Source organism: Canis lupus, chromosome 2 (genome assembly GCF_011100685.1).
Source record: "Canis lupus familiaris isolate Mischka breed German Shepherd chromosome 2, alternate assembly UU_Cfam_GSD_1.0, whole genome shotgun sequence".
Taxonomy (NCBI): domain Eukaryota; kingdom Metazoa; phylum Chordata; class Mammalia; order Carnivora; family Canidae; genus Canis; species Canis lupus.
Window position 1 is genome coordinate 64497176 of NC_049223.1, and position 72089 is coordinate 64569264.

A 72089-nucleotide genomic window follows, 5' to 3' on the forward strand; every position below is an offset into this window, starting at 1 on the left:
CTGGGTGGCTCAGTTGGTGAAGCATCGCCTTCAGCTCAGGTCATGATCTCAGGGTCCTGGGGTAAAGCCCCACATCGGGCTCCCTACTCAGCGGTGAATCTGCTCCTCCCTCTCCCTTTGTCCCATTGCCCCACTGCCCGCTTGCGTGAGTGTGCTAAATAAATAAAATCTTTTTTTTTTTTCTTAAAAAAAGGCCACTTTAAGTACAAGGAAAATTTGGAGCTCCAAGTGTATATTGGTAGGTTTTACTCCCTGCATCTCTCCATTTGGTCATTTTTGTCCTGCCATCTCCCCAGTCCAAGCTATTGTCTTCTCTTGTCTTGACTACAGGGGCGTCTGTTCTCTCTTTTTCTACCCTGCTTATCCATAGAATACCTAGAGTGATTCTTTCCATCTTTCTCATAATCACTCCCTTGATTAAAACCTTTCAGTGGTTTCCCTTTCTTTTAAAATAAAGATCAAAATCTTACCAGGTAGCAGGTTGAAATAGCGAGGCCAGATTCCAGCTTCATCTCACATAACCTCCTGTGCTCTGCCCCTTAGCCACCCTCCATAGGGCCGATATGTCTTCAGCCAAAGGACCCTGAAAAGGCCCAGTCCCCATCCCAGTCCTGGTGAATTGCAAGTGTCACTTCTTCATAGGTATCTCCTCTGATTTCGAAGTCTGAGACAGGTCTCCCCTGATACTGCGCTTATTTTGTTCCTCCTTCAAAGCACAGCTCAAAATTACAGTTACAATTTAAATTTATTTATTTTTTAAAAAGATTTTGTTTATTTGAGAGAGAGAAAGCACTAAAAAGAAGGGGGTGTGGGAGGCAGAGGGAGAGGGACCCCAGGATTAAGATCCAGGCCAAAAGTAGACACTCAACCAACTGAGCCACCCAGATTTATTTATCTGAGCACAGAGCCTGACATGGTGCTCAATCTCATGACCCTGAGATCATGAACTGAGCCAAAACTAAGCATCAGATGCTCAACTGACTGTACCACCCAGGCACCTCTTAAATTTGTGTATAATACTCAGACACACACACACACACACACACACACACACACACCAAACCCTGTGAGGACAAGAGTTGTCCTTTACACAAATCACTGTATTCCCAACACTGGCCCAATAAGGCTTGCCTGGCATAGAATAGGCATGCAATTTCTTGAATAAATAGTGACCACATAATCAGGAAAGAGTAGGGCATGCCATCAAGACAACAGGAGATTAAAATATATATATATTCCTGCTGTTTCTCTCACTGTGGGGACGAACAAGAAAAAAAATGGTCCAAAATCTTAGCTAGGGAGGACTTTGTGATCTGTTTTCATTAGTTACTCTTTCCTGGGAGAAATGAGCATTTCTGTTAAAATGAATGATAAACTTTATTTAATGAGTTCAAGATCCCTTCTGGGAACCACAGAGATAGCAGTTTTAGGAGGAGCCCGGTGACCTTTAACTAGTCTAATAATCCATAACCAGCTGCTTTTTAAAAATCCAGTCAAGCAATGATTTTCCAACCATCCCTTTTTCCTACAAATTATCTTTTATCAAGAGGGAATTTTTGAATTAGACTGAGTAAAGCCTCTTCCCTTGGGACAATAAAAATGCTTATAATGAATTATTGGTCACACACGTCTTAAATAGGAGCTAGCTGTTCTCCCAGATTCCTGTTTCGCCCCCCTTCATATTATTGTGATCTTCCTGAAGAAAACATTCTGATCTCTATTTCTCAAAAATCTTTCACAGTCTCGGATAGGGACATGACTGAGCCATGTAGAATCAGATTCAGACTTTTACAGAGCATACCCCATGCTGCCACAGTACCCTGGCACATGCTTCCAACAAATCATTTCTGTCCAGGAGCTCCTTAGGTATCCCAGAAACTCCCTTGCACTTTCCCTTAGCTGGGGCTGGGAAACTGTATGGCTAGCACACCCTGTCATTAATCATCTCAGTTTTCCTGGTACATAGTCTCAGATATGTTTATAGTTCTTCTGAGTTTTAGGAATTCATGGTGGGATAGGAGATGTACACTACAAAGATGGCTGTACCACAGGGCCTCGCCTACTATCGTCATCCTCCCTCCTGTCCCAGTACTCTACGTGTTCTTTGAGCACCCTGTATCTGTTAGGATTGTCTATGAAATATCATCCGAAATATGCATGTGTGTTCCCCTCACTAGGTTTTAAGCTCCATGGAGGTTAGGGGCCACTACCAGTCTCTGTAACTACCTGTGCCTGGCACTCAGCTGATAGAAGTCCCTGAGATATCCACTCTCTCCACGTGGTTACTGCCCTCTGCCTCAGCTGGCCCTGCATAAAGCAACTCAGTAGTCATCTACAGGAATGTCGCTGAGGCAAAGCCATCTGTAGATAATCAGACTTGGGCCTCTAGCTCTAGATCCACCTCTAGCGGACCATATAATTAAGGGAAGGTTGCTTCTTTTCCCTAGACCTCAGTTTCTCCATTTACAAAGATGCTTTAAGGGTCCTCGAAATATCAGAGGGCTGTAAACTATACAGATTATTTCAAGAAAGGCCTTCTGGAAGGAAAACTGAATGTTGAGTGCTTCCAGAGCAGGTGTCAGAGCCTGGGAGAGGCACATTTGCTGCTGACCTCCCATTTGGTCCTCAAGATTTTCCCAAGCTCTGTATAGGGTAACTGCTGACAGCCAACCTGAAAGTCATGCAAAGGGGCCTGCTGCCCATCAGAAATTCCACTCACCTCATTTGTTCATTCATTCATTCAGCAGATATCCACTGTTGAATGCTTACTGTGTGTCAGGCACTGCACTAGTACTAGAAATAACGTGATAGCTAAGACCGGTCCCTGATGCCGTGGGGTTTATATTCCATCTAGCGCTAGACCTCTATGCTGTGTTTTAAAACATTACTGTAGGGAATCCCTGGGTTGCTCAGTGGTTCAGTGCTGCCTTCAGCCCAGGGTGTGATCCTGGAGACCCGGGATCGAGTCCCACGTCGGGCTCCCTGCATGGAGCCTGCTTCTTCCTCTGCCTCTCTCTCTCTCTCTCTCTCTCTCTCTCTCTCTCTCTCTCTCTCCCCCTCTCTCTGTCTATAATGAATGAATAAATAAAATCTTAAAAAAATAAATAAACGTTACTGTAGGGGCACCTGGATGGCTCAGTTGCTTAAGCCACCAACTCTGGATTTGGGCTCAGGTGGTGATCACAGGGTCTTGGGACAGAGCTCTGCATTGGCTCCACGCTCAGTGAGGAGTTGGCTTGAGGATTCACTCTCTCCCTCTCCCCCCCACCCCCTACTCACATTCCCTTTAAATAAATATTTTTTTTAAGTTACTGTAGGGGCGCCCAGGTGGCTCAGTCAGCTGGGTCTCTGCCTTCTTCTCAGATCATGATCCCAGAGTCCTGGGTTGGAGCCCCAAGTCAGGATCCCTGTTCAGCAGGGAATCTGTTTCTCCCTCTCCCTCTGCCACCCCCCTCCCACTTGTGCCTCTATCTCAAATAAAATCTTTTAAAAAAAAGTTATCCAAAATTTGGGTATAAGGAAAGTGAATAACTAAATATTTTATTAAACGTCATAGTGGGTCAATATCTAGCAGTTCTATCAAAGGATTATTTCTCTGAGGCAGTGCTGTCCAACAGACTTTTCTACCATAATCAAAGTGCTCTCTGTCCTGCCTGGTATGGTAGCCCCTAGCCACACATGTTATAAAACACCTGAAGTGTAGCTAGTGTAGCTAAAGAACTCAATTTTCTTTTTTTAAAAAGATTTTATTTATTTATTTATTCATGAGAGACACACAGAGAGAGACAGGGGGACAGAGACACAGGCAGAGGGAGAAGCAGGCTCCATGCAAGGAGCCTGACATGGACTCGATCCCAGGTCTCCAGGATCACGCCCTGGGCTGAAGACAGTGCTAAACCGCTGAGCCACCCGGGCTACCCAATAACTCAATTTTCAATTTTAATTCATTTCAACTTAATTAGCGACACGCTGCTGGCAGCTACCATTTTGTACAGCACAGTCCTATAGTCCTATAGTCTGAAGCACAGTCCTTCAGTCTCTGAACTGGGGATAATTTTGCCCCTCAAAAGATATTTGGACATGTCTTGGAGGCATTCTGGTTGTCACAACTGTGGCAGTGCTACTGGCCTCTAATGGGTAGAGGTAGTTACTATTGCCATTTGGACTACCATGGGGACTGTCCTGTACATTGTAGGATGTTTAGCAGCAACCCTGACTTCTCCCCACTAGATGCCAGTAGCATCCCCCTGGTTCTGACAACCAAGCGTGACTTTGCCCATTGCCAAATGTGCCCTGGGAGGCAACATGGCCCTCAGTTGAGAATCATCACACTAGAAAAATGTACTTTTGTCGAGTGACTGCTTACTTACGGGCCTAGACTCTTCGAAGTTTGAGACTGAATTATAGATTAATAAATAGGAAATAATTTTGTCCTCTTGAGATACAAATTATTTCTGTCCAGTAGAAAATATAACCTCAAAGGATACAATTCCATTATTGCCTTGGAGAACGTCACCAATTTGAGATCTAACCTAGGAAAATCTTAGTTAAGTGAATGTTTTCTCACTGACTATATACATTTCTGTTTCTCCTTTAAACCAGCTTCACCATCCTCCTGGGTTCTTCATTAAGGAACTATGTTTACTATATTTACTACATACTTACTATGTTTATCTGAGTCAATTTTCTAACTTGTTGCACATCATCCTTTGACTATTTATTCATAGGGTGAAAAAGGTGAAAAAAGGTGTTCACCAGGTGCTGTGATGTGAAGAGGCAGGTTAAAAAGCAGGATATATAGTATAATCTTATTTTTGGAAAAACACAGTATGTTTTTTTTAAAAAAAGATTTTATTTATTTCTTCATGAGAGACAGAGACAGAGACACAGGCAGAGGGAGAAGCAGGCTCCATGCAGGGAGCCAATCTCGGGTCTCTCTCTGTGTGTCTCTCTCTCTGTCTACCTCTCTCTCTGTGTGTCTCTCATGAATAAATAAATTTAAAAATCTTTTTTAAAAGATTTATTTATTTACTCATAGAGACAGAGAGACAGAGAGAGAGAGAGAGAGGCAGAGACAGGCAGAGGGAGAAGCAGGCACCATGCATAGAGCCTGACGTGGGACTCGATCCAGGGTCTCCAGGATCACGCCCTAGGCTGCAGGTGGCACTAAACCGCTGCACCACCAGGGCTGCCCTAAATTTTAAAATCTTAAAAAAAAAAAACAACTTTCCACTTAAAAATTTTTTTCCCTCTGAATCAGCCCATTTAATATCGCAGAGTATTTTCTCTGCTCCCAGACAGGCAGCATTTCCTCCCTGTTGGTAGTTTCTTACTGTCCTTGCTTGGGTCTCACTGAACTCCCTCTCAGCCAAGGTAGTTCTGGCTCTTCAGAGACCTGGTACCTTCCCATCTGGTTTTAATTGGGCATGTCGAGGCTAGCTTTGGGTCATCCAAAGATTACTAATGTGTTTCAGTGCTCATTTTATTTTTTTACTTTTTTTAGGAACCAAAAGAAATTTATGTGTAAATTTTTTTACTTGACTAGTGGGGAGAACCAAGAAACATTATACCAAGAAACGATCGACTAAGACCCCACTAATAGTCTTTAAGCCGGTTCATGCAAAAGAATAAGCAGAGTAGCTCTTGATTATTAGGTTAGAAAGATGTCCTTCTGCAGATCTTACAATTGCACAAGGACATACACTTAACCACAGGGGTCCGTGCAAGTAGCATCTGTAGACCTAGTTGAGTCACAGCTTCTAGAGTGCTAGTCCTTGCCTACTTACATAGCTGTTTCACTACTCTTGTTCAATTCCTTGTTGGCTTCTTTCTTTTTCTTTTCCTTTGTTGGTTTTCAACTTTTTTTTTCCTGTGGCTTTTTCTTCTGCTCTTCTCGTCAGCTCCTTTCTCTCTTCCATGGTTGCCTTCTCTTTTTTTATCATGAACACTGGTGTAAACTTTCTTATAGCTTTACCAGTTCAAGCAATTTCTTTCTTTCTTTATTTTATTTTATTTATTTTATTTTTTATTTATTTTATTATTTTATTTTATTTATTTTATTTTATTATTTTATTTTATTTTATTTTATTTTATTTTATTTTATTTTATTTTATTTTATTTTATTTTATTTTAATTATTTTATTTATTTTTAGTTCAAGCAATTTCAATGGCAAAAAAAATTGTATCCTGGGAGCAAAGATAGTGTTTTACTCAATGTAGCCCAGAGAACAATCCAGTCGCAGCAAAGGACCATAGTTAGTCTTCTACAATTCTGTCAAACGTCACACAGAATGGCCTCCACTTCTCTTTAACTGATTCTGATTTGAGCTCTTCTGAGTCCAACCCATTGATCCTGAGTTTCTCAAAATTTTCTCAAAACTTGGAATAGATTTGGTCATCTACTCTGGTGAGTTTCAGGAACTGTGAGTCAACTGATGAAATCAGCTTATAGCTGATGTCAGCATGCTGCATTGCTTTGAGATGCCCAAGCCATCTCAATATCAGGATCGTTGAAGTAAAACCTGGCAAGGAGAGAAAGAGCATGTGCCACAGACACCAGTTCCCTGGAAACCGGCTCAGCAGTCCCACTAGTCAACTCCATGCTGCCACTCACAAAGTAAGCACCCATTTCCCAGAAATGACTATTTGTGTGCTCTTTCTGCAGCTGGATAGAAAGGGAGGGCTTGTTTTATTTATTTTAACCTAGTATCACTTTGGTTTAAAAAAAAAAACTGTAAGCAATCACACATTTTTGCTTTTGCATTACCTTTCATTCCAAATCAAAATCAGGATTTACCCAATTTTCAAGTAAAAATGGAGGCAAGAAAAATTTTTTTAAATGACTGACAGCTGTTTTATGCATTTCAAGTAGTATACGAAGTTTACAAATTGACCAGGGAATCTGGGTAAAATGTGATTAAAATATGCAAAGCTAGGTCTACTCTAAATAATCATGGTTGCAAGTATGCAAAATAAATATATAGTCTCTATAAAAAGTTCAGACTTGGGGTGCCTGGGTGGCTCAGTATGTTGAGGTCTGACTCTTGATTTCAGCTTGGGTCATGATCTCAGGATCATGAGATTAAGCCCGTTCTCTGGCAACATGCTCAGGGGATTCTGCTTGAGATTCTTTCTTGCCCTTTCTCTCTGCCCTTTCCCACACTCATGCGTACTCCCCCCTCTAAAATAAATAAATATATTTTTTAAAGATTTTATTATTTATTCATGATAGTCACGCACAGAGAGAGAGAGAGAGAGAGAGAGAGAGAGGCAGAGACATAGGCAGAGGGAGAAGCAGGCTCCATGCAGGGAGCCTGACGTGGGATTCGATCCCGGGTCTCCAGGATCGCGCCCTGGGCCAAAGGCAGGTGCTAAACTGCTGCGCCACCCAGGGAACCCCTAAAATAAATAAATCTTTAAAAAATAAAAATAAGGGATGCCTCTGTGTGGTTAAGTGGTTGAGCGGTTGCCTTTGGCTCAGGTTGTGATCCCGGGGTAAGAGAGGAGTTCCACATCAGGCTCCCCCAGAGGGAGCCTGCTTCTCCCTATGCCTATGTCTCTGTGTCTCTCTGTGTGTCTCTCATGAATAAATAAATAAAATCTTTTTAAAAAATAAAAACAAATAAAAAGAAGTTCAGAGTTAAATTATCATTTCACCTATTTAACCAACAGCAAAAAATTAGTGACAAAAATACACCAATTGAAAAAAAAAAAAAAAAACAAAACAAAAATACACCAATTGCTAATGTAGAGAAACTTTCAATTATTTATTTTGCACTACCAGGTTAATCTCTTCAAGTAGAGAATAAATATTTTAGATTAAAAAAAATTTTTTTAATATTTTTTACATTTATTTGTTTGAGAAAGAGAAAGCAGGGGGCCCCACTGAGTATGGGGCCAAGGCTCAATCTCATAACCCTGACATCATGACCTGAGCCGAAATCCAAAGTCAGAAGCTAAACTGACAGAGCCACCCAGGCACCTCTTTTGATTTTTTATTTTTTAAAGATTTTATTTATTTATTCATGAGAGACACAGAGAGAGACACAGGCAGAGGGAGAAGCAGGCTCCATGCAGGTGCCCGATGTGGGACTCGATCCCAAATCCTGGGATCACACCCTGAGTCAAAGGCAGATGCTCAACCACTGAGCCATCCAGGCGTCCCTGATTTTGTTTTAAATAAGCAAGCCCTATGCCCAACATAGGTAAGACTCTTTTTTTTTTTTAAGATTTTATTTATTTATTCATAGACGCAGAGAGAGAGAGAGAGAGAGAGGCAGAGAGAGAAGCAGGCTCCACGCAGAGAGCCTGATGTGGGACTCAATCCAGGGTCTCCAGGATCACGCCGTGGGCTGCAGGCGGCGCTAAACCGCTGTGCCATCAGGGCTGCCCCACAGGTAAGACTCTTAACCCTGAGATCAAGAGTTGCATGCTCTACAGTCTGAGTCAAACAGGTGCTCCTTTTATTAATTTTTTTTTAAGTATGGGATTTTTTTTGGGGGGGGGGTTCTTTTTTAAATGCTGAAATCTAGTGGTCATTGCCTAAGATGAGTCAGATCAATTTTGTGTTGTAGGATACACAAAGATATACATCTTTGTCCCCGAAATCTATTGTCTGCCTTGTTGGCTGTTTGGCCCCAAACAAAACAAATAAACAAAAACACTGTGAAAAATACCTAAGTTAGGACACCCCCCGTGACTCAGCAGTTGAGCCTCTGCCTTCAGCCCAGGGTGTGATCCTGGAGTCCCAGGATCGAGTCCGACGTCGGGCTCCCTGCATGGAGCCTGCTTCTCCCTCTGCCTGTGTCTCTGCCTCTTTCTCTGTGTCTTTCATGAATAAATAAATAAAATCTTTAAAAAAAAATTGTCAAACTGTGGTTAAAAACTGTATTTTAAAAAGTATTATCTGTAAATCCACCTTAATGAAGTAGATTTTTTAAAAAGCCAATAGAATTTGTTTTGATCACTTCCCCAGATTCATCAGTGATTATAAGGCGTTCCATTTCCTATTTGTGGAATGAGTGTCCTACAGACAATACTTACTGAGCCATTGCTTTGTGCCCGACACTGCTCCAGGAGCTTTGCATGTATAAGCTATTTAACGCACCAACAATCTCATGAGATGTGGATAAACCCAAGTTAGATGAGAGAACGGAGTACAGAGAGGTTACTTGCCTAAGATTCGTAAATGACATAGAGGCGATTGACCTACATAGGCTTCAGGTGGTTTTTAGTAACTACAGTATATTATCTCCTCCCGATTTTTTTTTTTTATTTTTTTTTTTTTTGAGTAGGCTTGAGGCGCCTCGGTGGCTCAGTCTGGTAAGCCTGAGCTTGATTTTGGCTCAGGTCATGATTTCCGAGTCCTGGGACTGAGCCTCACATCAGGCTCTGCACTCAGCAGGGAGTCTGCTTGAGGACTGTCTCTCCCTATGCCCCCACCCTTGGTTAGCTTTCTCTCTCTAATAAATCTTTATTTTTTTTAAAAGACTTTATTTATTCGAGAGAGAGAGAGGCAGAGACACAACACAGGCAGAGGGAGAAGCAGGCTCCATGATGTGGGACTCGATCCTGGGCCTCCAGGATCATGCCCTGAGCTGAAGGTGGCGCTAAACCGCTGAGCCACCTGGGCTGCCCTCTAATAAATCTTTAAAAACAAAAACAAATAAGCTCCTCAAGCCCAAATAATACAATTAAAAAATGGGCAGACGACATGAACAGACATTTTCCAAAGAAGACATCCATGTGGGGGTCCTGGGTGGCTCAGTCGGTTAAGTGTCTGCCTTGGGCTCAGGTCATGGTCCCAGAGTCCTGGGATCAAGCCCCAAGTCAGGCTCCCTGCTCAGTGGAGAATCTGCTTCTCCCACTCCCTCTGCTGTTTCCCCTGCTTGTGCTCTCTGGATTTCTCTGTCACATAAAATAAATAAATTAAATCTTAAAAAAAAAAAAAAGGCATCCAGGTGGCCAATAGATACGTGAAAAGATGCTCAACATCACTCATCAGGAAAATACAAATCAAAACTACAATGAGCTACACTTCACACTTCTCAGAATGGCTAAAATTAAAAACAGAAGAAACAAGTGTTGGTGAAGATATGGAGAAAAAGGAACACTTGTGCACTGTTGGTGGGAATGCAAACTGTTGCAGCCACTCTGAAAAATAGAGGTTCCTCAAAGAGTTAAAAATAGAACTACCCTATCATCTAGCAATCACACTACTGGGTATTTACCCAAAGAATACAAAAACACTAATTCAAATGGATACATGCACCCTTATGTTTACTGTAGCATAAAGCATAATAAACATAATAGCCAAATTACAGAAGCAGCCAGCTCAAGTATCCATCGATTGATGAATGGATAAAGGTGCGGTATATATACATAATGGAATATTTGAGCCATCAAAAGAATGAAACCTTGCCAGTGGTAACATGGATGCAGCTAAAGAATGTAATGCTAAGCAAAGTCAGTCAGAGAAAGACAAATACCATATGATTTTACTCATATGTAGAATTTAAGAAACGAAACAACAACAACAAAAAGACAAACCAAGAAACAGACTTAACTACAGAGAACAAATCGGTGGTTGCCAAGAGAAATGAGTGGAGAAATAAGGATTAAGAGTACATTTATCGTGATGAGCACTGAGTACTGGAGCAGATTGTCGAATCACTATACACCTGAAACAAATGTAACACTACATCTTAAACACACTGGAATAAAAAAATAACTTATGGAGCGCGTGGGTGGCTCAGTGGTTGAATGTCTGCCTTCGGTTCAGGTTATGATCCCAGGGTCCTGGGATTGAGTCCTGCATCAGGCTCTTTCTCCAGGGGGTCTGTTTCTCCCTCTGCCTGTTGTCTCTGCCTCTCTCTCATGAATAAATAAAATCCTTAAAAATTTTTTAATTAAAAAAACAGTAATTTCAGAAACCCAGCCCCAGCTTCTTTACTTTAAAAAAAAATAAAGGTAAGGCAATGGGGTGGCTCAGCTGGTTAAGCATCCAACTAATGTGGCTCAGGTCCTGATCTCAGGATTGTGAGATGCTGCTTTTTTCTCTCTCCCTCTCAGGGGGGAAAAAAAATCTTAGCATTTAAGGACCTCTTCCAAAACCAGGGGTACTTGGCTGGCTCAGCTGGTGGAGTGTGCGACTCTTGATCTTGGGATTGTGAGTTCAAGCCCAATGCTGGGTGTAGAGAATACTTAAAAATAAGATATCAAAAAGAGAAAGAAAGAGAAAAGAAAGAAAAAAAGAAAGAAAGAAAGAAAGAAAGAAAGAAAGAAAGAAAGAAAGAAAGAAAGAAAGAAAGAAAGAAAGAAAAGAAAGAAAACCTCTCCTAAAACTAGATAGGCAAATTATGTAAGAAAAGTTAAGATTTAGTGTAATTATGTACAAACCCAATTTTTTTTTAAAGATTTTATTTATTTATTCATGAGAGACACAGAGGGGCAGAGACAAAGGCAGAGGGAGAAACAGGCTCCTTATACAGGGAGCCTGATGCTGGACTCCATCCCAGATCTCCGGGATCATGACCCAAGCCAAAGGCGGATGTGCAACCACTGAGCTCTCCAGGTGCTCCACAAACCCAATTTCAACCAAAGTCAAGATTCATTCATTCAATGGATAGTCACTGAGCATCTTGCCAGGTGCTCTTGGGTACTGAAGATCTGCATATGACAAGAACTCAGAATAAGGACTTAAAATTCATTTGTAATAAAAACACCCAACATGTTATATATCTGACACACATAATTTCATTTAGTCCTTATAACAATTCTGCAAGACAGCTATGAATAGGCCCAAATGAGGACCATAAGGTTCAGAGAGAAGGAGTCATCAGCCCAAGTGGCAAATGGATGAACCAGGACTATGGACCAGTCAACCTGTCAGCTGGTGCTCTTCCACTACACATGGCCTGAAGCTCCCTAACTCGACAGATGACATCATGCTTGGTTTGAAGCAGTGCCCTAGTCCCTTACATAGATTAACTTTCCTCAAAGTCTGCCCCTGGGAATACTGCTTCTGTTAGGTCAGGGTCCTAGTTGCAAGTAAGAGAAGCCAACTTTGGTTAAACAAAAAACATATCACTGAAAGGACATTGGGTATCTCAGAGAATTTTGAGGAGGTCTAGAGAGACCAGTCTAAGACTAAACTTAGAAAAAGAAATGCCCAAATTCATGTCATCAAACTGGCATGATGAAACTGTGCCATCACCAGCAAGCACCACAGAACACCCTGCAACAGGAACAGTTTTACAGCTTTCCCACATGACCACGTCCCAAATGCAAAGGAGTCAAGGAAGTTTTCTAAATTGTCTGGGAGAAGCAGGACTGTTTTGGCTACTAATCCCCAAACCCGGCAAGAGTACTCAACAGGAGCTTGGTAGACGAGACAGAAACCATGCTTAATATCCAAATATCCACGGTGAATGCTAGTAGCTATTTCACAAAATGGCAAAGAGGCAGAAACAGGTTTCTCTACTGCAGGACTTCTTCAGTTTTGTTTTTTTTTTTTAAAGATTTTATTTATTTATTCATGAGAGAGAGAGAGAGAGAGAGAGAAAGAGGCAGAGACACAAGCAGAGGGAGAAGCAGGCTCCATGCAAGGAGCCCGGCGTGGGACTTGATCCCGGGTCTCCAGGATCAGGCCCTGGGCTGAAGACGGTGCTAAACCACTGAGCCACCCGGGCTGCCCTCTTCAGAGTTTTTAATAAACTTTGGAGAATGGAGAATCTCCAAGAGGAGGATATAATAGTTCCCAAACATTGGTGATCACAGAATCTTTATTTCTGTAACAGGTTACATGGGATGGGAAGGGGTGGTAGGGTTCATCCTCAAGTGCTACCCATCGCTGCCTCCCACTAGGTATCACTCATGTGACTTCCAAGAGCTCCTACTCCCTCCTCTGGTTCCCCTAACTGAACTCTATTTCAAGAGCCCATATCTGTCGCCTGGACTGTAGCAGAGCTCCCAACTGCCTACCCCTTCAGTCCACAGTAGTCACTGTCATCGAGTGCAAATCCAGTTGTCACTTCCCTATCAAAACATTTGGTGGCTTCCCACTGTCCTCACAGTACTCCTGACCCCCGGTTCCTACTTACTTCCAATTTCATCTCTCACCATGACCCTTCTCCAAAACTCCATGCTGTGGCCACACTCAAAAACTGTCTTGTGTGTCACCCCCCCACCGCCCCCCATGACCCTTCAGACCCATTTAGAAAGAACTTCTTTAGAGAGCCCAGTGTGGGCTGAACCCCCTTCCTCTGGGCATCTACACTTTTAACTTTCATAGCACTTATACCACATGCTAATTTCCTCAATCAATGGTCTGTATTCCCCCACCAGTTCCAAGGGGGCAAAGTTTTCCTCATACATTTTCTATACCTTCATACCCAACCAAGCACTTGCCACATAAATGGCAGTCTGCAAAAGTGAGGAAAGAGCACCCCTAAAACTTTCCAGCAAGACACTTTTTTCTTTCACTTTTGTCTCTCACACAATCAGGACTTGCGTAACCATCATACACTAAAAATGTGCTTTTAAAATGTTTCATGATGCAGACAAGATGCTCTTCCAATTTTTAGAGGATAAAAGAAAAATGAAACTGAAGAATGTAACTCGAGTTTCTATGGTTTTAGCAGGAAGAAATGACGGGAACTGTCAATGCTGAGGGCAGAGCATCCATCAGTTACAATGATTCTTAGCTCAGTCTGTATAAAATGTCAATCAAGGGGTGCCTGGCTGGCATGGTGTGAAAAATGTGACTCGAGCTTGTCATGAGTTCGAGTCCCACATGGGTGTAGAGATTAAAAAAAAAACACCTGAAAGAAAATGTCAATCAAGAGTTTCATTCTAGGGGGATCCCTGGGTGGTGCAGCGGTTTGGCGCCTGCCTTTGGCCCAGGGCGCGATCCTGGAGACCCTGGGATCAAATCCCACATCGGGCTCCCGGGGCGTGGAGCCTGCACCCTCTGCCTGTGTCTCTGCCTCTCTCTCTCTCTGTGTGACTATCATAAATAAATAAAAAAATTAAAAAAAGAAAAAAAAGAGTTTCGTTCTAGGGAAGCCAGAGTGGCTCAGTGGTTGAGGGTCTGCTTCTGCTCAGGGCATGATCCTGAAGTCCTGGGATCCAGTCCCACATCTTCTCCCTCTGCCTATGTCTCTGCCCGTCTCTCATGAATAAATAAAATCTTAAAAAAAAAAAAGAGTCCATTCTTTTTTTTTTTTTTAAGATTTTATTTACTTATTCATGAGAGACATAGAGAGAGAGAGAGTCAGAGACACAGGGAGAGGGAGAAGCAGGCTCCATGCAGGGAGCCTGATGTGGGACTCGATCCCAGGTCTCCAGGATCAGGCTCTGGGCTGAAGGCGGCTCTAAACCGCTGAGCCACCCGGGCTACCCCAAGAGTCCATTCCTAAAGGAGGAAAGAGCTCTTCAATCAACAGCAGTAATAGGGAATCACAAGCCTTGATGTTTTCAGTGAGGCTGCTTAAAAGTTAAATACCTAGAACCATTTTAGGTTTCTTATCATTAGGGGCCAAATATCTTTTCTCTTTCCATTTAGTCCACTATTTAGGAGTTTGCTTGGTTCATAAGATAAGCAGAATTTCCTCAATTAAAATGTTGATGGGGAACCCTGGGTGGCACAGCGGTTTGGCGCCTGCCTTTGGCCCAGGGCGCAATCCTGGAGACCCGGGATTGAATCCCATGTCGGGCTCCCGGTGCATGGAGCCTGCCTCTCCCTCTGCCTATGTCTCTGCCTCTCTCTCTCTCTCTAACTATCATAAATAAAAAAAAATAAAAAAAAAAAATGTTGATGTTGGGTAAAGTTCCAACAGGGAATTGTTTGTTTTCTAACTTTTAGGATTTGGTTTAACAACTAGATTTACAGAGCACTGACTCTAGCATATGATATAAATCTGGATAGTTGGCACTACACTTATTTCATAAATGAGGAAACTAATACATAATTTGCCTAAAGTTACAAAACAAGCAAGCAGTACAACTGAGATTCAAATCCAGTCTGGAGTCAGAATCCACACTCGTAACTATCACATTCTAATGGCTCCTGAATTAAGTTTAACACACAAGCATCTTTTCAATCGGAGACTTAGATCCTGGTGCTAGTACTGTCTTTAATAAGTTGTGGAAAGCCAGAATGAAGACACTCTAAACATCCGAAGACTGTCTTCCCCACTTGTAATCTCTGGCTGGACTCAACCAGTAATTTCCAGATAGTGTGGAAGGGGACATGAGAGGGTAAGGGTGGTGGTAAAGAGAAGCTAGCCAAATGAGGATTCTTTGTCCATTTCAACCAGAGCAGACTTTTTTGGCAAATGAATTGTTCTGCTAGAAGCATAAGGATGAAAAATCTTTGGAACAAAAGTTTCTTTCTTGGAGCCATCAGATTCCAAGCAGTCTAACATCAAGAAATCTTTGAATGCATGCAAAGTATATGTACACACACAGGTGTATTTTTCTAGGGGAGAAGAGTCAAGGCTTTCATTAAATATTAAAAGTAGTTGATTACTCCAAAAAGGATTAAGGACCTATAAAATCCCTCTTCTACTTTATATTCTTAGAGGAAATGGTCAATCCAAATTAATAAAGCACAATGGAGGAAACCTGCATTTCCTGATTAGGAGGCAAATGTCATCACACAATGATGAGTAGGACTATTAAAGGACTATCATAGCTTAATAAACTGATATCTACAATTGCTACTTGCTCTACTAGACAGAGTTAAAAGATTTCTCATTTGGAACGAGGCTGTTTCTGACACACGCGGTATGTTTTTAACATTTTTAAGCGTTACAGACTTTCCATGAATAAAGGAAAAAAGCCCGATCACTAATTATATATAAAGTATTTATTTTTATACACATATTTACCTACAAAATTTACAGAAAATCAAACAGTGCCGAGTATATAGAATACCCTCTGATGACTCTGTAGGAGCAGAGGGTCTTATTGCTGCAGTTTCAAGAATAAAATCTTATAGATGGGAAAGCCAAGATGAACACAGTTAAGTTAAATGGTAGCCTTGTTAAAAAGTTTTTGTCCTGTGAGTGAATTTTCAGCTTTATGTTAAGTGGAATTTAAAAGACTGCTCATGAAATAATTTAAACCTTTTCAAAATCTTCTAATAAACAGGTAAAAGGCACCTCCAGTTCTTTAAAATATTTACAGCAATCCCAATAGTTTAAGATTAAGGGCAATTATAGTACAGGTGGCTAAGATGCATACACAGTATGTCATTAACACTCTCGGAACAGTGAGAATTGTAGACTCTGGTTTGGGGCGCCGCTCCCAAGTCACCCCCGTGATGGAGCAGCTGATCAATTACACCCGTGCAACACTAGTGTAACAGCACGTCCACCACGGCATAAGATCCAATTATCTAAAACAAGGACTATCAAATTCCCAGACAGCACATAATTTATAACTAAACTTATATATTCAGAAGCCTTTGCAGTGTTCTTAAAATTATTTTAAAAATATAAAGTATATTTAACATTGAAGGAAAACAACCAACTGGAAACATTTACCACAAGAGTGGCTGAAGTTCACTATCTGGTTTAACAAAAATGGTTTCTCAGAACATCTATAATTTCTTACAATATGATGGAGACGAGTCTTCCTCAGTTTACGCCCAATCCGATGTTTTTCTTGCATTATGATTAAAACAGAGGGGTGTGAGAATGAAAGGCACAGCTACGTGTGATAGCTGGTTTTGAAGAGCTGTGGGGATGGCAAACAGATGCTCGTAAGATACTGGTGCAGAACAATGTCCACATAATGCTTCCCTCTTTGACACTGGCATTGATTTGCTATTTACAGTAGTTTGCAAAAATACATTATAAAAACTGGATGAGGTTCTGTTTCTAAGTTTAACTTAGTAACATACAGACATACTTCATCTGCAAAAGTCTCTGCAGGGTCTGAAGTACTAAAGTGACACTAATACTGTAACACAGATAATCAAAGGTACCAAGCACGGAGGACGTGAGTCATCATCATCAAGATCATCTGAGTAAATATTGCACACTTCTTGTCAGTTGTTGCTATGACCTTCATATATCCAACTGTAAAAGGAATCCTTTATGGCTTTTTGCTGTATCACTTATTTGAAGAAAGGCTGTTTTAGGTCCCATAATAATGAGTGAAGATTGTCACTGAACATGAGGCCTGGGTTTCAAAATGAGTTTTCCTGTCTGTAAAAATGGGGGAAAAAAATTTTTTTTTTCAGTAATCAATTCCATTAAAAAAATCACCACTTATCCATAAACTTTGAAGTGCACTTAAAAGGTACGAGAACACCTCTCTATATTCAATCAAGATTAAGCAATTAATAGTTAATGTTCTCAAAGTTTTGTGTGGAGCTTTCTTTCGAAAATCTTCATTACTTTAAAACAATGTATTTGATGAACTCCCCAGTCCACTGGCTTCCCTATAAATCAGGCAATCAATCCAATGTATATAAACCAATTTATGCTCCTTGCCAAATGAAGTTTATAAAATAAACGTACTTGCGCATAAACATTTTTCCTTTACCAACACTAAATTTTTACTTTCAGATAAAAATGTAAACAAATGGGATCCCTGGGTGGCGCAGCGGTTTGGCGCCTGCCTTTGGCCCAGGACGCGATCCTGGAGACCCAGGATCGAATACCACATCGGGCTCCCGGTGCATGGAGCCTGCTTCTCCCTCTGCCTGTGTCTCTGCCTCTCTCTCTCTCTCTGTGACTATCATGAATAAATAAATAAAATCTTAAAAAAAAAAAAATTGTAAACAAATGACTGGAGTGAACACTGATGCTTATACACTGCTGTTCAGGGGACTTCTTCTTTTTGGTAATTCCTTGATATGCAGGTAGAACTTTTTCCACTGTTTTTTTTTTTTTAATTTTTTTAAATTTTTATTTATTTATGATAGTTACAGAGAGAGAGAGAGAGGCAGAGACACAGGCAGAGGGAGAAGCAGGCTCCATGCACCGGGAGCCCGATGTGGGATTCGATCCCGGGTCTCCAGGATCACGCCCTGGGCTAAAGGCAGGCGCCAAACCGCTGCGCCACCCAGGGATCCCTTTTTCCACTGTTTTATTAAGGTATAATTTATTTATTTTTTTTTTTAAGGTATAATTTAAATACAGTAAGATGCTAACCCTTGCATACAGTTTTACAAGTTTTAAGAAATATATACACCCACTGCCCGAGTGGCTCAGTCAGTTAAACGTCCTACTCTTAATTCTGACACAGGTCACAATATTGAGCCCACATCAGGCTCTGTGCTCGGTGCCTAGCCTGCTTGAGATTCTCTCCCTTTGCCTCTCCCCGCCTGTATGTTAACTAGGCAAAAATCTTAATATACACACAATACACTCACAGCCACCACCCAGAGCAGGATACAGAACATCACCACCACCCAGAAAGTCCCTCCAGGCCCTTTTTTGGTCAATGGCAGCCCCACTCCTTATGTAGACATAACCATTTCCCAAAAATTTTGCCTGTCTGTGGTCTTTAAACAAATGGAATCAGAGTGTGTTCTTTGACATCTACTTCTTTCACTCAATGTAATTCTGCCATTCATCTGTTACTATGTTTCAGTAATTTGTACTATTTTATACTGTTATTTTGATATAAAATATACAATATTTCACTGTACGAATAGACCCCATTTGTTTTATCCATGGTTTTAATCTATTTTAAACTACATGAATATTATATTAATGTAATCTCATTATTAAAAAACTAGGGATGCCTGAGTGGCTCAGGGCGTGATCCCAGGGTCAGGGGATCAAATCACGCATCAGGCTACCTATGGGGAGCCTGCTTCTCCCTCTGCCTGTGTCTCTGTCTCTCTGTGTCTCTCATAAATAAATAAAAATCTTAAAAAAAATCAAATATGAGGGTGCCTGCCTGGCTCAGCCAGTGAAGCATATGACTTCTTCAAGCTCCACGTTGGGTACAGGATTACTTAAAAAAAATAAACAAGAAATTAAAATAATTTTCAAATATAGATAAGCTAAAATCCTTTCCATCTATCTCAAATTCTAGCCCTCTTAAAGAAGAAACCAGGGCAGCCCCAGTGGCGCAGCGGTTTGGCGCCGCCTGCAGCCCGGGGTGTGATCCTGGAGACCCGGGATCGAGTCCCACATCAGGCTCCCTGCATGGTGCCTGCTTCTCCCTCTGCCTGTGTCTCTGCCTCTCTCTCTCTCTCTAGCTGTGTCTCTATGAATAAATAAATAAAATCTTTAAAAAAAAAAAAAAAAAAAAAAAAAAAAAAAGAAGAAACCAGTTTTAGCATGAATCCTTCCAGATTGTGTTCTATAGATTTACATTCCCATATACAAATAATAAAAAGAACTTGTGTCAGGCTCCGTGCTCAAAGGGAGTCTGAGTGAGATTCTCTCCCTTTCTTGTTGCCTTTCTTCCCCGTATTCTCTCAAATAAATAAATAAGTCTTAAAAAAAAAAAAATCTGGTGTTTCTAATGTGCTAAAATACGAGGGTAAAACATACCACTTGGGATTTGTTTCAAAATAATCTAATGGAGGAAAAGTGGGCAGGGGTGCACATGAAATAAGAATGGCCATGAGCTGATTATTGTTGACACTGACCAATGGGTATTCATTATACTCTTCATTTTTTTGTTTGGAAATTTTCATAATTAAAACTTTTTTATGGACAAAGAAGATATATATACATCATAAAATACATACATATATACATATATAAACACAATGGATTATTATTTAGATTTTAAAAAAGAATGAAATCTTGCCACTTACAACAACATAGATAGAGCTAGAAACTATAATGCTAAGCCAAAAAGAAATAGATAAATACTGTACAGTTTCACTCATTGTGCCATTTAAGAAAAAACAGGGGCGTTTGGGTGGCTCAGTTGGCTAAGCATCTGCCTTCGGCTCAAGTCATGATCATGAGTTTTAGGATCAAGCCCCGCACTGGGTTCCCTGCTCAGTGGGGAGTCTGCTTCTCCCTCTGCCTCTCACCTCACTTGTGCTCTCTCTCTCTTTCAAAAGAATAAAATCTTAAAAAAAAAAAAAAAAAAAAAAGCAAAGGAAAAAAAATATAAATTAAGAAACAGGCCCTTAATTGTGGAGAACAAACTGATGAGTACTAGTGGGGAGGTGGCGGGGGGCAGTGGTGGTGGTGAAATAGGTGATGGGGCCGGGGGGGGGGGGTACATTTGTTATGAGCATGGGATGATGTACGGAACTGCTGAATCACTATACAGTACACCTGAAACTAATATAACATTGTATATTAGTTAACTATACTGGAATTAAAAAGAAAATAGTACTGGGGAAAAAAATCTTTAAAAAAAAAAAAAAGATACCAAATTGAGTGTATTGTTTAATAATTTCCTTCTTGTACCTAACATTATGTCTTGAAAGATCCTTGCACGTCCAAATTTATAGATTTACCATAGGTTCTTATGATGTGGCTATACCAAAGCTTATTTTACCCTGTCCCTGTTGAGAAACCTAAAACCTGTTTCCATTTTTTCCCTACTCCAAAGGATGTTGCAACTTACTACCTCATACCTGCCTCCTTATGTGAAATGTGATGGTTCCCACCAAAGGTAGGGGTACCAAAGGTAGATGGGGAGAAGTAGAATGGTTAGGTTATGAGGCATGCCAAATTTTCATTTTATAAGAATGATGAAAACTGCTTTCCAACATGGCAATACATTCTCATCAAGTAGAGCATGGGAGTGCATCTACTCCACCACCGTAATGAAGTTTTTTTTTTTTTAAGGTTTATCTATTTATTCATGAGAGACACAGAGAGAAGCAAAGACATAGGCAGAGGGAAAAGCAGTCTCCCCACAGGGAGCCTAATGCAGTACTCAATCCCCAAACTCCAGGATTACGCTGAAGGCAGACACTCAACCGCTGAGCCAACCAGGTGTCCCACTGTACTGAAGTTTTAACTTATGTCAGTGACAGATAGGTAAGACAAACGGAAATTCAGTTTTACTGTGCATTTCCCCAATTACAAATGAGGCTATTTGTTTTCCCACGTCTATGTTAAGATTTACTTTTCCCACTTTTTCTTTTTTTTTTAAGATTTTATTTATTCCTGAGAGATACAGGTCGGGGGGGGGGGGGGGGCGGGCAGAGACACAGGCAGAGGGAGAAACAGGCTCCATGCAGGGAGCCTGACTTGGAACTCGATCCCAGGTCTCCAGGATCACAACCTGGGCTGAAAGTGACGCTAAACCACTGAGCCACCCGGGCTGCCCTCCCATTTTTCAAATTTACGATTTTTAAAAAATTTTAAATAGGTCTGGTTTCTATCCTCTGTTAGACATCTTAGAAATATTTTCTTCTTCTTTAAAAAAAATATTTTCCAGTAATATCTACACCCAATGTGGGGCTCGAACTCAACCCTGAGATTAAGAATCACGTGTTCTTTGACTGAGCCAGCCAGCCGGATGCCACACAAATACTTCTCATCAGTGCTCACTTTCTTGCTTTTTGGTGTACAAAGTTTTCAAATATTGGTTCAATTAAAGGTATCCAAACTCTTCCATGGCAGTGTTTTTGTTTTGGGTCTTACAAAGGAGCTTTTCTATACCAAGATCTACACCTTGGGGCATCTGAGTGGTGCAGTGGGTTGAACGTCCACTTCCTGGTTTTGATTGCGGTTGTGATCTCCAGCCCTGTGTTGGGACTCCACACTCAGCAAGGACTCTGCTTGGGTTTCTCACTCCCTGTACCACTCCCCTGACTAATGTGTGTGCATGTGCCACTCTCTCTAATAAATAAATTAATTAAAAAAAAAACCAGAACACACATTTATATTTTCTTCTAATGCTTTAATTATGGGATGAGTTGTCTTTTTAAATATATTTAAGAAAAAAAAAAAAAAAAAAAAAAAAAAAAAAAAAAATAAATAAATATATTTAAGACTTCATGGGGTGGGGGGGGAGTCCCTGGGTGGCTCAGCAGTTTGTTTGATTTTTTTTTTTTTTTTTTTTGGTTCAGCAGTTTGGCACCTGCCTTTGGCCCAGGGTGCAATCCTGGAGTCCCAGGATTGAGTCTCGCGATGGGCTCCCTGCATGGAGCCTGCTTCTCCCTCTGCCTGTGTCTCTGCCTCTCTTTCTCTCTATGTCTATCAAGAATGAATGAATGAATGAATGAATGAATGAATAAATAAATTTTAAAAAAGGACTTCATCTGGAATTTAGTCTTTTTAATTGATGCGAAGCAGAGATCTAAATTCATTTTTTTCAAATGAAAAACTGTCTCAACACTACTAGCCCTCGACTTGAAATACTATCCTTATCCTCTAATTTTTAAAAAATCAAAGTGTTGGGCAGCTCGGGTGGCTCAGCGGTTTAGTGCTGCCTTCAGCCCAGGGCCTGATCCTGGAGACCCGAGATAGAGTCCATGTCAGGCTCCCTGCATGGAGCCTGCTTCTCCCTCTGCCTGTGTCTCTGCCTCTTATGAATAAATAAATAAAATCTTAAAAAAAAAAATCAGAGTGTTTAGTCTTTATTCTCTTCACTGATCCAGGGGCCCCCTGCCTTAATATCTTTTTTTTTTTTTTGCTCTTTATTCTAGTTTTCTTTTTTTTTTTTTTTTTTTTTTTTTTTTAATTTTTATTTATTTATGATAGTCACAGAGAGAGAAAGAGAGAGAGGCAGAGACATAGGCAGAGGGAGAAGCAGGCTCCATGCACCGGGAGCCCGATGTGGGATTCGATCCCGGGTCTCCAGGATTGCGCCCTGGGCCAAAGGCAGGCGCCAAACCACTGCGCCACCCAGGGATCCCTATTCTAGTTTTCTAAACTAGGTGTTATTTAATAGTTTTTTTTAACTGAAGGTAAAAATACTTTTATAAATAAGCAAATCAAATCTGTGACATACTCTTAATATGCCTATATGTTATTAATTTTAAAAACACAGTCGGTTTGTATGTGCATCTGTCAATTAACTTGAGATGCAATTTAAAATCCTACATATGGGGATGCCTGGGGGACTCAGTCGGTTAAATGTCTGCCTTGGGCTCAGGTCACGATCCCAGGGTCCTGGGATTGAGCCCAGTGTGGGGCTCCCTGCTCAGAGGGAAGTCTGCTTCTCCCTCTCTTTATACGCCTCCTGTGCTCATGTTTGCTCGCTCTCTCAAAATCTTTTTAAAAATAAAATCCTAGGGACGCCTGGGTGGCTCAGCAGTTGAGCATCTGCCTTTGACTCATGGCATCATCCCAGAGTCCCAGGATTGAGTCCCACATCGGGCTTCCTGCTTGGAGTCTGCTTCTGCTTCTCTCTCTGCCTCTCTCTCTCTCTCTCTCTCTCTCTCTCTCTCTCTGTCTCTCATGAATAAATGAATAAAATCTTTAAACAAAAATAAAATAAAATCCTACATACAGAGTACCATTAGAGAGTTTACAAATCCAACACCCAACAAGCCGTTTTTCGCCAATAATGACCACTCTATATATAGTTTAAGATGACTTCAATCATAACACACATTATGATTTTATATCATTAGGAAAGATCAAAATGGCACCTGGCTGGCTCAGTGGTAGAACATATGACTTAATCTCAGGATCATGAGTTCAAGCCCCACATTGGGCATAAAGCTTACTTAAAAAAAAAATTACAGTCAACTCTATCAGTTGAACTGTATGATACTACAGATTATTAGATGCACCTCGATTTCTGAGATGTAAATATGGGTATTAGGATCAATGCTATAAGAATATTTCCACTATTAATCCATGTAATTTATCAAAGTCTGCTTTATTTAAGCCAAAAGATTTCAGTCCTTTCATGCACATGTATAATTTTCTAATATAAGCAATACTCACATCATCACAAGACATATTGTATTCTGCTAATACAGTTCGACATCGAGCAGCTATACTGAAAAAATGTGGTCAAAGGAAAATTTATCATATGAAGAATAAGCTTTTAAAACAACATCTAGATGATCAAGAAGGTGCTTTAATTTTACTCAGAGAATAAAAGTCAATTCTGATAAAGGATACATTGATGGTGCAACAACCCTCTTGTGTATTCCAGCAAAGAACAAGCCTATTAGAGTGATACAGCTAATGGTGAAAAACGGGTGATTCCATAATGATGTGAAGAAAGACACCTGGAAAAGAAGAGTTTGAAACATAAAAATGTTTAAAATCTCAGAATACTAATTCTTACCTCCCCACTTGTGCATAAATATATCTAACATTTGAATCATCTGAAATACGAAGATTTGAATAATTTAAAATAATCCCAGTTGTTTAGCTGTGTCATAAAAATAGAAATGTTTCGTATCTTTAATGTAGCAAAATAATATAGCAATGTTCCCTCTATTCATTCCAAAGAGTTGAACCATTACAAATTCATTCTTCTAATCAAAAACCAAAGGGCACATGAGATGAAGACTGGATGTTATACTATATGTTGACAAACTGAATTTAAATAAAAATTTTTAAAATTAAAAAAAAATAATCAAAAAACATCCTACCAAAAATATTTACTGAACCCTTCCTGATAAGGAGCAATTTAAAAAGCACAAGACTAGGACACCTGACTGGCTCAATGGAATGTGTGACTCCTGATCTCGGGGTTTTGAGCTCAAGCCTGATTTTGAGTATAGAGACTACTAAAAAAACAAAACAAAACAAAACAAAAATAAAACTTAAAACAAAGTACAGGATTGGGGTGTCTGGCTAGCTCAGTTGGTAGAATATATCTCTTGATCTCAGGGTTGTGAGTTGAAGCCCCGCGTTGGGCATAAAGATTACATACATACATACATACATATATAAAAGCACAAGATTAAGTTCCACAACAGTAGAGATGCTGTCTTGTGCATCACTGTTTTCCCAACATCTGAAACAGTGCTTGGCAAACATAGGTGCTCAACCAATACTGTTGAATGAGTGCAGATGAAGGAGGTCTCTGATCTGAAGTCAATGAATACACAAAAGTGATCTAGTTACTCTCCCTGTTAAAAAGCTTCTTTATGAGAATTGGGTAGACTCTGCCATTCATAGTCTGGTCCCAATTTAACCATCTCCTGCTGCATCTGCATAGACACTACCATATTCCTTCTCTCCTCTTACGTGGAGACTCATCCCTCCCTCCCTCTCTGTGGGAGCAAAAAATGAGTGGTTTTGAAGCTACTGAAATTTATTTTTTATTTTATTTTTATTTTTAAAAAATTTTATTTATTTATTCATGAGAAACACAGAGAGGAGAGAGAGAGAGGGGCAGAGACACAGGCAGAGGGAGAAGCAGGCTCCATGCAGGGAGCCCGATGTGGGACTCGATCCCGGGTCTCCAGGATCACGTAAACTGCTGAGCCACCTGGGCTGCCCAAAGCTACTGAAATTTAAATAGCCAGATGACACTCAAGCAGGGAAAGATGATTAGTAGCTATCTATAAAGAACGAGGGTTTAGGGGTACCTGGGTGGCTCAGTCAGAAGAGCATGTGGCTCTTGATCTTGGAGTTGTTTGAGCCCACATGGGGTATAGAGATTACTTAAATAAAACTTAAAAGGGGGTGCTGGTGGCTCACTCAGTCAAGTGTCTGACTCTTAGTTAAAGCTCGGGTCATATTCTCAGGGTTGTGAGATCGAGCTCCACGTGCTCAGTGGTGTGTCTGCTTCAGATTCTCTCTCTCCCTCTGCCCCTTCCCCTGTTCATCTCTTTCTCTCTCTAAAACAAATAAATAAATCTTAAAAAAAAAAAAGAAAAAAGAGTGTTTAAGAGAAACAAAGAGCTGATTTCAGATCTGGGCATAATCAGATGATAGCAAGAAACAAGACAACATGAATATGGTGGAGATAAGGGTCCAGGATCCAGGACTGGAACAAGAATGGGCACTGAAGGCTGGGGAACAGAACTGTAGATTGAAGGAGAGATGATGTTTAGAGTCTGGAGAAAGAAATCAGATGGACCAGGAACTAAATGAGAGCAACAGAATTAAGCCAGAGGCATCGATACTCCACTCTCATACCAAGAGATGTGTACATATTTCAAGACTGAGAGCTAAACTTATAAAAAACACCAGGTAGCTAGCCCAGCATGCTATCGGTTAAATAAATTTGTCAAATGAAGAAACGAGAGGCTGAAAACATCAGGAGGGAAGAAGCTCCCAGAAGGATGAAATTCTGAAAAAGAAGTTAATATTCCAGAGGAATGTCTTCTTAAACCTTTAATTCCCAAAGGCCAGCTAGATTTCACATGGCCTGCACAGTTTAAGCACATATAGTGTCGTATGTGTTAATTTTAATTAGATCCGTCAACATCAGCCTTCTTTCCTCCATGGCAATAATCAACTACATCTAGGTATCAGTTTCCCCCCTTTAGATCAGGCATTCATGTGCTTTCCAGTTTGCTCTGTTGCTTCTCTCCTTGGGTTCTTCCAGATAGTCATGCACTGGCTTTTGAGTCTGCAACTCTTGCTACAGAAACAATTGCTGTTTAAAACGCCTATCAGCTTTGAGGTTATTAAATACTGAAATAAAGAGCTAACCCTTAGGCTAATAGTTATATTCTCACCTAATTTAGAAAATTACATTAACTACAGAGTTTTGGGCCTATTTCAAATTACATTTAATTCTGTGTTTTATTAAGATCTCAACTAGCTGAAATCAGCTTATATTTTTCCCAATTAGAAGTCAGATTCATTTCCCAAGATAGATCTTTTCAATCTTCTTGCCAGCCTCCTTACTTTTCCCCTGAAGATGAGTACCAAGCACAGCCCTAAGATCAGACTTTTATAAATCAACACACAAGAGAGTTTCCTATCTGCCATAAAAACTCTTCTATTAACGCAAAATTCCATCACCAAATTCCCCTACCTCCTATTCTTTTATAGCTCCACCTCAATGGATTAAGTCAGGGAGACTACATGCTAAATAAATCCCTGGCTGCCTGAAATGCCATTTGGACTGCTGACAAAAGCTTTGCTATTAGGTTTTTCTTCTGTATAACCTAACAAGTTATAAATAAAGCTACTGTAATAGTCTACCTAATTACAGTTTTAAAAAGGATGTGGGTTTAAGATTTAAGAAAATGACGTTATTATTATTACCTAAATAAAGCTGCACCAAGGGAAAAATCTTCACTGAAAAATTGGAGACTACTGTTTCTCTAATAAAACAAACACTTCAGTTTGAAATTAAGGCACAAGTTAGTAGAAAGAAGTAGAATTCTGAAAAACATGCTATCAGATTTCATCAAAGGATGCTTCGAGAAATAACATTATGAAATTTTTTATTGCATTTGATATAGGGATGTTCTTGTACAGTGCCCAATGGGAGATCTCTTAGTGTTTCCTATATTAAATTCAGGCAGGAAATTTTTTTGAGATAAATGTGGAGAACAAAACCTTTGCTAGCTTATGGAACTCATACATGTGTTCTTTTCACAAAGTAGAAAAACCATGGAACGGTGACTTTATTGATCAGGTAACTCAGAGACTAATTTATAACTCAGTTTGGGCAAGTGTGGTGTCCCACATGGCCTTGTCTGTGACCTGGTTTCCTTCCTGTTTTTGACCCTCTAGTCTAATTGTCTTTTATCCACCATCTTGACTTTTTATTACATTAATATTTTGCTATTTTATCATAGGTCTCCTGCAAAGTCATCTCAAATGCTTTGTGGGATAAAGAAAGGTCCTACCAAAGATTAGTCTTAGAAGAAAATGGTATTTTACAATTTTCTAAAGCTGGAACACACGATACTAAATGGACAAAGGAGAATAAAGACAATGTTTACATTGAAATAGGTAAAAATGTGTGACTATGACATATATAAAATGACATGTAAAAAGTTCAGAAATGAATGAGAAGTAGCATAGTGTTATTTCTCATGCATTTTTCCTTGTAAAAGATACTTATCTACAGTGGCCAAAGTTTTTCTTAAGCAAATTAATATAAAGCATATATTTAATATACTGTTCAATATCACTACTAGTAATAATAGGAAGCATCTGAGTAATACTTTACAATGAACAAAGCACTGCTACATTATCTCATTTAATCCATTAAAGATTTTAAATCAAAACTTCTACCTTTTGTGTCTCGGGATCTATTAACCAGTTCCAGGCACCAGTAGCTGTACAGACAGATACCACTATAAGAAGCACTGATGAAAGATAAACACGAAATTAGTAAGGAAATAAGCTGTTAATAAATTTATACTAATACCACCAGTTCCTAATAAATGACAGCCAAAGGATGCAGCACTTTATTAAATGGAAAATGCATTCGACTGAGGAATTAAGAAACTTGCTGTATGGCCTTCGGGAATTCTCTTTAAATACTGTGAACCTCAGTAATTGAGGATGATAGTGTCCCTATTATTACTTCAGTCAGAACTTACCAAGATTTATGAAATCAAAAGCCGTAGGAACTTTGGATGGCTTTGTGCTGATTTTGCAGATCTTGTAAATTTAAATTAAAAAACAAAAACAAAAAAACCAACAAAAAAACACCTCTCATTTTCTACTGTAAATAAACCAAACAAAGACTCTTTTATGAACGCACTGACTAGAGGATTTTGCTGGAAGACAACTGCTTGCATTGAGTTAAACATCGGTTGGTGTGATCAGGAATGTGGAGTACCAGATTTTCTTCAGAGACTTAAAGGAAGATCAGGGTAAAAATCTGACAGTAGAGCTCAGTAAAGTTTTTCTCCCCACTAAGCTAGAATTATTTTAAGAATTCTAAATAGATCCTAAGCAAAATGTAAGAATGAATGGTATAGAGGCACCTGGTTGACTTAGTTGGTGGAGCGTGTGACTCTTGATCTCAGGGCTGTAGGTTTGAGCTCCATGCTGGGTGTAAATTACTTAAAAAGTAAAATCTGGGCAGCTCAGCGGTTTAGTGCCGCCTTCAGCCCAGGGCATGATCCTGGAGACCCAGGATCGAGTCCAGTGTCGGGCTCCCTGCATGGAGCCTGCTTCTCCCTCTGCCTGTGCCTCTGCCTCTCCCTCTCTCTGTCTCTCATGAATAAATAAATAAAATCTTTAAAAAAAAAAAAAAAATTAAAATCTCAGGAGTGCCTGGATGGCTCAGTCAGTTAAGCATCTGTCTGCCTTCAGCTCAGGTATGATCTCAGGGTCCTGGGATTGAGCCCTGTATTGCATCAAGCTTCCTGCTCAGCGAGGAGCCTTCTTCTCCCTCTGCTCCCCCACCCCACTTGTGCTCTCTCTACCTTGCTCACTCTCCCTCTCAAATAAATAAATAAAATCTTAAAAAATTTTTTAAAAAGGTAATAAATGGTACTACTAGAAAATAATAAAAGGGCACCAAGTCCTAGTTAACATTCTGGGTATCAAGTTACTGTCCTTCAGTTAAGACACATATAGTTTTAAAATATAAAGATCGAAAAATAAAAATAAAAATAAAATAAAATATAAAGATCAAGATTCAAAAAGCAACTTAACCTAGAAGTCCTAGTGATATTCTTTTAGAAGAGGCAAATCACAGGAAAACAATCTCATTTTAGGTATTTAAGTACACAATCAAAATTTTAAAATTACATTCTCAGCTCAGATTAAACTCAATTTCTTATAAAGCTGTGTTTCCAATAAGCAATGCACTACACAGACTGTTCTTTTGAAAAATGAAGCAAAATCAAAATCAAACTCACTGGAAGGGACCTCATACACATACTTTTGATTGGTATATTAACCAAGCTGATTTATATGTAAGCACTGAGACCATGAATCACAGAAAAAGTAAAGTAAATTCACTGTCTTATATTTTATGAGATACCACTGGATCATTTTAAAAGATTTTCAAGTAGTAGTGAAATAAGGTTTTGGGAGGATTCTTCCCTAAACCAAGGTATCTAAAAAAATCACTCTTTGTAAATTCTGACATATCAGAATTCTCAGAGCATATGAATGAAACTTTGCAGATAGATCTAAGAAAAATATCACAAAAAATCCTGACACAGAAAAAGGTTCCTAACTTCAATAGTGCTCTTTGGTCCCACAAACTGAATTATACTGTGAAATAAAGTATCTATTCAACATGTGCTGTTGTACTTCCCTTTTGACAAGAAGTTCAATCATACACATCCAAGAAACTAAGTCTGGTCCCAACACAAGTTAGCAAAACATTTTGTTTGCTAAGGTCATCACTTGCATTTCCTAAGTATTTCCACTGAGCAATCATCACAATTCTTTCAAATCATATTTGATAGTAGTCACGACATTTTGAATAGACAGTTATAACGTGAATTTGTTTTGTAGGATATACTGCAAAGCAATACAATCATGCTCTACTAAAATCGACCAAGGGTAATTTCATAACCTTGGCAAGTATATGTTAAATAGGATTTTCCTTGGGGCACCAGGGTGGCTCAGTCAGTTAAGTAGTTGCCTTTGCTCAGGTCATGATCTCAGGGTCTTGGGATCAAGCCCAGCATCTCAGGTCTCTGCTCACCAAGGAGCCTGCTTCTCTCTCTGCTTCTGCTCTCTCACTGGTGCCCGCGCTCTCTCTCTCCCTAATAAAAACCTTTGAAAAAAAATATGTGATTTTCCTTAACAGAACTTTATTTCAATAGTTTGTAGGCAAATTTAAAAGTTGCTAAGCAGGGCAGCCTGTGTGGCTCAGCGGTTTAGCGCCATCTTCAGCCCAGGGCCTGATCCTGGGCACCCAGGATGGAGTCCCGCGTTGGGCTCCTTGCATGGAGCCTGCTTCTCCCTCTCTCTCTCTCTCTCTCTCTCTCATGAATAAATAAATAAAATATTAAAAAAAACCAAAACTGCTAAACAAGTTCCTGAAATCACATGTCATTTATCAATATGTAATATTTAATAAAAAAAACTGTATGTATTTTAATGGAAAAATGAAAACCCAACCATACAAAATATATGTTCTTTTAGCATGGGCAGTTCCTTTTCCTAAAGATTTCTTTGGTGGGGGTGCCTGGCTGGCTCAGGCCGTAGAGCCTTTGACTCTTGATCTCAAGGCTGTGTGTTTGAACGCCACATTGGGTGTAGAAATTACTTAAAAATAAAATCTTAAAAAATTTTTTTTTCTTTAGGATGCATTGTTTACAAAGTCAAATAAATTTAAAACCGTTAAAACAAAGGAAATCTCATGGTTTAGTAAAGCATTTGTTAGTCAAAACTCTTACACAAAAGCAAATCATTGTTAGGCAGGGATAAAAGTACCAATTGTGGGTTTATTTTCCCTGGGGGAAAAAAAAACATTCAAGAACTTACTTCTCCAACGCCCGGTGGCAGGTTGCAAACAGTGAATATATTCTGTAAGTCTTCTCTCAAAAGCCTTGAGATCTAGGTAAAAAGATTTCAATTTTCCAATTAGCTCTCTGACTAGTTTGAATCTCTTAAGATGACATTTCAGATATACTCTAACCGCTTCAGGTCTTCACACAGCAGCTCACACGTTTCACTGCACTGTCTACTTCGTTTCCTAGGGCAGCTCTGAGTACTGGACAAAACCATCAGGTTTCTTTGATTCCAATTTCGCCTATAAGGAAACTGGTCCGCCTTTAGGAGCTTCGTAACGTGCCGTGTGGACCGGCCGCGGCAGCGCCAAGGGCCGGCACCCTGGGGGCGCCAATAAAGGGAGCACGGTCAGGTCCGGTCAGGTCAGGTCAGGTCAGGTCGAGGTGTGACCCTGCGGGGGCCCAGAGCTGTCCGTGACAACGACGTCTCCCCTGTCGGCAGAGTCCGACGGGGTCTGCCGTTCCGCAACCACCCGATTCCGAGTTCTAGCCCCCGGTTGTACTTAGGGGCTGTGCCGGGTGTCGGGTCCTTCTGCATTTCCCACGCGGCTACGGGGGCTGCGGAAAGGCTCCCCCCCCCCCCCCCCCCCCGCCGCGGCCACCTGTGACCTGCCGACGGGCCGGGGCCACCACCCCGCGGTCGCGCCTTCTAACTTCAGGAGACCGAGAAGCACGGCCGGGACGCGGCGGCTGACCAGAAACCGCAGCAGGAACCACGGTGCAACTCCCGGGGTCACCGCGGTAACATCAAGTAAACGACGGCCACGCAAAAGCGCAAAATGCAGGACGCTGGCTAATGAGTAAAAAGCAAAAGTAGCCGTCGCGAGGGGCTCCCGGGCGCCCACCCACGTCCGGCCGGCCCGCGGCCCCCGGCCCATCCTTCGCGGCCCCCGGCCCCCGGCCCTCCCGCCTCCCCGCGGCCCCCGGCCCATCCGTCGCGGCCCCCGGCCCATCCTTCGCGGCCCCCGGCCCCTCCGTCGCGGCCTCCTCTCCCCGGGGCGGGGTCTCCGCGACTCCAACCCCTCCAGAGCCCCGCCAGCTTCCGGGAAGCGCCCGGGCCACCCCGGAGGCCCACCGTACCTTCCGCCTGCTCCAGCGAGTTCATGTCGGGCGGCAGCTGCGGTCACTGCCGCGGCCCCGTCCGCATCGCAGCTCCGCGGCCCCCGCCCGGCCCGCAGCGCCAACTCCCACCTCTAACCGCCTCCCTCCGCCCCTCCGCGTCGCACCGCCCCTTGCTTACACCCGCTACGCTCATTGGGCATCTCTGCCCGACCCCACAACTAAGACGAGTTCCTATTGGCTAGCTCCGTGCACCGGCCTCGGGGCCGGCGTCGGACGGTCAGCCGGAGGGACCAAGAACTGCCGGCGGCCGGGCTGCTGTAACGCTGGCGCCGCCTCCTGCCTCGGGGAGGAACTGCAGCCTCTCCGAGCCAGCTCGCTCCTCAGGCCATTCTTAGTTTTCCTGCCTGGTTCTTTGATTCTTCAGATCTTTACTGAGCGCCCTTTACCTTCCGGGCAGTGTTCGGGTTTCGACGCGGAGCAGAGAAATGAACGAGCTAGCTCTCTCCTCCAGGACTCAAGAGGATACAGAACTAACTAGAAGCCAAATAATGAAAAAAAAAAAAAAAAAAAATTAAAAAAAAAAACAAACAAAACAAAAAAAAAAAAAAAAATAGAAGCCAAATAATGGATTTAGGTTAGAGTACCTCTTTCCTTCCTTATTAACCCAACTCCAAAAAAATAAATAAATAAAAATAAATAAATAAATAAATAAATAAATAATAAAAAATAAAAAATAAAAAATAAAATAAAATAAATAAAACAAAATAATAAAATAAATAACCCAATCCTTAAATAGGCATTCCTCCCTTGGTTACTTTTTTTCTCACGTTACCCAACTTTCCGAAAGTTACCAACTTTCATAAATCATAAAGAAGGCAAAGTATGAGCCCAAATACCTAGAACTTGAAAAAAAAATCTGCAACGTATTAACTACATTTATAGTTAAAATGCTTCTTGTTGGGATCCCTGGGTGGCGCAGCGGTTTGGCGCCTCCCTTTGGCCCAGGGCGCGATCCTGGAGACCCGGGATCGAATCCCACATCGGGCTCCCGGTGCATGGAGCCTGCTTCTCCCTCTGCCTGTGTCTCTGCCTCTCTCTTTCTCTGTGACTATCATAAGTAAATAAATAAAATTTAAAAAAAAATAAAAATAAAATGCTTCTTGTTCATTTCCTTATGGTCATTCATTCAAGAACTATTTATTGCAAAAAAAAAAAAAGAACTATTTATTGCATGATGTTCTAGGCACTGTATTTTATCAGGATACAGTTATAAGCAAGATAGAGGAGATTCCCATCCTATTATAGCAGGCGATAAACATGAAAATAAGTAATGCGACTCTTTTTATTTATTTATTTATTTATTTATTTATTTATTTATTTATTTATTTATTTATTTATTTATTAGTAATGCGACTCTTGATCTTGGGGTCCTGAGCTCCAACGTGGTGGTAGGTATAGAGTTTACTTTAAAGAAGATAACATGTGGGTAGCCCCAGTGGCTCAGCGGTTTAGCGCTGCCTTCAGCCCGGTGTGATCCTGGTGGACCCTAGGATCGAGTCCTGCATCGGGCTCCCTGCTTGGAGCCCGCTTCTGTCTCTGCCCCCCCCCCCCCCCTCATTCGCTGTGTTTCTAATAAATAAATAAAATCTTTAATTAAAAAATAACATGCAAATAAGTCATTGTTTTCAGATACAGATAGTTGTATGAAGGAGCTAACAGAGTCATGCCACACAGTGAGCTAAAGGGAGAAATAAATAATAAATTTAACACCAAAGTCAAACTATCCATTTTCACTTCTTGCTCAATGCTCCACTTTTCCCATCTCTAAGTCTTGTTCATCATGTTTTCCTTTGGCATCCAGCAGTGCTTAGAAAATGGTTGGTATTCTGTTATATTATAGGCTTTCTTGGGTAAGATCCTTGGAAGTTAAGGTGTGAGGCAGACTGATGAATAAGACAGTACAAAACTTTGATAAGTGATAAGTGGGAGCTTTGTGAAGTTGACTTCAAAAGAGACCATTTGGGAGGTTGGTTGACTAAGTCGGTGGAGCTTGTAACTCTCAATCTTTTTTTTTTTTTTTTTCTCATTAAACTTTTGTTTTAATGGGTCTCAAGATTCTGTGACAGATTTTTGGTCAAGTTGTTTCCATTAAAAAGTACTGATTTTAAAGACTAATAACTTAAAACTGCCACACACGCACACACACACACAAAAAACAAATGGTCCACAAAACATTCTCCTTTCCTTCTGAAGGTTTTCCGATGCATTGTTATCATTAACCAGTCTTTTACTATTAAACTTAAATGGCCAATTGACACAAACAGTTCTGAGACAGTTCTTCCACCACTGATTAAGACTGGGGTGGCAGGTATTGGGGATAATATTCATTTAGCCTTCTGAACTTTCTGGGCAGACTTGGTGACTTTGCCAGCTCCAGCTGCCTTCTTGTCCACTGCTTTGATGACACCCACAGCAACCGTCTGTCTCATGTCACGAACAGCAAAACGGCCCAGAGAAGGATAGTCAGAGAAGCTCTCAACACACATAGGTTTGCCAGGAACCATATCAACAATGGCAGCATCCCCAGATTTCAAGAACTTGGGACCATCTTCCAGCTTCTTTCCAGAACGACGATCTATCTTTTCCTTCAGCTCAGCAAACTTGCAAGCAATGTGAGCTGTGTGACAATCCAGCACAGGTGCATATCCAGCACTGATTTGGCCTGGATGGTTCAGGATAATCACCTGAGCTGTGAAGCCAGCTGCTTCCATTGGTGGGTCATCTTTGCTGTCACCAGCCACATTGCCACGACAAACATCTTTGACAGATACGTTCTTGACATTGAAGCCCACATTGTCCCCAGTAAGAGCCTCACTCAAAGTTTCATGGTGCATTTCAACAGACTTTACTTCAGTTGTAACATTGACTGGAGCAAAGGTGACCACCATACCAGGCTTAAGAACACCAGTCTCCACTCGACCCACTGGTACAGTACCAATCCCACCAATTTTGTAGACGTCTTGGAGAGGCAGACGCAAGGGCTTATCAGTTGGACAAGCTGGTGGCAGAATGCAATCCAGGGCTTCAAGCAGTGTGGTTCCGCTGGCATTCCCATCTTTACGGGTGACTTTCCATCCCTTGAACCAAGGCATGTTAGCACTTGGCTCCAGCATGTTGTCACCATTCCAACCAGAAATTGGCACAAATGCTACTGTGTCGGGGTTGTAGCCATGTAACTCTCAATCTTGAGTTGTGAGTTCGAGCTCCATGTTGGGTGTAGCGATTGCTTAAATAATCTTAGAAAAAAAGAGAAAAGAAAAAGAGACCTGCGAATTGCAGGTCTTTTGCTTGTCTGATGGGGTATGTAACTTTCTAACAAGAGCTTGGGACAACAGAAAGAAGACCAAAGACTGTCTCCTGGATTCTCCTTCTCCTCTTTCATTTGCAACTGTGCTCAAATAAGTGTGAAATGTGTCTTTGAAAGGGTGCACATTCTAGCTCATCACTGGCATCTACATGTATGGATTATAGGGGCTAGGAGGCAGTATAGGAGAAGAGGAAAATGGACCTCATAGTCAGGTTAAGATATTGGGAACCCAAGGTACTGGGGAGACAAAAGAGTATAGATTTGTAAAAACATCTTATCGATGAGATTTGGCAAGAAGATAGTCAACAAGTACTTCAGGAATACATGTTCAGGCTAAACAGGCCTGAAAGTAAAATAAAACATAAACTGGGAATGCAAAGATATCTACAACCAATTCCTGCCCTCTGTAAGGGATAGAGTTCAGTGTAAAAACAGAAGATAAAAAAAAGATAAAAAAAAATAAAATAAAAATAAAAAATAAAAACAGAAGATAAAACACCAGACTCTGAAATCATCACTGAGGAGATGAAGATCCACTCTGAAGAGGGATGTCCAGTACAACAGCTGAAGTTTGTTTTATTTTACTAGGGGGTCTGGCACTACACCTTTTATAGTTCAGGAGTGCAACTTAAAAACCTATAACAACACAACAGCTTGGAGCCCGAGGATATACATCAAACTCATTTCAGAGATGAGTTCATAGATGAGCTGTTGAAGTGATCAATTCCAACCCTGTAACTGGAGTTATTATTGACCTTTCTCTCTCTCTTCTTCTACATGGTACATCAGATCACAGCAAACCTTGTTGGCTCTGCCCTCAACATATATTTAAACTTTAACAGCTTCTCACTACTTCTACCTGCAACCACTCTGGTCCAAACCACCATATAACCTGGATTTATAGATAGAATTTCAAAAATCTATCTCCAGGGGGATCCCTGGGTGGCTCAGCGGTTTGGCGCCTGCCTTTCAGCCCAGGGCATGATCCTGGAGTCCTGGGATCGAGTCCCACATCAGGCTCCCTGCATGGAGACTGCTTCTCCCTCTGCTTGAGTCTCTGCCTCTCTCTCTCTCTCTCTCTCTCTCTGTCTCCCATGAGTAAATAAATAAAATCTTTATTTTTTATTTTTTTTAACATTTTAAAAAAAAATTTTATTTATTTATGATAGTCACACACACAGAGAGAGAGAGAGAGAGGCAGAGACATAGGCAGAGGGAGAAGCAGGCTCCATGTACCAGGAGCCCAACGTGGGATTCGATCCCGGGTCTCCAGGATCGCGCCCTGGGCCAAAGGCAGGCGCTAAAACCACTGCGCCACCCAGGGATCCCCTAAAATCTTTTAAAAAAAATCTATCTCCAGCTGTTTTCTGCTTCCATACTTGTCCTAAACAATGGTTTGTAAAATACTAAAACATCACATTATTCTTGTGTTCAGAACCTTCCAATGACTCCTGAAAGTAACTGCAATCATAATCTTCATAACTTATCTGTGACTATTTCTTCTAAAATGATTTTGGCAAGCTATATGCGTCCTCATACATTTTATTTTTATTTTTTAAGATTTTATTTATTTTTTTAAGTAGGCTCTACACCAAATGTGGGGCTCAAACTCATGACCCTGGCACCAGGAAGCTCATGGTCTACCAACTGAGCCAGACAGATGCTCCATCCTCATATATTTTGATTTATTTAAAAAAAATTGAGCCTACAAAAAAAACAAAACAAAACAAAAAAAAATTGAGCCTAGATAGCTCAGTTGGTTGAGCTGCGGCCTTTGGCTTAGGTTGTAATCCCAGGGTTCTGGGATTGAGTCCCACATCGGGCTTCCTGCTTGATAGGCAGCCTGCTTCTCCCTCTCTGATGCTTGTGTGCTTTCATGCACTCTCTTTCTCTCACAAATAAATAAAATCTTCTTAAAAATTAAAAAAAAATTAAAAACAAAAATAAAAAAATGTTAAAGTAGGCTCCACACCCAGTGTGGAACCCAATGTGGGGTTTGAATTCATGACTCCAAGATCAAGACCTGAGCCGATATCAAGAGTTGGACGCTCAACTGAGCCATCCAGGTGCCCCATTCTTACATATTTTTTTTAAGTGACATCTGAAATTTTTTTTTTTAATTTATGATAGTCACAGAGAGAGAGAGAGAGAGAGAGAGAGAGAGGCAGAGACACAGTGAGAGGGAGAAGCAGGCTCCATGCACCTGGGAGCCCGACATGGGATTCGATCCCGGGTCTCCAGGATTGCGCCCTGGGCCAAAGGCAGGCGCTAAACCGCTGCGCCACCCAGGGATCCCTGAAATTTTCATTATGGAATTGAATACTTGTAAAAGATATAATTTTGGGGACCCAATATGTCTCAATTTTAAAAGTGCGGGAAAACCCCACATGATCATCTCAATAGTTGCAGCAAAACGCATTTATCATCTCAATAGTTGTAGCAAAATGCATTGCAGCAAAATCCAACACGTTTTCATGGCTGAAGCACAGAGCAAATTAAAAATAGAAGGAAACTTCAATATTGATAAGGAACATACTTGGTGAGTTCTTTCCTTCTAAGATTAACAAATAGACAAGGATGTCTACTATTACAACTTCTGTCCAACATTGTACTGTAGATTTTAGTCAATTAGGCAATGAAATGAGATCAAAGGAATCCAGACTGGAAAGGAAAAAGTGAAACTATCTATTTGTAGTAGACATGATATCATATGCAGAAAATCCTAAGGAATCCACCATTGAACTACTAGAACTAACAAGTGGGTTCAGCAATGTTGTAGGGTACAAGAGCAATATACAAAAACCAGTTGTATTTCTCCACACTAACAATAAAACAGTTGCATTTACAGGGTACCTGGCTGAACATGTGATTTTTGATCTCAGGGTCATGAGTTCACACCCCATGTTGAGTATAAAGATTATTCAAAAAAAAGGGGGGGGGGTGGGGGTAAATGGGTGACGGGCACTGAGGGGGGCACTTGACGGGATGAACACTGGGTGTTATTCTGTATGTTGGCAAATTGAACATCAATAAAAAATAAATTTATTATTAAAATAAATAAATAAATAAATAGATAGATATATGGATCCTTAAAAAAAAAGTTCCACTCATAAAAGCATCAAAAACAATAAAATATTTAAGAATAAATTTAACAGAAGCACCTGACTGGTTAAGTCAATAGAGTGTGCAACTCTTAATCTTGGGGTTGTGAGGTTAGTCCCAGGTTGGCCACAGAGTATACTTAATAAATAAATAGGATGGGATGCTTGGGTGGATCAGTAGTTGAGCATCTGCCTTTGGCTCAGGGCGTGATCCTGGATTCCCAGGATCGAGTCGCACATCGGGTTCCTTGCATGGAGCCTGCTTCTCCTCCCTCTGCCTGTGTCTCTGCCTCTCTTTCTGTGTCTCTCATGAATAAATAAATAAATAAAATCTTAAAAAAAAAAGGAGGAGGGGATCCCTGGGTGGCTCGGCGGTTTAGTGCTTGCCTTTGGCCCAGGGCATGATCCTGGAGTCCTGGGATTGAGTCCCACATCAGGCTCCCTGCATGGAGCCTGCTTCTCCCTCTGCCTCTCTCTCTCTCTCTCTCTCTCTCTCTCTATCTCTCTCATTAATAAATAAATAAAATCTTTAAAACAAAGAAACAAACAAACAAACAAACAAACAAGATGCCTGGGTGGCTCAGATGTCAAGTGTCTGCCTTCGGCTCCAGACATGATGCCAGAGCCCTGGAATCGGGTATTGAGTCGAGGCTCCCCTCAGGGAGCCTGGTCTCCCTCTGCCTGTGTCTCTGCCTTTCTCATGAATAAATAAATAAAGCCTTTAAAAATAAATAAATAAATAAAATTGTATTTTAAAAAATAAAATCTTTTTTTTTTTTTAATCGTTTTTAGGGACGCCTGGTTGGCTCAGCAGTTGAGCGTCTGCCTTGGGCTCAGGGCATGATTCAAAAAGGAAACAAAGTTGAAGAACTCACACATCCACATTTCAAAACTTACAACAAAGTTGTAGTAATCGGGCAGCCTGGGTGGCTCAGCGGTTTAGCGCCGCCTTCAGCCCAGGGTGTGATCCTGGAGACCTGGGATCGAGTCCCACGTCGGGCTCCCTGCATGTAGCCTGCATCTCCCTCTGCCTGTCTCTCTCTCTCTCTGTGTCTCTCATGAATAAATAAATAAAATCTTAAAAAACAAAACGAAGTTGTAGTAATCAAGACAGTGTTGCATTGGCTTATGATAGGCATATAGATAAATGGAATAGAATTGAGAAATAAACACTGCATTTATGGTCAACTGATTTTCTTAAAACATTTTATTTATAGAGGTGCCTGGGTGGTGCAGTTGGACCTCTGCTCTGCCCCTCAATTCACCTCTCTACTACTCTCTCTCAAACAAACAAACAAACAAATAAATAAATAAATATAGTCTTTTTTAAAAGATTGTATTTATTTGAGAGGTAGAGGTGCGAGAGAGAGAACGTGAGCAGTGGGGAGCGGCAGAGGGAGAAGCAGGCTCCCCACTGAGTGGGAAGCCCAACAGAAGGCTTGATCCCAGGACCCTGAGATCATGACCTGAGCTGAAGGCAGATTTAACTGACTGAACCACCCAGGTGCTTCTGGTTAACTTTTTTGAGAAAGGTGCCAAGACAATTCAATGTGGAAAGAATATAATCTCAACAAGTAGTGCTAGAAAAACTGGATATCTACATGTAAAAGAATCCAGTTATGTTCTTTCCTTGTGCTACAAACAAAAATTAACTCCAAATGGAGTGTCTAAGAGTTAAAACTATAAATCACTTTGAAGAAAACTTAGAGGAAAATCTTTGTGACCTTGATTTAGGCAAAGCCATCTAAGATACAATACCAAAAGCACAAGCAACAAAAGGAAAAATAGATAGGGACCCTTGGGAGGCTCAGTCCATTCTGTGTCAGACTCTTGATTTCAGCTCAGGTCATGATCTCAGGGTCATGAGATCAAGCTCCATGTTTGAGCATAGAGCCTGCTTAAGGTTCTCTCTCTTTCTCTCCCTCTGTCCTTCACCCCCCACCCCTTGTTTGCACTGTCTTTCTCTTTCGCTAAAAAAAATAAATAAATGAAATATAAAAAAAGGGAAAATAGATAAATTAGCCTTCATCAAAATTATAAACTTCATGCCTCAAAGGATATCATTAAGAAAGTGAAAAGAAAGGCGACCTATAGAATGGGAGAAAATATTTGCAAGTTATATATCTGATAAAGGACTTCTACCAGAATATATAAACAATTTTTACAACCCAACAATAAAAAGATAATTAACCCAATTAAAAAATGGACAAAGCATTTGAGTAGCTATTTCTCCAAAAAATATAAAAACGAAAGGTCACCTGGGTGGCTAAGTCAGTTGAATGTCTGACTTTGGCTCAGGTCATGATATTGGGATCCTGGGATTGAGCTCGACACTGGGCTCCACATACAGCGGGAGTTTGCTTCTTTCTCTACCTGTCTTCCTCTCCTCCCACTCATGTGTTTTTTCTCTCTCTCCCCCATATAAATAAATAAAATCTAAAAAAAAAAAAAAAGAAAAAACAGAACATACAAATGGCCAATAAGCACATGAAAAGAAGCTCAAAATCATTAACCTACAGGGACATGCAGATCAAAACCACAATGAACTACTTCACATCTATGGGAATGGTTAGAATTAAAAAAAAAAGATAGCAAGTATTGTGGGGGATATATATATATTTGTATGTATCTATATAAATTGGAACTCTTGTACATTGCTTGTGGGAATGTAAAGTAGTGCAGTCACGTTGAAAAATTGTTTGGCAGATGAATGAATAAAGAAGATGTGGTATATGTATACAATGGAATATTCCTCAGCCATTAGAAATGACAAATACCCACCATTTGCTTCGACGTGTATGGAACTGGAGGGTATTATGCTAAGTGAAAGAAGTCACTCGGAAAAGGACAAACATTATACGGTCTCAGTCATTTGGGGAATATAAAAATTAGTGAAAGGGAATAAAGGGAAAGGAGTGAAAATATCAGTGAGGGTGACAAAACATGAGAGACACCTAACTGTGGGAAACGAACAAGGGGTAGTAGAAAGGGAGGTGGGCGGGGGGTTGGGGTGACTGGGTGATGGGCACTGAGGGGGGCACTTGGCGGGTTGAGCACTGGGTGTTATGCTAAATGTGGGCAAATTGAACTCCAAATAAATTTTTTTTTAAATTGGCGATTTAAAAAAAATGTAAACATAAATTCACCATACTAACTACTAATTTCACTTTTATCTACAAAACATGAAAAATGATGTGATAGAAAGGCTTGTATGGTGAATGTTCATAGCAGCATTATTCATAATAGTAAAAAACTGGACAAAATGCCCATCAACTGAAGTATGGCTAAGTGAAGTATGATACATCTTTACAACATAATATTATCTAGCTATAAGAAGGAATGAACTTTTGGGGCAGCCCTGGTGGTGCAGCAGTTTAGCGCTGCCTGCAGCCCAGGGTGTGATCCTGGAGTCCCAAGATCAAGTCCCACATTGGGCTCCCTGCATGGAGCCTGCTTCTCCCTCTGCTTGTGTCTCTGTCTCTCTCTGTATCTCTCATGAATAAATAAATAAAATCTTTTTAAAAAGAGAGAGTTCGATCATGGGGTGAGGTGGCAGGAGACAAAGGGGAGCAGTAGAGGGAAAGGGAGAGAGAGAATCTTAAGTAGGCTTCATGACCCTGAGATCATGACCTGAGCTGAAATTAAGACTCAGATACACAATCCAACCAACTGAGTCACCCAGGCACCCCTGAGGGAATAAATCTTACGTGTTATCACACACACACACACACACACACACACACAAGGTAACTATGGGAGATTTTAAACAAGTTAATTAGCTTGATTGAATCAATCATTTCACAATGTACCATAATGTACAAGAACATCAAATCATCACACTGCACTCTACTTTGTTTTTTTAATATTTTACTTATTGGTCCCCAGGACTCCGGGACCATGACCCAAGCCAAAGGCAGATGCTCAACCACTGAGCCACCCAGGTGTCCCCACACTGCACTCTTTTTTTTTAAATAAATTTATTTTTTATTGGTGTTCAATTTGCCAACATACAGAATAACACCCAGTGCTCATCCTGTCAAGTGCCCTCCTCAGTGCCCATCACCCATTCACCCCCACCCCTCGCCCTCCTCCCCTTCCACCACCCCTAGTTCATTTCCCAGAGTTAGGAGTCTTTATGTTCTGTCTCCCTTTCTGATACCCACAGTGCATTCTTTAAATATAAACAGTATTTATTGGATCCCTGGGTGGCGCAGCGGTTTGGCGCCTGCCTTTGGCCCAGGGCACGATCCTGGAGACCCGGGATCGAATCCCACATCAGGCTCCTGGTGCATGGAGCCTGCTTCTCCCTCTGCCTGTGTCTCTGCCTCTCTCTCTTTCTCTCTGTGTGACTATCATAAATAAATAAAAAAATTTAAAAAAAATTAAAAAAAAATATAAACAGTATTTATTTGTCAACTGTACCTCAATAAAGCTGGGGAAAAAAAGAATAGAATTGCTATAGGACATTGTAATCCTAGCACCATGTAATGTTCATGATCTAATTTTCATAAAATTATACTTACTTAAAAATATAGTTTGGGAGGCTCAGTTGTTTAAGCATTAGACTCTTGACTTTGGCTTGGGTCATAATCTCAATGTTATGATATCATGAGATCTGCTGAACATGGAGTCTGCTTAAGATTCTCCCTTTCCCACTGCTGTTCATGCTTGCTCTCTCATTAATTAATGTAATGAAAAATACATTTCTGATCAAATGTTATTCTATTTGTTATTATTTATTGTTATCTATAATACATTGCCTTGGTCAACTGTTTACTAATGATAATTTCTAACTTTACTGAATCCAGAATACATTTTTTAAAAGATTTATTTATTTATCTGAGAGAGAAAGAGAGTTCTCAAGGATGAGGAGAAGCAAAGGGAGAGAATCTTCAAGCAGACTCCTTGCTGGGTGTGGAGAACCATTAAGGGTTCAGTCTCACGACTGATAAGATAATGACCTGACCCAAAACCAAGAGTCTTACCCTTAACCGAATGAGCCACCGAGACACCCTGAGAATACTTTTTTAAAAATTAAGGTCTACACGTAATCTAGGTCTTTTTTTTTTTTTTTTTTTTTTTTTTAATCTAGGTCTTAAACTCATGACCCCAAGATCAAGAATTGTATGCTCTACCCACTGTGCCAGCCAGGAGCACCCAGACTACTTTTTAAAAATACATTCCCTTAGTCCCAAGAAATTTAAATTTAAAAAAGTTTAATATAAATACATAATTTTATTACAAAGGAGGATAAGAAGGTAATCAATTACAAAACCTTTCAAGTACCAATGATGAACGGATAAAGATGTGGTATATATACACAATGGAATATTACTCGGCCATCAAAAAGAATGAAATCCTGCCATTTGCAACAACCTGGATGGATCTAGAGAGTATTACACTAAGTGAAATAAGTCAGTCTTTGGAATGCCAGGGTGGCTCAGCAGTTAAGTGTCTGCCTTTGGCTCAGGGTGTGATCCTGTAAGGAGCTGCAGAGGGAGCCTGCTTCTCCCTCTGCCTATGTTTCTGCCTCTCTGTGTCTTTCATGAATAAATAAATAAATTTTTTAAAAAAGATATATCAGGGATCCCTGGGTGGCGCAGCGGTTTAGCGCCTGCCTTTGGCCCAGGGCGCGATCCTGGTGACCCGGGATCGAATCCCACGTCGGGCTCCCGGTGCATGGAGCCTGCTTCTCCCTCTGCCTCTGTCTCTGCCTCTCTCTCTCTCTCTCTATCATAAATAAATAAAAAAAAATTTTTTTTTTAAATTTTTATTTATTTATGATAGTCACAGAGAGAGAGAGAGGCAGAGACAGAGGCAGAGGGAGAAGCAGGCTCCATGCACCGGGAGCCCGACGTGGGATTCGATCCCGGGTCACCAGGATCGCGCCCTGGGCCAAAGGCAGGCGCTAAACCGCTGCGCCACCCAGGGATCCCCTAAATAAAAAAAATTTTTAAAAAAATAAAAAAATAAAAAAAATAAAAAAGATATATCAGAGAAAAACAAATAACATATGATTTCCCTCATATGTGGAATTTAAGAAACAAAACAGATAAACAGAGTGAAAGGGGGGAAAAGAGAGAAGTGAACCATAAGATATTCTTTTTTTTATTTTTTTAAGATTTTATTTAGTTATTATGACAGAGAGGGGGGGGGGGGGGGGCAGAGGCATGCTCCATGGAGGGAGAACCCGTGGGACTCGATCCCAGGTCTCCAGGATCACACCCTGGGCTGAAGGCGGCACTAAACCGCTGGGCCACAGGGGCTGCTCCCCGTAAGATGTTCTTTTTTTTTTTATATAGATTCTTTTTTTTTTAATTTTATTTACTTATTTATTTATGATAGTCACACACACAGAGAGAGAGAGAGAGAGAGGCAGAGACACAGGCAGAGGGAGAAGCAGGCTCCATGCACCGGGAGCCCGACGTGGGATTCGATCCCGGGTCTCCAGGATCGCGCCCTGGGCCAAAGGCAGGCGCCAAACCGCTGCGCCACCCAGGGATCCCCCGTAAGATGTTCTTAATGATGGAAAATAAACTGAGGGTTGATGGAGGGACAATGGACAAGGCATGGGTTAAGCAGGTGATGGAGATTAAGGACGGCACTTGGGAACTTGTGATGAGTACTGAGTGTTGTATGGAAGTGATGAATCACTAAATTCTACTCGTGAAACTAATATTACACTATATGTTAACTAACTAGAATTTAAATAAAAATTTACAAAAAATTTTTCAAAACAACAACAAAAAAAAAACTTTTTAGTATAGAAATGTTAGAAAATAATTCCATGGAAAAAGGGAAAAGAATTAGTCTCGAGAAGAAAGGAACAACGTAAAATGTTTCACTTTAAGAAAGAGTATACTTGTTTATTTTTAAGTAGCCTTGTTGGGCAGCCCCAGTGGCACAGCGGTTTAGCACCGCCTGTAGCCCAGGGCGTGATCCTGGAGACCCGGGATCGAGTCCCAAGTCGGGCTCCCTGCATGGAGCCCACTTCTCTCTCTCTCCCTCTCTCTCTGAATGAATAAATAAATATATAAATCTTTAAAAAAAATAAATTGCCTTGTTGAGATATAATTCACATAGCATACATTTATAGTGTACAGTTAGTAGTTTTTAGGATATTTAGAGAATCGTACAGTCATCACCACAATAAATTTTATAACATTTTCATCACCCCTAAAAGAAACCTCTTACCCATTAGCACTCACTCCTTGATTTTCTTCAACCTTCCTCAGCTCTGGCAACCAATAATGTACTTGCCATGTCTAAATATTTGCCTACTTTGACATTTCAATGAATGGAATCATACAGGGGTGCCTAGCTGGCTCAGTTAGAGGAGTATGCAATTCTTCATTTTTCGGTCATGAGTTCGAGTGCCACATTGGGCATACAAATTACTTAAGTAAATAAACTTAAAAAAAAATGAATCATACAATATGAGTTCTTCATGAATGATTTCCTTCACACAGCATGTTTTCATGGCTCCTCCTCACTGCAGCATACATCAAAAGTTCATTCCTTTTTTTTTAAAGAAAATTTTTTAAAAGATTTTATTTATTTATTCATGAGAGACAGAGAGAGAGAGGGAGAAAGAGAGAGAGGCAGAGACACAGGCAGAGGGAGAAGCAGGCTCCATGCAGGAAGCCTGACGTGGGACTTGATCCTGGGACTCCAGGATCATGCTCTGGGCCAAAGGTAGGCACCAAACCGCTGAGCCACCCAGGCGCCCCGTTTATTATTATTATTTTTTTTTTTTAATTTTTATTTATTTATGATAGTCACACAGAGAGAGAGGCAGAGACACAGGCAGAGGGAGAAGCAGGCTCCATGCACCGGGAGCCCAATGTGGGATTCGATCCCGGGTCTCCAGGATCAGCACCCTGGGTCAAAGGCAGGCGCTAAACCGCTGCGCCACCAGGGATCCCCCCCTGTTATTATTTTTAAAAGTAATCTCTATACCCAACATAGGGCTCAAATGCAGACCCCGAGATCAAGAGTCCCATACTCCCACTAACTGACTCAGACAGGAGTCCCCAATACAACATTATTGTTTATAATTACCATGCTGGGGGCCCTTGAATGGCTTAGTCAGTTAAGCAGCTGCTTTGGCTCAGGTCATAATCCTGGGGTCCTGGGATGAAGCCCTGCATGGGGCTCCCTGCTCAGTGGGGAGCCTGCTTCTCCCTCTCCCTCTGCTGCTTCCCTGTTTATGCTCTCTCTGTCAAATAAATAAACTGTTGGGGATCCCTGGGTGGCTCAGCAGTTTGGTGCCTGCCTTCAGCCCAGGGCGTGATCCTAGAGTCCCGGGATCAAGTCCCACATCAGGCTTCGTGCATGGAGCCTGCTTCTCCCTCTGCCTATGTCTCTCTCTCTCTCTCTCTCTGTGTGTCTCTCATGAATAAATAAATAAAATCTAAAACAAAACAAAACAATAAACTCTTAAAAAAAATGATTGCCACGCTGTGTACATCAGGTCCCCAGGACTCATACATCCTATAACCAGACATTTGTATCCTATTATCAACCCCGCTCCATTCCCCGCTCCATTCCCCCCTCCAGCGCCTGCAATTATTTAAACAAATAACTGTGGCTGAGGACGTAGAGAAATTGGAACCCTTGTTGGTGGGAATAGAAATGGTGCAGTTGTGGGGCACCTGGGTCGTTCAGTAGGTTAAGCTTCTGACTTCGTCTCAGGTCATGAACCTGGGATGGAACTTTGCACCAGGCTCCCTACTCAGCAGAGAGCCTGCTTCTCCCTCTCCCTCTGCCTGCAGCTCCCCCTGCTTGTGCTCTCTCTCTTTCTCGGTCAAATAAATAAATAAATAAATAAATAAATAAATAAATAAAATATTTTTATAAAGAAGAGGAAATGGTGCAGTTGCTATGGAGAACAGTATGGCAATTCCTCAAAAAAAAAAAAAAAGATTCACAATTGAGGTGCCTGGGTGGCTCAGTCAGTTAAGCATTCAACTCATGATTTTGGATCAGGTGGTGACCTCAAGGTTGTGGAACCGAGCTCGTCTAGGGCTCTGTGTTCAGCACCGAGTCTCCTTGTCCCTCTCCTTCTGATCCTCTCTTGCGTGCACTCTCTCTCTCTCTCTCAAATAAATAAATAAAATCATTTTTAAAAATGATGCAAGATAGCCAGAAGGTAGAAATGATTTAGGTGTCCATGGACAAATGAAAGGGTGAGCAAAGTACTGCATATACTCGGAATATCAATCAACATTAAAAAGGAAGGAAATTCTGATGGGTGAAACTTGATGACTTCACACTAACTGAAATAAGCCAGTTACACAAAGACAAATACTATATGATTCCACTTACACAAGGTACCTAGAGTAGTCCAATTTATAGAGGCAGAAAATATCTAGAGATGCATAGAGGCAGTAGTTGCACAACAGTGTCAATGTTCTTAATGCCACTGAACCGTATACTTTCAAATGGTCAAGATGGTAATTGTATGTGTATTTTACCAAGACTTAAAAAATAGAAAACAGGTGCTTGGCTGGCTCAGTTGGAGGAGCATGCGACTCTTAATCTCGGAGTCATGAGTTTGAGCCCTACTTTAGATGTAGAGATTACTTAAATAAAATTTAAATTAAAACTAAAAAACATAACAAACTATCATCAAAAAATATTTTATTGCTCTCTCACTAGATTAGATCTTTCCTCGGACTGTAGCAACTTCCTCTTTCACAAAAGGATTTCTTACTCTGTCCTTAGACCCTCTTACCTCCTCAGTTTCTGGAAAATGTATCAAAAAGGCTTTGGTAAAGAGTTATCAACTGAGAACTAATTTTCTGTGGTCCTCTTTCACTTAGAGACAACTTATTTAACCCAATACACTAAAAAACAATTGGGACACATTGCGAGGTCAGTAAATTTACATTTACATACATCTTGGCTATTGTTTTTGCTAATAGTTTTTAAAAAGTACAAAAGCTTTTATCTTAGGGCATACCTTAAATATATTTTCATCAGAAGGAACTGATTGAGCTTATTTAATTTATAAACATTCTTCACTGTTCATTCCGATTGCCAAAACCCGTCTTTATGGTAAAACCAATCAGCGAGCTCACACTTCGTTTGTGCCAGAAATCTTACTTACTTCCTTTTTCAATGCAAATCCCCGAGAAAATCAACACGAGCCAAAACTGCTTTTATCCAAAACAGTCCTTCATTCTTAACAGAAATCTGCACAAGACAAGAAAGCCAGGAATGTAGGATGGATTTAATAAACCTTGTTTTTTAGGAGGCTTCCGAGGTGCCCCATTTCAAATAAGGTGCCTTCAGGGCACCGGGCTGGCTCAGTCAGTAGAGTTTGCGACTTTTGATCTTAGGGTTATAGGAATCATTTAAAAATAAAATCTTTAATAAAAAAATAATAAGGTTCCCTGATTGCCCGCCCCCCCACCCCAGCTCCATCTTTCCCTGCCTAGGGCCTTGCCCCATTGTAATTCAGAGTGGCTGGAGATAGACCTTTCTTTTGTAAAGTGAGCTTTCGGGAGATTGCTAGAGAGGAGAACCACAGTCCCAGAGCAAGGGAATGGGCATCCAGGTTCTTTGGAGCCTCCCTTCCTCGCTGTCTCAATCGGGGGCTAGAGAGGCCTCTCGGAGGACATGCACTAATCTTGAATCTTTCCCAAACCTGCTGTTTATCCATCTCCACCCTTTTAGTAAATGGCCCAGCATTCACCGGGTATTGAGCCAAGAATCTGTGGGTCGCCTTTGATGGCTCTCCTTTCCCCTCCCCCAACACTCCTTAAACCCATCCATCAAGTCCCATCACTTTTTTTCCAAACTGTATCCCAAATTTTCTCACCTCTCACCTCTACCTCTGAGGCCCAAGTCCAGGCCACCCTCGCCTGGAAGATTGCAAGATCCTCTCAACTGTCTTCCTTTCTCCTGCCTTGCGTCCTGCTAATCTTCCTTCTGCCAGTAGCCAGAGAAGTCCTGTCCCTCCCTTATGTAAAATGTTCCATTGCTTTCCTTTGCACTTAGCATAAATCTGAATAATATTTACTTACTAAGGAGACCAACTGGTCTTGGGCCAAACCCAGAACAATTGATCACTCTCAAGGCTCCGGGGCTCTGACTCTGACAGCCTCTGTGACTCCTCACAAGACTCTCTGGCTACCTCCGTCCCCTCCCCCATTCCTTCACTTCTCTCTGGTTTATTTGGCTCCAATCACGTAGGCTCTTTGTTGTTCCTTGAGAGGCATGCGTGTCTCAGGACCTTTGCACTTGCTATTTCCTCTCTTTGGAACCATTTTGCCCTTGGGTTGCTCTTGCACATTGGCTTCTGCTCAATGTTCCCTCCTTAAAGAGGCCTTGGAACCCTCCAGGTTTTACCATAATTGTCTCGCTCCCCACCTCTTCTTATTTATTCACTGTGGAATGTGAAGCTCTCTGTGCTTTATTTTTTCCCCCACAAAATGGAGCAGAGGTTATTTCCAAAGGGCTGGAGTGGGGGATACAATGGGATACCCCTTGCTCATGCCTCATCTCACTGCTGAAACGTAGTAAATGTTCATAGCAACTGTGATTATTGCCCCATCTTGTTCTCTTCCTTGTACCTGTCAATACTTGGTACAATCACATTTGCATATTTATTAATTTCATGTTTATTGTTTGTCTTTAACTAGAATATGAGCTGCATCCAGGTGAAGATCTGGTTTGTCCTTCAGTGCCTAGGATAGTTGCCTGGCACATATCAAAAGCTCAAGACGCATTAAGTGTGAATGAAGCTTGATGTCTGCTCACAATGTGAGTGGACCTAATGCCACTCATTTGTATACTCAAATATGGCTTAAATGGTGTATTTTACCACAGTTAGAAAATAAACACTATTGCCACATTATATTTGATAGCTTTGTTAGCTATGAAAAAAGAAAGTTAAATGATGTCAAGTCAGAGCATTCTAGGAACGGTTAGCCACTCAGAGAGGGAGTAGTCTGTGATTGCGATTTTCAGGGATTTTTTTTTTTTTTAACATAACACTCCTCCTATTCATTGCACCCATTAGCATGCACGCCCTCCTGGGAAGGTGAGTGGAGGTGGGTACAGGAAATCCTGGGAACCCTGCCTCCGAGGTTGAATGCCCTGAGAAGAGTTCAGCTTCTTTCAAGTAGTACTTTTAGGGAAACCTCTGCAGGCTAAGCTTTACACACGGGTTTTGTCACTCTTCCATGGACAGAGTTTTTGCAGCCAATCAGTACTGTGCCACTAACCCACCGCGTGAGTCAGGTAAGTTACCTAAGCTTCCTGTGCCTCTGTTTTTCCTCTTTAAATGTTAATAACAGGGACACCTGGGTCGCTCAGTGGTTGAGCCTCTGCCTTTGGCTCAGGTCAAGGTCCCGGGGCCTGGGGATGGAGTCCTGCATCAGCCTCCCCTCAAGGAGCCTGCTTCTCCCTCTGCCTGTGTCTCTGCCTCTCTCTGTGTCTCTCATGAATAGATAACTAAAATCTTAAAAAAAAAAATGTGAACAACAATAAGAACATGTTAGCTATTAATATTTTTATTATCCATCCAGTTACTTAAGCCGGAAATCTAGGAGTTGTTCATGCTCTTTCTTTCCCCTATTTCCATTCTTCAGAATGGATCTTAGAACCGTTCACTTTTTCTTCTAAATATTCTCAAGTTTTGCCTATCCTACTACTCTTTGACCTGTTCAGAAACCTATCCAAAGTCTCTTCGTTTTTACGTGGTCTACCAGTTGTTCTAGCGCCATTTACTCGTGGCCCATCCTCTTTCCCTGTGATCTACCTGGGCAGTGCCATCTGATATCAAGTTTCTACCTCTGCAAGGGCCTGTTGTTTGGAGTCTGTTCCATTGGCTCGTCATTACTGATTTTCCCTTTTCCTCGTTCCTTACGGATACCCCAACAGCAAGTCCATTCTACCTCCAAAATACCTTTCAAATCTGTCTTCTCCTTGCATTGCCACACTGCTGTCATTTCTCAGAGAGACGATTGGAATGGCTCCAATCTACTGCCTACCCACCTCTTTCTCTCTGGAACTCTCCTACCTCTGGCCATTCTCCTTAGCAATATAGGAAAGATGTTAGTGTTCTAAGCTGACGGCCATGTAACAATTCTTGAGAGTTCTTTGGTGAAAAAAGGTGGTTTTATTAAAGCATCGGGACAGGACCCGTGGGCAGAAAGAGCTGCACCGGGGTCACGAGAAGTGGCCCATTATATACGTTCAAGTTGGGAGGGGTTAGGGATAGTGTGAGTCTCTAAGGAATTTTGGGAGCAAAGTTTCCAGGGCCTTGAGGGGACTAGCTATTGTTGGTCATTTATTACTGTCCAATAAAATCTGAGTCACGAGATGTAAATCGATGAGTCATATGCTTGGGGGATGATTGCAACATATATCTTGGGGAGGGTAGAGATAAAGGAAGTTTTGAAAGGAATTTTATGTTAAAGTACATTTACAGGGTCCTAGGGGGTGGGCTAAGATTTCCTTTTGCCCCTAGCAAAGTATCAATGTCAGGTTTGATCCGGTTGGCGAAGTGAGATAGAGAGGCCAGGCAAAGGTGGACGAGGCGAGCTTCTGGGCCCACAAGGGAGTGAGACGGGGGAGTGGCCGTGGGGAACACAGGCAGGCTTTTACAGGGAAGGGCAGGGTGGCGCGGGGAGCGGGGGATAGCTGCTGCTGTCTATATGTGGTACGGGGTTGGGCAAGGCTCGGTTTCTGTTTCCTGCGAGGGTCCTGTTTTCCCATGATGACGTGTCCTTGCGGGTCCGCTAGTGGCGGGAAAGTCCCGAGGCGAGGGTGACAAGATGGCGGGCCGGCCGCCATTTTGTCGGTGCCTCTGGGTCCGTCCCCCTTGATCCCGCCGCCCCACGGTATCCGGGCGGAGGTAGTTGAGCCCCCAGAGGAAGACCACTCTGCCTCTTCCAAGGGCTTGCCAACGGGCTGTAGGCGGGAAGGAAATTCAGTAATTTTTCCTCTGCTTTTGTTTCCCACGTCACTTAGTGCACTCCAAGAGACCACTTTTCTCTCTTAAAACGACAAAATGTTTGATATGTACAGACATTTAAAAGAACTGCATGTGGAGGTTAGGAAGCGTGGCAACAAAACAATCTCTGTGGGCCTACCTCCCTACCTAGGAAAGGGAACAGTCCCAAATGCTTTGGTGTCCTGAGTGTCCTCAACACTACTGGGAATTTGGCCTTTTACGAAAAATTGTTGGCTTGAAACTATTCCCTTGCTTTCTTTTATCTATCTAAGTATCTATCTATCTATGTAATCTCTACCCAAACTTGGGCTCTCGAACTGAGATCAAGAGGGGCGTGCTCTTCCGACTGACCCAGCCAGGCACCCCATCCTTGTTTCTTTTATAGTTTTACCATATATATGTGTGTGTATTCTTGAGCGATTTATTACTTGCTTTTGTTTGTAAATTTTACAAATATAGGATCAACTTGTGAGTACTCCTTCGCAAATTGGTTTGCTTATTTCCTAGTCCTAATTCTAAGATTCATTTGTGTCGATGTATATGGCTATGAGACAGTCATTTCTGTTGCTATTTAGTAATCCAAGGTAAGATCCATTATTTTTTTATTCTTATTACTACTGATAGACATTTTGATTGCTACTGTATCTTTTCTCTTATTCCTTTCTTTTTTAATTTTTATTTATTTATGATAGTAACAGCGGGAGAGAGAGAGAGGCAGAGACACAGGCAGAGGGAGAAGCAGGCTCCATGCACCGAGAGCCCGACGTGGGATTAGATCCCGGGTCTCCAGGATCGCGCCCTGGGCCAAAGGCAGGCGCCAAACCGCTGTGCCACCCAGGGATCCCTCTTATTCCTATTTTGAACAGTACTTCTACATGTCTCTTGGTGCACTCCTATAAGGGTTTCTTGTGAGTAGTGGCCTTCATTTTTGCCCTTATATTCCTCTCTGTGTTTATGTCCTGACCCATTACGCACACATATATTTATCCTGACTTTTGGGGAGGCACCTTGGCATTTTCTATACTACTCTATTTCACTTTAATTAGTTAATTAAGTTTTAAAGATTTGTTTATTTGACAGAGAGAGGGCATGCAAGCAGGGGGAGCAGCAGAGGGAGATGGAGAAGCAGGCTCCCCACTGAGCAGGGTACCCTATGCGGGACTCCATCTCAGGACCCTGGGATCCTGACCTGAGCCTAAATCAAAAGTCGGATACTTAACCAAACTCGGACACTTAACCGAAGTCAGATGTTTAACTGACTGAACCACCCAAGCTCCCCTCTATTTCATATATATATATATATATATTTTTTTTTTTTAATATTTTCTTTATTTATTCATGGGGGGGCGGTGGGCACAGAGACACAGGCAGAGGGAGAAGCAGGCTCCATGCATGGACCCCTTGTGGGACTCCATCCCAGGTCTCCAGGATCACACCCTGGGCTGAAGGCGGCGCTAAACCATTGAGCCACCTGGGCTGCCCTATATATTTTTTTTAAATATTCATTTTATTTTATTTTATTTTAAAGATTTATTTATTTATTCATTCATTCCGAGAGAGAGAGAGAGAGAGAGAGAGAGGCAGAGACACAGGCAGAGGGAGAAGCAGGCTCCATGCAGGAAGCCCAACGCGGGACTCCATCCCGGGTCTCCAGGATCACGCCCTGGGCCAAGGGCAGGCTCTATACCGTTAAGCCACCCAGGAATCCCCATCTATTTCATATTTTAAAAAGAAATTAATCCAGGGTGCCTGGCTGAGTCAGTGAACAGAACGTATGATTCTTAATCTCCAGGTCCTTAGTTGGGTCATGAGCTTGAGTCTTATGTTGGACATAGTTTACTTTAAATGAATCAATCAGGGCAGCCTGGGTGGCTCAGTGGTTTAGTGCTGCCTTCAGCCCAGAGCCTGATCCTGGAGACCTGGGATTGAATCCCATGTTAGGCTCCCTGCATGGAGCCTGCTTCTCCCTCTGCCTGTGTCTCTGCAACTGCCCCTCCCTCTGTGTATGTCTCTCATGAATAAGTAAATAAAATATTTTTAAAAAAATCAATCAATAATCAGTAAAGCAAGAGGATGGAGAGCATTTCCTTCTGAATGCTTAAAAAATTATTTATTTTTAAAATAATATTTTATTTATTTATATGACAGAGAGAGAGAGAGCACAAGCAGGGGAACAGCAGGCAGAAGGAGAAGCAGGCTCCCCACTGAGCAGGGAGCCCAACATGGGGCTCCATCCCAGGACTCTGGGATCATGACCTGATCCTAAGGCAGGCACTTAACCAACCAAGCCACCCCGGAACCCCAAGCTCTGCAGTTTTTGATTGAAATATAATAACATTAGTTTTAGGAGTACAGTATAATGATTTGATATATGTACATGTTGTGAAATGATTGCTACATTAAGTTCAGTTAATATATATCACCATGTAGAGTTTCAAGTTCTGTTTTTCTTGTGACAAGAATTTTAAGATTAATTCTCTCAACTTTCAAGTACACAATACAATATTGTTAACTATAGTCACTATACTATAGATTCCATTCCCCTACCTTGACCCATTTTGCACTTTTCCTGCTCCCTATCTCTGGCAACCAGTAAATCTATTCTTTGTATGAGTTTATCACAAGGAGTAAAATTTACTTCTTTTGTTGTGGCTGGATAATATTCCATTTGTGTGTGTGTGTGGTGTGTGTGTGTGTACACAGTTGACCCTTTGAACAACCTGGATTTCAATTGTGTGGGTCTACTTATATGAATATTTTTTTCAATAAATATGGGAAAGTTTTTTGGAGATTTGTGACAATTTGTTTTGTTTGCTCATTTGTTTTTAAGAGTTTATTTATTTATTCATGAGAGACATGGAGAGACACTGGCAGAGGGAGAAGAAGGCTCCCTGTGAGGAGCCTGATATGGGACTCGATCCCAGGACCCTGGGATCTCAACCTGAGCCAAAGGCAGATGCTCAACCACTGAGCCACCCAAGTGCCCCCCCCTTTTTTAAGTTTACTTATTTAAGTAATCTCTATACCCAACATGGAGCTCAAACTTTTTTTAAGCTTATTTATTTATTTATTGAAGTAATCTACACACAATGTGGGGTTTGAACTCAGGATCCCAAGATCAAGAGTCACCCAGTCCCCCACATAACGTCGGTGGATTTTTGACTGTGTGAAGGATGAGTGTCCTTAACACCCATGTTATTCAAGAGTCAACCATATACATTTTCTTTATCCCTTCATCCAACAATGTACACTTACACTGTTGTCTTGCCTATTATAAATAATGCTGCAATGAACATGAGATGCAGATATCTTCAAGATAAAGATTTCATTTCCTTCAGATAAATATCCAGAAGTGGAATTGCTACATCAAATGGTAATTCTACTTTTAAAAAAGATTTTAAAATTTGTTCTGGAGGGAGATAGAGAGTGAGCAGGAAGATGGGGCAGAGGGAGAGAGAAATTCAAGTTGACTCTGTGCTGAGCATGGAGCCCAATGTGGGGCTTAATCCCAGACCCTGAGATCATAACTAGAGCTAAAACCAATAGTTGGACACTCAACGAACTGAGCCATCCAGGCACCTCTGATAGTTCTATTTTTAAAAAAAAATTTTTAGAGATGCCTGGGTGGCTCAGGGGTTGAGCATCTGCCTTTAGCTCAGAGAGTGATCTTGGAGTTCTGGGATCGAGTGCCACATCGGGCTCCCTGCAAGGAGCCTGCTTCTCCCTCTACCTATGTCTCTGCCTTTCTCTGTCTGTCATGGATAAATACATAAAATCTTAAAAAAAATTTTTTTAAGTAAGCTCTATATCCAATGTGAGGCTTGAACTCACTACTGCAGGAGTTTCATGCTCTACGAATTGATCCAGCCATGTACACCTATTTTAAATTTTTTTTAAAAAGGATTTTATTTACTTATTTTATAGAGACAGAGCATTAGCAAGGAGAGAGGCAGAGGAAGAGGCAAAGGGACAGAATCCCAAACAGACTCCCTGCTGAATGTGGAACCTAACATGGGCATGGGGCTGCATCCCACGACCATGAGATCATGACCTGAGCTGAAACCAAGATTTAGAAGCCCAACTGTTTGAGAAACCCAGGCATCTCTCCTATTTTTAATTTTTTGAGGAACCTCCATACCATCCTCCATAGGGGCTTCACCAATTTATATTCCTACCAGTAGTGCATAAGAGTTTCCTTTTCCCCATATCTTTACTCAATATTCAGTTGATACCAGCCATTCTCATGGATATGAGGTGATATTTCATTGCAGTTTTCATTTGCATTTCCCAGATTAGTGATGTTAAGCATCTTTCCATGTACGTGTTGGCCATCTGTATGTCTCTTTGGAAAAATGTCTATTCAGATCCTCTACCTATTTATCTAGGTAATTTTTACACTCAATGTGAGGCTCTAATTCATGACCCTGAGATCAAGAGTCGCAGTCGCATGCCCTTTTGACTGAGCCAGCCAGGTGCCCAGCTCTACTTACTTTTTTTTTCTTAATTAAGTAGGTTCCATGCCCAGTGTGGAGCCCAACACAGAGTTCAAATTCACGACCTTGAGATCAAGACCTGAGCTGAGATCAAGAGTCAGATGCTTATCTGACTGAGCCACCCACATGCCCCTCTAACCACTTTTTAAACAGATTATTTTCCATTGAGTTGTGCGAGTTCTTTCCGTATTTCGGATATTAACTCTTATCAGATATATGATTTGCAAATATTTTCTCCCACTCCATAGGTTGCCTTTCCATTTTGTTGATGTTTTTCTTTGCTGTACAGAAGATTTTAGTTTGATGTAGCCACACTTGTTTTTTTGGCTTTTGTTGCCTTAGCTTTTGGCATTAACTCCCAAAAAATCATTGCCAAGACTGATGTCAAGGACTTAACTCCTTATGTTTTCTCCTAGGAGTCTTATGGTTTCAAGTCTTGCATTCCAACCTTTAATCCATTTTGAGTTGATTTTTGCATGGTGTAAATAGTGATCCAGTTTCTTTCTTTTGCATGTGGCTGTCCAGATTTCCCAACACCATTTCATGAAGAGACTATTCTTTCTCCATTGTACATTTTTGGTTCTTTTGTTGTAAATTAATTGGCCATATATGCATGGGTTTATTTCTGGGTTCTATTCTGCTAGCTCTCCACTTATTTAGATCTTCTTTAGTATCCTTCAATAACGATTTGTCTTTTCTCCATAGCGTAGATTTAAGAGAGGGTTTTTTTTTTTTTTCAAGATTTTATTTATTTATTCATGACAGAGAGAGAGAGAGGCAGAGACACAAGCAGGCTCCGTGCAGGGAGCCCGACGCGGGACCCGATCCCGGGTCTCCAGGATCACGCCCTGGGCTGAAGGCAGGCGCCAAACGCTGAGCCATCAGGACTGCCCCAAGAGAGGGTTTTTTATTTTTTATTTTTTATTTTATTTTTTTATTTATTTTATTTTTTTTAATTTTTTTATTTATTTATGATAGTCACAGAGAGAGAGAGAGAGGCAGAGACAGGCAGAGGGAGAAGCAGGCTCCATGCATCGGGAGCCCGATGTGGGACTCGATCCCGGGTCTCCAGGATCGCGCCCTGGGCCAAAGGCAGGTGCCAAACCGCTGCGCCACCCAGGGATCCCAAGAGAGGGTTTTTTAAAATGTAAATCAGATCTTCTCCTTTCTCCGGTTATAACTTGATAATGGCTTTCTATTGCCCTTGAAAGAAAGCCCAAATTATTTACCTGAATATACACAACCTGGACCTGTCTGTCTCTTCAATTTTATCTTTTAAAACTGGCACCCTCACCCAAACTGGCCAGTGTCATGATCTTCTGGTCAGTTCTTACTTACTTTGGGGAAGTTGCAATAGGCAGTCACTGTTTACCTTCTCCTGGGAAGGCTTCCTATTGCCCCACTCTCCACACCCACTGCCTGGCTAACATCCAGCTCAAATATCTATAGCGACCTTTTGTGAACATCCTGCTCAAAATCATTCAGTTATGCCCTTTCATAACTGAAACAGAGAGAGTGCCATGTTTTCTCTTCTAAATCTATTGTCTTTGGCAGTTGCTTGGTTCAGTTTGTCTATCTGTCTGTCTGATGTCTGGTTTCTTTAACAGCCTGCAAGATCACTAAAAAGACATTGGATCTTTGGTTCACTAGTGCACTAGTGCACTGTTGAGCACATAATACATTCTCAATAAATGTTTTTCTAAGAACCAAAAGAAAGAAGAGAGGAAAGGAGAGAGGGTCTTTTATAGCTTGGAAAGCAGAAAGAAAGCCAAATAAAGGACGCAACTGGTAAAAATGGGCTGGGTTTTACTAAAGTAGTAGAGGGGGCAGCTGGCTGCTTCAGTCAGGTAGACCGTGCAACTCTTGATCTTGGGGTCCTGGGTTCAAGCTCCATGCTGGGCTTATAGTTTACTTTAAAAATAAAAGTAGTAGAGTATAGACTTTGATGGTTATAGGTTCTAAAAATCACATCACTAATGTAGTATGGAATACATTATAGTTGTCAAAGCTTCAAATGATACAGAAATAAGAGAAATATACATTTAAGCTTCTTTTTACCACCCCTTCTTCAAACCCATGCCTCATCTCCAAGGTAACCACTATTTATTGCTAGTTTGGTAACTATCATTATAGATTCTTTTTTTTTTTTTTTTTTTTTAGATTTTATGTATTTATCTGACAGAGAGAAAGGATGCAAGCAGGGCGAGCAGCAGAGAGAGAGAGGGAAAAGCAGGCTCCATGTTGAGCAGGGAGCCTGATTTGGGGCTCGATCCTGGGACTCTGGGATCATGGCCTGCGCCGAAGGCAGACACTTAACCAGGTGAGCCACCCAGGTGCTCCTGCCTTTATGATCTTTTCTATCTACTTATACAGTTTTGCATGTATACCAGATCCATTTATACATACACAGATTTATTTTTCTTTTTTACAATAATGGATAGAATCATACTTTATTAGTTGTTGTGTAAAAAGCTTTCTTGATTTAAAAATATGACCTGGAGGGACCCCTGGATGGCTTAGTGGTTGAGCTTCAGAGTCTTCAGCTCAGGGTGTGATCCTGATCAAGTCCCACATCGGGCTTCCTGCTGGTGGGGGGGAGGGCCTGTTTCTCCTTCTGCATATGTCTCTGCCTCTCTCTGTTTGTCTCTCATGAATACATAAATAAAATCTTTAAAAAAATAAAAAAGAAATAAAAATATTACATGGAAATCTTTCCATTTCAGTTCAGATAGATACTATCTAGCTCCCAATTGGTGGATATTTAGTCTGTTGAAATTGTTCTTTATTATAAACAAGGCTCAAGTGAATGTGCATTGTATTAGTCAGAGTTCTCCAGAAAAACAGAACCAACAGAATATGTGTATATAGAGAGGTTTATTTTAAGGAATTGGCTCATGTGATTATGGAGGCTGGCAAGACCCAAATCTGCAGGGCAGGCCATCAGGTTGGGTAGTAGAGCTGATGTTGCAGTAAGTCTAAAGGTCATCTGCTAGTGTAACTCCTTCCTGCTTAGAGGAGGCCAGCTTTTTTGTTTTATTCTGGGCTTCAACTGTAGGTATGGTGAAGGCCACTCACATTATGGAAAGCAATCTGCCTTACTAAAAGCCCATGAATTTATTTATTTATTTATTTATTCAATTTTTTAAAGGTTTTATTTATTTAATCATGAGAGACAGAGAGAGAGGTAGAGACATAGGTAGAGGGAGAAGCAGGCTCCATGCAGGGAGCCCGATTCAGGATTTGATCCCAGGACTACAGGATCATGCCCTGAGCCAAAGGTAGATGCTTAACTGCTGAGCCACCCAGGCGTCTCCAAAAATTTTTTTTTTTAAGATTTTATTTATGGGGATGCCTGGGTGACTCAGTGATTGGGCATCTGCCTTTGGCTCGGGACGTGATCCAGGGGGTCAGGATCAAGTCCCACATGGGGCTCCTTGTGGGGAGCCTGCTTCTCCCTCTCTGTCTCTATATCTCTCTCTCTTTCTCTCTCCCTCTGTGTCTCTCATGAATGAAAAAAGAAAAATATTTTATTTATTCTTTGAGAGACAGAGTGAGAGAGAGAGCACAAGCAGGGGGAGAGGCAGAGGGAGAAGCAGACTCCCTACTGAGCAGGTAGCTAGATGCAAGATTTGATCCCAGAACTCTGGGATCACAACCAGAGCCAAAGGCAGATGCTCAACTGACTGAGCCACCCAGGTGACCCAAGCCCACAAATTTAAATGTTAATTTTATCATGTTTGATCAAGAATTTGGGCACCTTGGTCCAGCCAAGTTGATACAGAATATTAACCATTGCATTCATGAACATATATCTTATATACACACATACATATAAACATATATATAAACATAAATGAGATATATGTTCATGAATGTGATGATTAATTTGGTTAATTATCTAAATACATATATACACATGTATATATCTTTATATATTTCACATTAACTTTTTTCTTAAATTGCCATGTGGTGGGGAGTAGAGGGAGAGAAAGAGAAATACTGCCATATTTACATGCAAGACTCACAGGTGTCTGCACTTGGTCCTAACTCTTTATTTTTCTAGGTTTGGGTGCCCTACATTCTTGGGAAGTAGGCCCCAACTACAAAACATATTCTTCTCTAGCCTGACCACAACCCACAGCAGGTTCCATGCCCAGTGTGTGAGCCCAACATGGGGCTTGATCTCACAATCCTGAAATCATGACCTGAGCTGAAGTGAACAAATGCTTAACCAACTGAGCACACAGGCACCTCCTTTTTCTGTTGTTGTTAAATATTTTCTTTTATTTATTAGAGAGAGAGAGTGAATGAGAGAGAGAGCAGGAGCAGAGGGAGAGGGAGAAGCAGACTCCCTGCTGAGCAGGAACACCTACCCCCACTTCCAGCCAACACAGGTCTCGACCCTGGAATTATGACTCAAGCCCAAGGTAGATGCTTAACCAACGGAGCCACCCAGGTGTGTTATCCTTACATCCAACATAGGGCTGGAACTCACAACCCTGAGATCAAGAGTTGCATGCTCTACTGATTGAGCCAGACAGGCACCCCTCATATAAACTTTTATATGAACTAGATTCCTAGCAACGTAATTGCTGTTTCAAGGAATATGAACCATTTAAATGTTGCCAGGTAAATACTGCCATGTTGAGCTCCTAAAAAGTTACAGACTAAGAGATTGAAAGGAATCTATTCAAAGCCCGCTCTGCCATACTTACAGGCAAGACTCAACAGGTGTCTGCACTTGGTCCTCTTTATTTTTCTAGGTTAGGGTGCCCTACATTCTTGGGAAATAGGCCCCAACTACAAAACGTATTCTTCTCTAGCCTGACCACAACCCACATCCTGGACAGAGCCTCTTTAAAAACTGCCATCTCCGGCTCTCCCCTGCCAGGAATCGATCCCCCTCCCCACACCTCCTACACCCCACTGTGGGTGCAGCTGTAACCTTCTCACACCCTTAAAAGGCCCAGCCTGACAGTTTCTAAGATGGCTGGCCCCTCTCCTTCCTTGAAGAGTGAATAAACTCTGTCTCACTTGTTGCTCTGCTCTTGGCATAATTCTTTGTCACCCGCATCACTGGCCAACCTAACAGAGACGCAGGCCTTCTTCAGTAGTATTTGAGGGTGAGTTTGGGCATGTTTGAGTCTGGTCTAGGGAAAATCATGCTGAGTATGTGTTCCTCCAAATCTCTGCTTTTTCTGCTTCAGGGCCCTTACACATGCTGGAATTCACTTCTTCCCCACAATGCTCTTTCTTAGCTGTTCCTCTACACACCTTTACCTCTACCCCTGACCCGGATTAGGCCAACTTCTGTTAAATGCTCTTTCCTCACATTCTGCTGTGCACTGGGCCTTCTGTTAGCTCCCGGCACATGTTAACCCTGTCCAGTCTCAGACCTATTGCATTTCGTGTTCTCTTTATCTGTATCTCTTCCGTCATTCTTCAAAAGGCTGACAACTTTTCTTCCAAAACTCTGCTGAAGAGTTACTTCCTCAGAAAAGTCTTCCTGTCCATCTATAATATCTCTCTTCATTTCCTAGGGCTCCTATAACAAATTATCACAAACTTGTATAAGTTCAAACCACAGCAATTTATTTTTTCATGGTTCTGGAGCTAGAAGTCCAAAATCAAGGTATTGGCAGGATTGCTTCCTTCTGGAGACTCTGAGGGAGAATCTCTCCCACGTCTTTGCTTGCTTCTGGGGGCTGCTGGCTATCCTTGGCATTCATTGGCTATGGCTGTTATCAGGACCCCGGGATCATGACCTGAGCCAAAGGCAGATGCTTAACTGACTGAGCCACCCGGGCACCCTGACACTTTTTCAAATACAGTCACATTCAGAGTTTCTAGGTAGGCATAAATTTGGGGGTGCGCCATTAACCCATTACACACTATCATAATATCCTCTTTTTTTCCAGAGTGCTTATAGAATGAAATGTTCTATCTAGCTTATTGATGCTTTGTAACTGGTTATAACCCACTATGAGTTATGGAATGTAGTGGGTTTGGCCCAGCAATAAAAAATTTTGAGTAGAGGGGCACCTGGGTGGCTCAGTTGGTTGAGCGTCTGCCTTCAGCTCAGGTCATGGTCTCGCATGGGACTCCTTGCTCAGAAGGGAGTCTGCTTCTCCCTCTCCCTCTGCCTGCCTCTCTGTCTGCTTGTGCTTGTTCTCTCTTGTTAAATAAATAAAACCTTTAGAAAAAAAATTTTTTTTGAGTAGAAATTTAAAAAACAAATGACAAAATAAAATAGAATATATCTAATAGAATATATCTATCACATATAATCAAGGTGAAAGCTAAAATCCCCTACATCTGTATGGCTTGAGTATCAAGACTGAGAATTGAGGCCACATGGTTTATTGTTGCTGGAGAAGCTTGATCAAGAAGATAAGGTTGTAAACTAATAAAGAACCCCACCGTTTGCTTCAAGAAATCCCTAGAAGTCCATTTGTGTGGTCAGATAGTTTGTTCACGTGGGCCAATAGCTCACTCATCCATCAATACTTACACGACTCCCTCCCAAATCTCCACCTCGTGTGGTTAGCAATCCTAAACTTTCATTTCTGAATTTTGCCATGTCGCAATCAGTTCCTCCTTTGAAAGTCTTGCCTTGAATCACTGGAGCTCATAACCCCAAGGCACATACATATTTTCTCTTGTCCACCCCATACTGAGACACTGCTAAGACTATCAAGCTGGTATCATCTCTCACAATACATTTAGCTGTGCTTGATCAACAGATTTTCTGCTGATCTTTTCAGGAGCTGACTTTCAATAATTCTGGAGGTTCTACCAAAATCTACTGAGACCTCCTCAATGGCAATTTTAGGTTCGCAACCAGGAAACAGTGTACTCCTATAAGATCTCTGCCACATTGATGGTCAGGTATGTCTCACAATGGACAATGGACCTGATTTCTCTTTTTGAGTTCCTAAATGTTGAGCTTGTCTTTTTTTTTTTTTCCCCATTGGATCATTCTATTTCCTTATGGGAGCCATTTTAGGAATCTCTGATGATGTGATCAGATTTGAAACTTTTTCTCTTTGGCGGAAAGCTTCCTTATTACAACACTACCGTGTGATTACTATCTCTCTCTCTTTTTAAAGTTTTATTTTTTTTAAGTAATTTTTCAACCCAACATGGGGCTCCAGCTCACAACCCTGAGTTCAAGAGTCACATGCTCTTCCCACTGAGCCAGTCAGGTGCCCGGATTACTATCTCTTATATCACTTTTTATTGTGAGAGTCTATAAAAGAAAGTTCATAGTGAAGAGGATGGACATGGGTCTGATTAGTCTGCTCTCATGCTCCAGACAATTTTGTTCCTGATAACTCTCTTCCAGGGCAGCCCGGGTGGCTCAGTGGTTTAATGCCACCTTTGGCCCAGGGCATGATCCTGGAGATCCAGGATCAAGTCCCACGTCGGGCTCCCTGTGTGGAGCCTGCTTCTCCCTCTGCCTGTGTCTGTCTCTCTCTCTCTCTCTCTCTCCTCTCTGTGTTTCTCATGAATAAACAAACAAACAAACAAACAAACAAAAACTCTCTTCCAGACAGCCTTATCACTATGTCCTCATGTGGCCTTTCTTTGGTGTTCATGTGCGCATAGCACTAGGAAAAAGGTGGGTGGATAGGAGCTAGGAAAGAGAAAGTGAGCTCTCTGATATGTCTTATAAGGACATTAATCCTATAGGATCAGGGCCTCACCCTATGACCTCATTTAACTTAATTACCTTCTTAAATGCCCCATCTCCAAATAACCACTACAGTGGTGGTTAGGGCCTCACACATGAATTGGCCAGGGCAAGGGAAACACAAACATTCAGTCCATTACACACAGTGAAGTATTACTCAGCCTTAAAAAGAAAATTCGGGGATCCCTGTGGCTCAGTGGTTTAGCACCTACCTTCGGCCCAGGGCGTGATCCTGGAGTCCCGGGATTGAGTCCCACATCGGGCTTCCTGCATGGAGCCTGCTTCTCCCTCTGCCTGTGTCTCTGCCTCTCTCTCTCTCTCTCTCTCTCTCTGTCTCTCATGAATAAATAAATAAAATCTAAAAAAAAAAGAAGAAAATTCTTACACATGCTATAATATGGATGAATCTTGAATATATTATTCTAAATAAAATTAGCCAGTCACAAAAAGACAAATACTGTATGATTGCACTTATATGAAATACTTAAGAGTATCAAATCCGTATAATCAGAAGGTAGAACAGTGATTGCCAGAGGCGGCAGGGATGGGGGCAAATGGGGTCTTAGTGGGTATAAAGTTTTAGCTTTATAAGAAGGAAAGTATTCTGGATAATGGTGGTGGTTACACACTTAATGGGCCAGAACTATACACTTAAAAACTGTGGTACATTTTATATCATGTGTATTTTACTACAATTAAAAATAATAATTAAAAAACTCACACTAAAGGATACCCTTGTATTCAAAGTGCGGGAGGAATAGAAGGTTAAAGTTACAAAAAGAAAAAGAAAACGTAAGATTTCATTTTTTATTTATTATTAAGATTTATTTATTTATTTTAGTCGGGGGAGGGGTGAAGGGAGAGAGAGTCCTCTGCACTGAGCACGGAGCCCAACTTGGGGTTCAATATTACAACCAGAGCCAAAACCAGGAGTCAGATGCCTAACTGTGCCACCCAGGTGCCCCTTTAAAATTTTATTTATTTAATTTATTTATTTTTAAGATTTTATTTATTTATTCACGAGAGACACAGAGAGAGAGAGGCAGAGACACAGGCAGAGGGAGAAACAGGCTCCACTCAGGAAACCCGACCCGGGACTCGATCCCGGGTCTCCAGGATCACATCCTGGGCCGAAGGCGGTGCCAAACCGCTGAGCCACGCGGGCTGTCCTAAAATTTTATTTTTAAGTGATCTGTACATCCAATGTGGGGCTCAGACATACAAGCCTTAGATCAAGAGTCACATGCTTCACTGACTGAGCCAGCCGGGCACCCCTAGATCTATACCAGTTGGTTCATATGTTGGTTAGGTGCTTGACTGCAAACATTTGAACATTTAAAAAGTGATAGTAGTGAGCAGCCCGGGTGGCTCAGTGGCCCAGGGCGTGATCCTGGAGAATGGGGATCGAGTCCCACGTCGGGTTCCCTGCGTGGGGAACCCTGCCTGCTTCTCCATCTGCCTGTCTCTGCCTCTGTGTGTGTGTGTTTCTCAGGAATAAATAAATAAAACATATTTTTTTTTAAAAGTGACAGTAGGAAAGCCCTGTTGTCTTAAAAATTGAAATGGCCAATGATTTAGCTAGCAAAAATGGATTTATTTGGGAATAGCAGATAATTGCATTTCAGGGCAAACTAACTACAGCAAAAACCATCAGCTAGCCCAATAAACAAAGGAGAGAAATATTATTTCATGGAGAAGGAGAAAGTTGAAATTTGTTGTTTTGAGTGAAAATCCGTTGGAGAAAAGCACAAGTTAAAGGTAATGATAGTTTCTCATTGGCTGAGTTGCTGGGGTAATTTCTTGATGGAGATGCAATGTGTGTCTTTCTTTTGGGGGCTTAATGATGCTTTCTGTAGTTGACACTGCGTGGTATGGCTCCCCCTTCTGGCCTCCTGAATTTATTTTAGTGAGGGGTCCCTTTATTAATTTTCACGTTTCCCCTTTTTGATCAAGATTTTTCACTGATCAAGAGTCATGTTTTCTTTTCTTTTAAAGATTTTATTTATTTATTTATGATAGACACAGAGAGAGAGAGAGAGGCAGAGACACAGGAGGAGGGAGAAGCAGGCTCCATGTGGGACTCGATCCCGGGTCACCAGGATCACGCCCTAGGCTGAAGGCAGCGCTAAACCACTGAGCCACCCGGGCTGCCCCAAGAGTCATGTTTTCTTAATTGGCCTTTTGTCCTGTGGTGCCAAGAAGGGCCTTTCTTGGGTGTCATGTCCGTTCTGGAGGGAAATTGTACAGATTAGAAACCTGTCACTCTTTGCTCCAGAGCAGGGTCAAACTGCGGTGGCCAGAGTCATGGCAGGGCAGGCGTTTAGGAAGTTTCTTCCCCTCTTTGAGCTTTAGTTGAAAGGAGTGCATCTGAAACTGTAACCAAAGGAGGTATTATGCTTCCAGAAAAATCTCAAGGAAAAGTGTTGCAAGCAACAGTAGTAGCTGTTGGATTAGGTTCTAAAGGAAAGGGTGGAGAGGTTGAACCAGTTAGTGTCAAAGTAGGGGATAAAGTTCTTCCCCCAGAATATGGAGGCACCGAAGTAGTTCTAGATGACAAGGATTATTTCTACCATCTTAGAGATGGTAACATTCTCGGGAAGTATGTGGACTGAAATCATTATTAAAATAGCATGAAATGAAGCTGCCTATTTCAGTGAAGTTATGAAATCTTTCATCGTGTAAATAATTTTCTTTTTTTTTTTAAGATTTTATTTATTTATTCATGATAGACATAGAGAGAGAGACAGAGAGAGAGAGGCAGAGACACAGGAGGAGTGAGAAGCAGGCTCCGTGTCAGGAGCCCGATGTGGGACTCGATCCCGGGACCCCAGGATTGCGCTCTGGGCCAAAGTCAGGTGCTAAACCGCTGAGCCACCCAGGGATCCCCCATGTAAATAATTTTCATGTCTCTCTTTTATAATAAGCTAATGGTATCCAAACTAATGATATCTAGTGTCTCTAAAATTTAGTTTTAGTATACTGTTATAAACTTTAGCAAACAAAAATACATAAATGAAAAAGAAACCTACTGTCATATTTGTGCAACAAGGAGGGGTAGGAGGGAGAACTCAGGCACTTATTTATATATTGTCCATATTTATCAAGATCGTAAGCATTGGAGATAATCTTCTTGGGTACATTAGTTTTTATAGAAGTTTGACAGGCAATATGTACAGAATTAAAAGTAATTACACAAAAAAACCCCACAACCCCCCCCCCCCCACACACACACACAAAGTAATTAGAATTCCTAATTTTATGATGGTTCTAAGCCAAGACCTAGGGTCTGAAAGTAGCCAATTGAAAATATTTATTGACATTTTTTCTGACTTAGAGGGGAAAAGTTCTCCCTCTGACTCCAGGCAGATCTCCTAGAAGTCCCTGTTATCTCAAAATAACTGTTTAGAATCAAATGTGTCATCAAAAATATAGCCTACAAAGTTGTAAATTTAGAAATTATGAATTTAGATAAGATCCCAGAATCAGAGGGTGCCTTTGGCTCAGGTCATGATCTCAAGGTCCTGGGATCATCAGGCTCCATGCTCAGCAGCAAGTCCGCCGCTTCTCCCTCTCCCTCTGCCCCTCTCTGCCCCCAACTCGTGCTCTTTCTGTCTCTCAAATAAATAAATGAAATCTTAAAACAAAGCAACAAACAAACAAACAAAACCCAGAATCACTTAATAGTCCAGATGAAAAAGACATTTCTTTCAATCCTAAACCTTGTAACTACTCTGGTCTGGACGTTTTGGGAAAATTATCTTGTCATATGTCATCTTCTCAGATGTCTTCTTTTTTGAAGATTTTATTTTTTCAAGTTACCTCTATCCCCAACGTGGAGCTCAAACTCCAGACCCCAAGATTAAGAGTGGTATACTCCACCAACTGAGCCAGACAGGTGCCCCCATCATCAGATATCTTCAATTCTGGGAAAACTACTTTTAGGTCACCAGATGGTCTGCAGGTCTGCTCAGGCTTTGGTGCTTTCTTTAAATGTGCCATGCAAATCCAAGAGTCTAGTCCCTGGAATTTGTTGACACAAGGATTGGTTAGCAGTACCTGATGGGGCCTTGCCACTGAAGTGGAAGACAGTCTTTTGGAGGTGTCTTTTTAATGGATAAAATCTTCAGGTTGCAAGATATGATGCTTTAAGATCTCCATCTACTGAGTACGTGCTGTAAAAAGACTGTTCTGTCAAAGCATTTTTTTAAAAATGGGCTCCCTAATCCTGAGATCAAATGTTGCATGCTCTAGGAGTGCCTGGGTGGCTCAGTCAGTTAAGTGTTTGACTCTTAGGTCTTGATCTCAGGGTTATGAGTTCAAGCCCCGCATTGGGCTCCATGCTGGGTGTGGAAGCTACTAAAAAAAAAAAAAAATTGCATGTGCTACCAACTGAGCCAGTCAGGCACCCCAGCATGGTTATTTTATAAAAAGCAATTAGGCCTTGACACTATTGAAGTGTATTTTTTTATCAGCTATGGCTCAAAGGAGGCAGGGACCAAATGCATTGGGCGTCCTGTGACTGTCTCAAAGGATGAGACTCTGTGAGTTCCAAAAAAGGTGGATCTGAGATTTAGAAGGACCAACAGCAATGCTTTTGGCCAAAGTATTTGGAGAATTTCTACAAATTTTGCTAATTGAGTGTTAGTGGTGCCAGTAGCACATTCAACTGAACTTGAGGATTAAGGGTGGTATGTACAGTGAAAGTATTGTAAAAGTGGCTGAATGACACAGATTTATTAAAGCACCTGACCAGGGAAATGAATTCCCTGATCACTATGAAGTGCAAGAGGGGTTTCACTGTTAAATATAGTCTTTTCTAATAGAATTTTATTTTATTTTATTTTATTTTTTTTTAAGATTTTATTTATTTATGAGAGACATAGAAAGAGAGAGGCAGAGACACAGGCAGAGGGAGAAGCAGGCTCCATGCAGGGAGCCCGACTTGGGAGTTGATCCCAGGTCTCCAGGATCACACCCTGGGCTGAAGGCGGCGCTAAACGCTGAGGCACCAGGGCTGCCCTAACACAATTTTATCCACAGAAGCAGCCATGGCCCATTTACAGGTGAAACTTTGGACCAATGAGAAAACATACAAACCATGACTGAAACATATTTATTTCCACAAGGTGGGAATAGCTGTATGAAACTGATTTGCTAAATCTCGAATGGGCCACTGGCAGTTCAAAGTGTTTGGGTGCAGATTGAACAGATTTCCTTGGATTAGACTTTGGACAAGAGAAGTGGGCACTTTTTGCAGCCTTATTAATATTTCTTCATCATTACTGGCTTAGGAATGCTATCATTTTGTCAGTGGACCAGTGGTTTAATGCACGTACAAGTAGTCAGTAGTGGGAGTTTTAGAATTTCTGGAAGGGCTGGAATGGTAAATTCCTGGGACTAGACTCTTGGATTTGCATGGCACATTTAAAGAAAGCACCAAAGCCAGAGCACACCTGCAGACCATCTGGTGACCTAAAAGAACTCCAAACCAGAGTTCACTCTTTTTATTAAACCAGCATTTATTGGATTTCCAATATTGTTTTTCCTTTTCTGGGGCCAATTGTTGAGTGCCTTTGCCAATTTTTTCAAATTGTCACTTGAGAGAACATCCCTCTGGACCCTGACAGAGGTTTGACTATTGGTTTCCTTGAGAGCAGAATTATGGCTGGATATATCAGTGGGGTGGTTTCGCTTGGCCTCCAGGGAGTTACATGTACAACACCAAGGAGAGTTAATAATAGCCAGAGCAGCCTGCAAAATTATGGTATCTGCAAAATGATGGCATCTTATAAATTTTGGATATAGGAGCCATTTTAAATTTTATTCCCATTGGAAGTAAGGAAACCTCAATTTCCATACCATTCCCAGGTGATGAGAAAACCCAAAGAGATATCAACTATCAGTATAATCATCTGTGGTTTTATTTTTGTCTGAGGTACAAGTTTGAAGGCATATCACAATCCATTGGCTGATGCAGCCAAAGGCAAATATACTGCTTCAACGACATCAAAAAAAGTTGGAATAGCAGGCCCAGCACAATATTTAGCATTTTCTTCCTTTAAATAAGACTCATCATGGGGCGCCTGGCTGGCTCAAGTCTTGATCGCGGGGCTGTGAGTTCAAGCCCCACGTTGGGTGGTGCGATTACTTAAAAATAAAATCTTAAACAAAAGAGATCCATCAGTAAACCATGAAAAATCTGCAGTGGCTAGAGGGATTTTCTATATATTGTCATGGGGAGGCAAATTGTGAACTGTCAGCATTAAGCAGTCATGAAGGGTCTTATCTGTGGAGGAGGGGAGTAGAATAGTAGGGTGGAGGTCATTGCTGCAAGAAGAGTTATAGGAGGAGGAGTTAGTAGGAAGATGTCTTAGGAGTGAGGTGACTGGCTGCGAAGTGTTGAGTGATGAGAATGTAGGAGGGCTTCTCCTACAGGGGGTGCAAAGATAGTTAAAAGGGGTTCCATGGCAATTTCTTCAGTCACCTTAACTAAGAGGACAGTGGCAGGAATGGTTCTGAGGCAAGGGGCATGTCCCTGAGCCCCAGGATCCAGTTCTTGGCTATAATGCCCTATGGATTGATGATGGTCTCACGGTTTTTTGCATGAGTACCCCAAGGACATGTCCTTCCCTTTCACATATGAAAAGGAAATAGAAGGGATGCCTGGGTAGCTCAATGGTTGAGCGTCTGCCTTTGGCTCACGGTGTGATCCACAGGTCCTGGGATCGAGTCCCACATTGGGCTCCCTGGGGAGCCTGCTTCTCTCTCTGCCTATGTCTCTGCCTCTCTTTGTGTGTCTCTCATGAATAAATAAATATAATCTTTTAAAAAAGAAAAGGAAATAGGAGCTGAGAGGATGTCCAAGGGCAGGGGGCTTTAATTAGACTTTTCTTTAAAGTCCCCAAAAGCTGGGACATCTGGGTGGCTCATGGTTGAGTGTCCGCCTTTGGCTCAGTGCGTGATCCCCGAGTCCTGGGATTGAGTCCCATATCAGACTCTTTGTGTGGAGTCTGCTTCTTCCTCTGCCTATGTCTCTCTCTGTCATGAATAAATAAATAAAGTATTAAAAAAAAAAAGTCCCTCAAAGCTATGTCATCCCGGTCTTTCTAAATAACGGGGTCGGGTTTGCTGTTTCTCAGTAAAGTGTAGAAA

General features: G+C 41.4%; 1 protein-coding gene, 1 long non-coding RNA gene and 1 pseudogene across 5 annotated transcripts; 1 reads left to right on the forward strand and 2 right to left on the reverse strand.

Annotated features, from left to right (window-relative positions):
• Positions 1 to 11437: 11437 nt before the first annotated feature.
• CNEP1R1 (CTD nuclear envelope phosphatase 1 regulatory subunit 1) lies at positions 11438 to 32471 on the reverse strand. Of its 4 annotated transcripts, XR_005355818.1 has the most exons (7): positions 32336 to 32471; positions 31230 to 31301; positions 28062 to 28135; positions 24024 to 24133; positions 23844 to 23898; positions 16991 to 17213; positions 15854 to 16740 (listed from the first exon to the last, which is right to left on the reverse strand). XR_005355818.1 is itself a non-coding variant. In XM_038531087.1 (6 exons), exons 1-6 carry the CDS (start codon positions 32358 to 32360, stop codon positions 11617 to 11619), a joined length of 387 nt encoding a protein of 128 aa, XP_038387015.1. In that variant the 5' UTR covers positions 32361 to 32471; the 3' UTR covers positions 11438 to 11616. The 4 variants fall into 4 exon arrangements, 3 of the variants coding, with proteins under 3 accessions (XP_038387015.1, XP_038387017.1, XP_038387016.1); XM_038531087.1 differs by lacking the exons at positions 15854 to 16740; positions 16991 to 17213 and adding an exon at positions 11438 to 11667; XM_038531089.1 differs by having other exon boundaries at positions 15849 to 17213; positions 23844 to 23893.
• A 2950-nt stretch (positions 32472 to 35421) lies between these two features.
• Positions 35422 to 49739, reverse strand: LOC119870043. Its single transcript, XR_005355059.1, has 3 exons — positions 49611 to 49739; positions 48897 to 48982; positions 35422 to 35613 (listed from the first exon to the last, which is right to left on the reverse strand). It is a non-coding gene; the product is annotated as an uncharacterized LOC119870043 (long non-coding RNA).
• Positions 49740 to 67241: 17502 nt separating this feature from the next.
• On the forward strand, positions 67242 to 67549 carry LOC100688523 (annotated as a pseudogene).
• Positions 67550 to 72089: the final 4540 nt, after the last annotated feature.

Bases quoted from the DNA above. Each gene is read 5' to 3' on its own strand.
- CNEP1R1 (XM_038531087.1), bottom strand. From the start codon at position 32,360: ATGAACTCGCTGGAGCAGGCGGAAG. The intron at 31,302-32,335 runs GTACGGTGGGCC...CTTTTTACCTAG, and splicing joins CTCGCTGGAGCAGGCGGAAG to ATCTCAAGGCTTTTGAGAGA. The intron at 11,668-23,843 runs GTGAGTATTGCT...TGTCATATGCAG, and splicing joins ACAATATGTCTTGTGATGAT to ATCTTCAGTACCCAAGAGCA.